The 72089-nt window shown below is 48.1% G+C and overlaps 2 protein-coding genes across 5 annotated transcripts in view; one reads left to right on the forward strand and one right to left on the reverse strand.

Moving 5' to 3' along the window:
- Nucleotides 1-16005, forward strand: part of LOC144683768 (calmegin) — a 98884-nt gene extending 82879 nt beyond the window's left edge. For all 3 annotated transcript variants that reach the window (XM_078547143.1, XM_078547141.1, XM_078547144.1), the window contains 9 exons: nt 949-1141; nt 1681-1870; nt 8206-8319; nt 8883-9036; nt 10163-10378; nt 11452-11571; nt 11860-11959; nt 13568-13665; nt 15656-16005. In XM_078547143.1, the coding sequence (XP_078403269.1) occupies nt 949-1141; nt 1681-1870; nt 8206-8319; nt 8883-9036; nt 10163-10378; nt 11452-11571; nt 11860-11959; nt 13568-13665; nt 15656-15727 (1257 nt within the window). In that variant the 3' untranslated portion in view covers nt 15728-16005. The remainder of the gene's footprint in view (nt 1-948; nt 1142-1680; nt 1871-8205; nt 8320-8882; nt 9037-10162; nt 10379-11451; nt 11572-11859; nt 11960-13567; nt 13666-15655) is intronic.
- Nucleotides 16006-25995: 9990 nt separating this feature from the next.
- Nucleotides 25996-45425, reverse strand: LOC144683772 (short coiled-coil protein B-like). Of its 2 annotated transcripts, none has more exons than XM_078547152.1 (5): nt 45149-45425; nt 44509-44595; nt 28575-28658; nt 27518-27656; nt 25996-26189 (listed from the first exon to the last, which is right to left on the reverse strand). In XM_078547152.1, the coding sequence occupies exons 2-5, from the start codon at nt 44555-44557 to the stop codon at nt 26156-26158; spliced, it is 306 nt and encodes a 101-aa protein (XP_078403278.1). In that variant the 5' UTR covers nt 44558-44595; nt 45149-45425; the 3' UTR covers nt 25996-26155. The 2 variants fall into 2 exon arrangements, with proteins under 2 accessions (XP_078403278.1, XP_078403277.1); XM_078547151.1 differs by having other exon boundaries at nt 27471-27656; nt 45149-45214.
- Between the last annotated feature and the right edge of the window lie 26664 nt (nt 45426-72089).

Here is a 72089-nt window from a genome sequence, read left to right on the forward strand (position 1 = left end):
ATGAAAGAATCTATCCATCTTCCTCGACATTCAATGGCGTTATCATTGCTGATACCCCTGACAGTGAACATCCTGGAGTAACCATTGTCCAGAAGCTTAACTGGACTAGCCACATAAATACTATAACTATAAATGCATGTCAGAGGTTGGATATTCTACAGTGAGTAACTCAGCTTCTGACTCTCACTTGCCTGAAAGAGTGCAGCTTCAATAATAGTGAAGAAGCTCAACACCATCCAGGGCAAAGATTGTTTGGCACCCCTCCACCTTAAACATTCACTCCCTCCGCAGCCAGGATGCAGTGGTTGCATTTTGTACCACCTACAAGATGCACTGTGGAAACTCAACAAGGTTTCTTGCACCTGTTGTAGATGCATGGGAACACCATCATCTGAAAGTTCTCCTCCAAGTCACACACATTCCTAACTTAAGTAATATGTCACCATTCCTTCATTGTCACTGAGTCAAAATCATGGAACTCTACCTAACAGCACAATGAGTGTACCTACACCACAGGCAGCAGCAGTTCAAGAAGGCATCACTTTCTCAAAGGCAATTAGGGATGGATAATAAAAGCAAGCTTTACTTTAGTGATGCCCAGAACCAATGAACAAATGGAAAAAAGGTGATTATGATCAATCCCACATTATGTCAATAGAAGATTACCATTGATCCCAGACTATATCAATGGATGATTATGAATATTGACCTCTGACTATGTTCAGTGGTTACTATTATCCTACACTGTGTCGATCATTGATTACCATTGATATCATTCTGTCAATGTTTTCATGGCGCAGATGGGTACCAGCTTGATACTGAGACACAAACACAGTTAAAATAGTTTTGAGTGGATTTTGGACATGTGGAAAATCTGGATGATTTGAATTACCCTTTCTCATGAATGGTTTCTTGTGTTCTTTATAAGTTCTAACATTGTTTTTACAGAGAAAATTCTTTGACAAAACCCCCTACACTATCATGTTTGGACCAGACAAGTGCGGGCAGGACTATAAATTGCACTTCATCTTCAGACATAGGGATCCAGTGACGGGTGCATACAAGGAGAAGCACGCCAGGAAACCAGACATAGATCTCCAGAGTTACTTCATCGACAAAATACCTCACCTGTATACACTGAGTAACATGATTCTCTTAATTATTCTAATGCATTCAGAAACAGGTCCAAGAGAGGGATAGCAATCATTAAGGAAGTACCCTCAATGGATTAGGATGAGTGAATCTTGCAGGCTTCCTATGTGAGATAGCAATCATTCAGAATCCTTATTAATATGAAATAGTTCATTATCAAACAACACAGAACAGGCAAATCTACTAATCTGAACACATTTGAACATAGTAACTAAACAATCTAGCATATCTCCGTTAGATAACTATAAGTGAAAATAATAATTAACCTGTAGAGCAATATATAAAGTGTGTTCAAGGCAATTTGCAGAGCCAACCTTCCTGTAGCAAATTCAGATTATAGTACAGGTACCACTGATTTCTGAGGGGGGGTTCATTATTGCACCTTAGTATATTGTAATATATTGACATATCATAATATTAGCATACTGTAACGTATAATTGTTATACTTAAAATTACTTCTCACTTTGACTTATTTTCTTTTATCTCTCTCCCTACATCCAATAACAATTCAAAAATGACTGGCTTAGTTGTGAGACCTGATAACAGTTTTGAGTTGCTAATAGATGACAACTCTGTGAGCAGAGGAAGTCTCCTACAAGACATGACTCCTCCTGTCAATCCTCCCAAAGAGATCGATGATCCTAACCATCAAAAACCTGAAGACTGGGATGACAGACGTCAAATACCTGATCCAGAGTCAGTAAAGCCCCATGACTGGTGAGGATTAAGCAAACTCAGGTTCAGTGAAAATGTTTGTACGTATATATATATATATATATATATATATATAGTCTCTGTGTACACCAAAATTAGAAATGACCATGAATCCAAAGTCAGTAAACCACCCCCAATACTAGAGACCACAAATGAATATCTATCCCCCAAAAATGTGAAGATCACATGAATCGAGACATACCTTTCAGGGACAATTGAGATCATCAGGAAATAGGGCACCCTTACATCAATAGTAGAAAACACTACTGAATTGATACCACTCTCCCTTACTCTTGAAACCACTGTGAATGGAGAAAAAAATCCCGCAGACCACCAAGAAATTCGGACTTAACCCCTCCACTCTAAATACAGGGACACCCTTCTCCCAACACTAGAGACTAATATGGAATATAGAAACAATAGAGGGCATCAACTGAATACAGCAACATCCTCTCCCTGACAATAGAGTCCAGCTGCAAACTCAGACACTCCGCTCCATCAACATTAGAGGTTGCAAGTGAATAGACATAAGACCACCAGTGAAATACAGAAACATCCTCCTGCCAACACCAGAAATAACTCGTGAAATATAGAAACATCCTACACTAACACCAGTGAATACAGAAACACTAACATGAGCGATCACCAGTGAATACAGCAACATCAGAACAACACTGGACCACCTGTGAATAAGGAAACATCCTCCACCAACACTAGAGGCCATTAGTGAATACAGAAACATCCCTCCATTGAAACAATTTTCAATCAATAACTGTTGGTCGTTTCTGCTGGAATTAGTACAGTCTTGCAGTCTAATCTCAGCCATAATGATGGTGGAGGCACTGTAATTGGTCTTGGTAGTCTTAACTGGAATGTGGTAAGTTCAGACAGCCTCCTGATAAGAATCCAGAAGCTCTCGCTTCTTGGGTCCAGACAGAATGAGGGCCAGCTGTGATCCTCCTCCAGTTACGTACCTTGCAAATATCGAAGGTGGGTATCAACTGTGGAAAGAGAGCTGGATGGAGAGGAAAAAATGCACAGCTAGCGGCTGTTTATAGACACTGGGTGGAATTTTCCATGCCCGCTGGCATTGGGTGTCATAGGTGGTGTGTGCAGACAATATGGCGCGATCAGTTTTACGATGGCGGGAAACCAGTTCACAACTGTCCCTTCAGCCCGCCAGTGGCGGGCCGCGTTTCCCGCCATCGGACGTTGGGAACCTCATTGTAATACATCAGCATATCATTATCAGGCCAGCCTGCCAGAATCGTTCCCCCTCCCCCCGCCTTTGGATCATCCGTCCACGTCAGCGGGAAAGCATGCCAACCTGTTTCACACCGGCACATAAAAGGCGTGCACTTTGAGGGGAGCTCGGAAATAAGTACAGAGTAACTTTGAGCAGCGCTTGCCAGGGTCGACTGTTGGACTTCAAGCTTCAGGGACGTCAGGGGTTGGAGTTAAGGGCAGTCCTGCCATTGAGGAGACTTATGGCAGGGGGATAAGGGCAGTCCTGCTGTTGAATGTAGCACACAAGCATTCGGGGTGGGGGGTAAGGTGGGCGAGGGAAGTGGCCACGCATTAGGGAAAGTTGTATAAAGTGACCATTTCTCTGCAACTGAGACAGTTCAGGCACAGCCACATTGATATGTTTGGGGTCAGGCTCCTAGCTTATCTGCCCACTCAAGCAATGCAGAGCCATCAAAGTGCCACCAAGTTCTCCAGAGCTTCGCCCACCCTGCACCCCCAGCACAGGCTGCAAATTCATGAGCATTTTAATGGACTGCAGAACAGTTGGACGACTGCAAAGGATGTACAGTCTCCTCATTAAAGCTGGCCATGGAGCAGTCACTGCTGGAGACGCTCACAGCCCCATGCAATGTCAGCATCCCAGTTTGGACCAGTCTCCCCGATGGTTCAAGCTAACACGGCAGCCACGCAGCTCACTAATCTCTGGCCATCCAAGTGGTAGCCAGTACTCTCCGGAAAGCATTAAGGGGCCGTCACATTTTCACCAGGACAGGTTCTTAGTACAGCCGTGCTAACCACGTGTCTCTCTCTTTCAACCTGCAGGAGGAGTACATCACAGTACATGGAGCCTGGTGAACTAGCTGTATGCCTGATGGCCTACAGAGCGTGAAGATAACAGAGGAGAGGGCAACTGAGGCTCCTGGCTGTGCAGAGGCAGGAGCAATAACCTCAGGAAGAAGGGGAGTCTTGGGCTCCCGCACTCGCTGCCCAAGAGCCACAGGGAGCCATTGCAGGCCGGTGCCTAGCAACGCCCAGGGTCTATAGATGCCGCCGTTCATTCCTGCAGATGACCAAAAACCAGTGTCGCTGAAGACTGCACATGTCTAGGGAACTGGTCAGTCACATCTGCCACCTGCTGGAGGATTTGGTGCGACGGGGACATGGAGGGCATCCACTGCCAATGGCTGTGAAAGTGACCACGATGCTCCATTTCTATGCCAGTCGCTCCTTTCAAGGCTCCACAGGTGACCTCTGTGGGATTTCACAATCCGCCACCCACAAATGCATCCATGAGGTCACAGATGCCATCTTTACGAGGGCACAAAACTTTGTGCATTTCACCCAGGACCAGGACAGCCAGGATGCAAGAGCGATTGGATTCGTCCTGATCTTGGGTTTCCCACAGGTGCAGGGTGCGATTGACTGCACTCATGTGGCGCTCAGATCTTCATCGCAACAAAGGGTGAACTACATCAACCGCAAGAGGTTCCATTCGCTGAATGTGTGACCGCCAGAAACGCATCCTGTAGGCATGCGCACGGTTTCCAGGGAGTGTGCATGATGCCTACATCCTCAGTTGGTCACAGATCCCTGCAGTCTTCCAAGGTCTACAGAAGCTGCAGGGATGGCTCCTCGGGGACAAGGGCTACCTGCAGAGGACATGGCTGATGACACCCATGCAGAGGTCTCAGACTGCAGCAGAGCGACAGTATAATGAAGCTCATGCTGCAACTCACAACTAGGTAGAGCAGACCATTGGGATGCTGAAGATCAGGTTCCGGTGCCTGGACCGGTCTGGTGGAGCCATGCCATATAGTCCACAGAGGGTGTCATGCATCGTCGTCATCTGCTGCACCCATTACAACCTGGCGCTGCAACGGGGAGATGAGCTGGCTGAGGAGGAGATGGAGATGCTGGCGGTCTCCTCTGATGAGGAGGATGGCAACAGGGATGAGGGTGAGGAGGCCCTTGGAGGTGACGATGACGGGTACGAGGCCCTTGCACTGGCTATCTGAGGCAGCCACGCTTGGGAGGCCCTCATAGCTGCTAGATTTGTGGAGGATGATGATGACATGCAGTGAGGTGACCCCATAGTTCCTCACATCGCATTTGTGAACGTGTGACTCCAGTCTGGCTTATGGCAGCATGAATACCCTCTGTGAGAATGCTCCTATCATGGAGATTCAGTGGAGGCACTAATAGTCACTCGATTGCAGGAGGATTATGACGACATGCAGTGAGGACACTCCATAAATCTTCAGATAGCCCTCGGCCAGACAGGAGTCAGACATTGCACTCAGGGTCAGATGCTGGTCAGGTTCTGAGAGCACAGAGAGAGAATGAGAGAACTCTGTGGCGTCTGTCCGCTACATTCTGGCAGCAATCGCTCATGGGATGTGAGTGTTACTGGCCATGTTCAGAGGGCATTTAAGAGTCAACCACATTGCTGTGGGTCTGGAGTCACAGGTGGCCAAACCAGGTAAAGACGGCAGATTTCCTTCCCTAAAGGAGATTAGTGAAGCGGATGGGTTTTAACTACAATCATTTCATGGTCATCTTCAGATTTTTAAGATTTTTTATTGAATCCAAATTCCACCATCTGCCATGGTGGGATTCAAACCCAGATTCCCTGACCATTACTATGGGTCTCTGGATTATCAGTCCAGTGACAATACCACTATGCCACCACCTGGTGCAGGCATCAGTGATGTTTCCAGGGAGTGTGAGGCCAGACCATCACTTTGGTCTGAAGGCTGCACAAAGCACAGGGAAGAGGCCCTGGACTGAAACACCTGCCTTTATCTTGTGCAGAAAGGTTTCACATCTGAGTCTCACGAACACTGCTCATCAGAACAAGGAGCCATAGACAGGGAGACATTCTTGGGAGTTTATTGACAGTAGTGAACAGTATGTACTAGTGATCAACACCCATGCCCAGGCTGTGAAACTAATTCTCCTTAACTTTCTTAACCCTGCGGTTACATCTTGGTGCTCCTCAGACATCCACAGCAGAGGTGGAGGCAGCCTGCTGACTGCGACGCCCTGTCTGTGATGACTTTGGTGGGTGTCCTCTGGAGGGCCGAGACTTGGAGGGCCCGGCCTGCTTTCGGAGTCCTGCTGTGTGGCAGTGGCACCCTCCTCGGCCTGTGAAGCTGGAGATGCTGAGGTCACAGGAAGACAAGAGTCGGATGGGCCGGACACTCTCGGAATCACCTGGATGGATAGGCCCGGAGTGTGCACCTGCTGACCCTCCTCCTTCTGGTTGCCCGAGGGCCCCAGGCTGACTCCTGAAGTAGCAGGAGTAGCTGGAGTGAGATCGAGCTGCCCGGCACCCCTCTCATGTACACCCTGTTGGAGACCAACTATAGAATCAGCGATGGAGAGTTGAGCCCGCGCAGCAGTGCAGGAGCAAAGTCCTGGACCAAGGTCTCCATGGCAGCCGCCATCCTTCCAGTGCTGACCTCGGTGTGTTGCCATGCCGACGCTGTCACCTCAGACTGAAGCTGGATGGATTCCTCTATCGTGCCTTGCAATCTGAGGAGTGCAGCAGACATCCCTTCCTAATGTTCTCGAGCTTGCCTTTGCAGCTCCAGCAACTGTGACATGACCGGGTCCAGAGGCTCGTCATCTGACTCAGACTCAGCAAAGCTCTAGCTTCCAGCAGAGCTCTAGCCTCCAGCAGTCCTCCGAGTGCCGGGGACCTGGGAAGTCCCTGCCTCCGCCTGCTGTGGATCAGAAAGTGCAATGTGCTCACCAGATTGTGATCCCGGGGTTATTCTAAAGCTAGGTCCCACCAAGGTGTGTGTCTCTGAGCTGATGGAGGGTGTGGGTGAGCGCTGTGACGGGACTTCAAAGGAGGGTGCCTCCAGATTCCTCTTCAGAGGTTTCTTTGGGGTTTGATTGGAGGCCCTGGGTCGTAGATTCCATCGGCTGTTTGGCAGATGTGCCTGTGAAAGCAAGGAGAGATAATTAGTGTATGGCAGTGGCCTGTGAAACAAGACACATCATTCACAGCATGGTTGCCTGATGGATGTTGCACTGCTGGACCCTCACTCGGTAGAGCACTCTGACCTCACCTCAGCACAGGATTGATCCAGATCCTCGTCGGTCAGCTGGATGGTTCTGTTTTCAAAGTCCATGAGGACCTTGATTTCGGGTATTCCGCCACCAGTCTGCGACCCCTCCCTCTTGTTGTGCCAGCTTGTCCTGCATGAATAGAGATGGAGAAAGTGTAAGCAGGACGCCTGCCAGGCCAGATGATAAGTATGCCTGGCCTGTGTGGGTGGTGAGTGGTCCCATGGACGGGATGAGGACAATGACGGTGAGTGTGAGAGAGTGAATGGTGATGTTCCTTGAACCAGCAGTGAGTGAGGGCCCTGTGGATGTGTGATGGGTTTGTGAGTGTGAGAGTTAATAGTGACTTACCCTGGCAGAATGGACAAGATCACTCATCCTGTTTCAGCACTGAGTGCCTGTTCTCTTTTGAAGGGCATTGGCGCTGACCACCGCTGCCACCACCTCCCAAGCTGGGTTAGTGCTGTTGCTGCCCATCCTGCGGCCAGAGCGGAGGTCTGGGACATCCTGGCAGGCCTCCACGGCATCCAAAAGGCACTCAAGAGATATGTTGCTGAACCTGGAGGCTGCAATTTTCTTCAGTTTCAGGGCCATGTCTTCCGTGCAGCAGTGGTGGCCTGGAAGCACTGAGAGGTGTGCTTGCGGATAGACATTAAATATGGTGCGTGGCATGATGCAGCGTGTTTCCCGGGAGTGCATAAATAACGTGGCGGGTTTGGGACGATAAGTGTGAAAACTCATCATTGCAGCTGGTGGGTAAAACATCATTTTACTCACCTACTACTGCACTTAGTGCAAATCTGGGACGATTCCGCCTACTTATTTCAGGACATGCCACTCCAACTAATTCCAAATCCCTCACCTAGGTCCTTGGGTACGTGTAAAGTCTAGAGTACATACTATCTGTTGTATTTTATTTACAAGCCTCCATGCTTATTGAATAGCTTATGAATTGAAGATATGACAGATATTCAATTTGCAGCTGCTAAGGGATGTCACCATGTTCTGTATGACAGGGATGAGGATGCTCCTCGCTATATCCCAGATTCCACAGTTATGAAACCGGATAACTGGCTGGATGAGGAGCCAGAGTATATTCCAGATCCTGAATCAACAAAGCCTCCAGACTGGTGAGTACTGAATGATTTCCGACTGACTCTAGATTCCAGACAGCTTCACAAGCTAGTTACAATTTTAACTGCACCCCAGGCAGACCATCTCTGGTCTGTACATCTCTGCCCTTCATCACATGCCTGATGGTCGGCACAACCTCACTGATATTCTTTCATGTACCCCACCCTTCACTGTAACATTCTCTAATATGCCCCACTACTCACAGTAAAATTCTTTCATATATTCCACACCTCTCACTATAATACTCTTTTATCTACTGCTCAAAACTTATTGTAGCATTCTCTGATATTGCCTCCATCTCTCACCATAAGAGAGAGAGCTTTACTCTACAGCTAATCCATGCGCACCTGATCTGGCAGTCCTTAATGTAAAACAATCCCAGCAAAGACTTTGCTCATTTTGATGAACAGGAAACATTTGCCAGAGATATGAGTTTAAAATTAGAATTGATTCAAATAAACAAGATGTACATAAAGTTCATGAATACAGCAATTCCCTTATTTTTCTTTAACGTTCTGGAATTGTTTCAATATCAATATGATGTTATTGTCTTTTTCAGGGATATTGATATGGATGGTGAATGGGAAAAACCAAAAATCCCAAACCCTCTGTGTATGACTGCAGGCTGTGGAACCTGGAAACCTCCCATGATACCTAACCCTGCCTACAAGGGCAAATGGAAAGCGCCAATGATTGACAATCCCAAATACAAGGTAAATTAATTGATGTTGCACTGCAGGTTTTTGTGTGAACCAAATCTTTCAAATGTTGCAGTTTTTCTTACATTACTGACCATAGCTAAAAGATTTGGACACTCTTTGGAATTCTTGTTATAGATTCCTGGTAAATGCATCACATGATTGTGCTACTGTGTCAAGCAGACCAGAAAGATTTGAAGTTAGCTTCTCAGTGCCTGCTGAGTTAGCTGGTCTCCGCTGGGAGTGGCTGTTGGGTGTTACATATAGTCTCGATGCCCCTAGTCTCAGGAAGTTAAAAACCCATCATGATTGTTACCCAGATCCCACTGAGAAGTACATGCGTGGGCATCAGGTTCAACCAGGTTTACACAGTCAAGTAGCCGGGGGGCATTCACTGGGGCACATACACAAGGAGTGGCCTTTTGAGTAAGATACTGAAGAGCATCCAGTTCCTCAGAAACAAACAATAGTAACTATCAGGCATGTTTTCACATGAGGAGGTGAAAATTCGAAAGACAGAAATACATTATTTTTGTTTACAGGGAGATGAATTCAGTTAAGGGAACAAATTAGGGCTGCAGTTTTTAAACATAAAGAATCTTGAGTGCAGTTGGACCTAAAATGGTGTAAAATAGCAGACGCCAGCCTTGTTAAACCTTAAATAATGCTCAGTTAAAGATGGGCTGTAATAAGCAGGTTATTTATATTAACTCCATTACCAGACCATCCTATGTCTAAATTATCTGATTGACTTATGACAAGCAAGGAAAGTGATTGCCTGGTTACTGCATGCCTGTAACTTGGTGATTGTGATTACATGTGATAGAAAAGCTTACCATCTCTGTAAAAATGCCATTTGTAACAAATTCCTCTGTGTGCTTTTCTTTGCAACATACTTCTTTCTACAACAGCCCATCTCATTCTGCTCCTCACACACTCCATTCTGAAACTCATCTCTTCATAACATAGATCCCTGGAAGTAAATTTTCTTTTAGCATAATCCTCTAAAACATTCTATTTACTCATTGTAGCTCACTCACTCTCTATATAGCATGTGCTTCTCTCTCTGTGCAGAACATAATCCAGAAATCTAAGTTATCAAAATTGATTAACATTTTTTCCCCCAATTTTGTTCCAAAAGGGAGTTTGGAAACCTCGAAAGATTCCGAACCCAGACTATTTTGAGGATACAAAGCCATTCCTCATGACTCCGATCGCTGCAGTCGGGCTTGAGCTGTGGTCACTGACACCTGACATAATGTTTGACAATTTTATCATATCTTCTGATGAGAGAGTTGTCAAGCAGTGGGTAAAAGACACATGGGCACGAACAAAGGCAATTTATGATGCAGATGGAGTAAGTACATTTGATGGCTTGTGTTTCATTGTGTCTGTGTCCAAGTGGGAGCAATCTTTCTCCATACTCTTGCCGGATTGCTGCAGAGAATGACAGACCGTCCGGATACATGGTGAAGCCTATCATTGTCGAAATGCCCTTGGTCCCGTGTCTCCTCCCCTGGGTGTCTCTTGTAACAGTAGGGGCCACCTCTTGGCTCCCTCTCTCCCCGCTGCTTTACCGGGGCTGCCACATGGAAGGTGACGATAGGTTTCAGGAAGCAGAGGTAAAGGCTTTGAATACTTCAAAAGGAACAGGGTTTGGGAGCGGCCACCCTCCCCCGGCAGAGCCGGAGTTTACCTCTTGTCTTTCTGACCCAGTGAGGGTCTTCCATGCCTCGGCTTTCCACAGTGGCATGGGAAGGAATCCCACTCGCTCTCCACCTGGGATGCTCCCAGACCCCAGGGAAACGTGTTGAGATAAATTCAGCGGGCTGGTTGGCAGTCCTTCCCATCAAAATCCTGTAAGAGGAGAATCTCTCCCAATATCTGCAACTGACTTGGAGTAGACGCGAGAGTTGTCAGCCCTCAGGATTGGCTTAGAGTCTCCAGGAATTGAAGATCAATCTCCAGGACATTGCTGTGTGCAATCCTGGAGAATAATTGCAGGGATATTTAAAAAGATAGTTTTTTAAGAAAAAATGCTTTGAACAGTTCTCTTTACCAGATATAAAAATATTGAAAATTGGGGGGAGGGTGGGAGGGCTGTTTGGCTTAAAGTCGAGCATTAACCAATTGGGTAATTAGTGTTTTTTTTTGCTTTCCAATTAGCATAAGGCAGTGGCGTTTCACAGGGAGGGATGTATTGGCCAACTAATGGCTGAAGCAGGGGGGAAAGTCACATGATGAAATCTCCAGGAATGCATTTAATCACAGTTGGCAACCTGAGGTGTAGGCGGTGTGACTATGGCAGTCTGAGTGTGCATTGGTATGCCCAGTGTGATTTTGGCAGCCTGAGTGTGTGTGCGCCTGAGATGGTGAGTGTTTCTTTTATCAGTAACTGAGGTAATTGCTGTTGTTCCCTCTTGTCCACAGCCTGGTTTGATCCTGCAGCTGTTTTTGGCAGCGGACAAGCGCCCATGGCTCTGGGGAGTCTACGTAGTCACTGTTGCTTTGCCAGTTATCTTATTCATTAGCTTCTATTGGCCAGACAAGGTATGTCTAACAATTCTGTTTAGTCCTTAGTAAAGGATTGGCACAAAAGTGAAATGCCTAGACTAAAAATCACCCCACTGTCTAAATTGCACTGTTCTGTTTCTGTTCTGTGTGACATTGTTCTGTAACTCTCCTGTATGCTCTTGTATTGTGATGTTTACTCTGTCTCATACTTTCCTGTACTGTACTTCTCCTGCTCTGTGTTGAGATGTATCTCCTGCTCCATGCTATACTATACTCTGCTGTGCTGCATTTTATTCTGCCTTGTATTGTGATTTGTTTTCCCAGCGATTTGGGCCCCCAGATGATTATTATTACAAGAAGACAGATGATGTGCAGATCAATGATGAAGAAAAACTAATAACAGAAGCAGAGCCTCAGGAGTCAGGTAACCTAGAGATAAAAACAAAAAACTGCAGATGCTGGAAATCCAAAACAAAAACAGAAATACCTGGAAAAACTCAGCAGGTCTGGCAGCATCGGCGGAGAAGAGCAAAGTTGACGTTTCGAGTCCTCATGACCCTTCAACAGAACTAAGCACTGCTTGCTTGTCCCAACAACCCCCCGCCCCCCCACCCCCCCTCTTAAACCAGCTTATATTTCACCCCTTTCCTATTTTTACTTAGTTCTGTTGAAGGGTCATGAGGACTCGAAACGTCAACTTTACTCTTCTCCGCCGATGCTGCCAGACCTGCTGAGTTTTTCCAGGTATTTCTGTTTTTGTTAGGTAACCTAAGTAGCAATAATAAGTGATGTAATGCTGTTCACCTTGCTCAACTTTCAAGAGTTTCCCTGTGTCACAAGTCAATTTTGGCTATCTTTGCCTGGTGTTAACAGGGAATGGGGGTAATAGCCTCATCGCCACTTTAAAACTGGTGAAGCAATGGTTCCATTTCAAAAGGGGCCCGCTGCTGGGTTTCCAAAGCATCAGCTTGATTCAGGCAATGGGGCTCTTTTAATATGGCGATTTGAGGCCTAAGATGTAAGTTGGAACCTGATTGCCAGGTTTCAGGGGTGATGGCAAGCCTTTTAGGTCCCAAAGGTAAATGTTGAATAATTTCTGTGTCTCTCGAAGGGCAGGAGTGCTCTTCTGGGCCTCACAAAAACACTCTGAGCCGCTACTGACTCTCACCTTCCGCGATCACACCCTTAGGTTCAGGAGGGAAAAATGAGTCAGGTTTTATCATCTAGCCACCAGGCTGCCAACACACAGTGCAGCGGTTGCTTAGGCAAAGTATCAGAGTGCTCCCAGGACCTTTGGAACCATGTGATTGCCGTGTCCAGAACAGAGGAGGAAAATTGGGAGACAACATATAAAAAATTGACAAAATTATAAATTATTGTAGATTCCATCGGAACAATTTGATAGGGATTGTACTAAAGAGATTATCCAGTCAGGGACTGCAGATGTCAAGGAATGGCTTGCTTTTAAAAAAAGATGCTGACTGAGAGTCTGTTCTAAGAATCATGCTGCCCCAAATACCACCCTTGGGCAGTGCCCAAAAGAAGAACATTGACAATGATTCCCTTCCACTGTCAGGAAGAACCTGATCTCTGCTTGGACTGTCCACCAGCCAATGCAGTTGATATTAGAACACATTGTCGTGGAATCTGACCAAAACAAATTATTTTGTTTGAAAACAAACTGTTCAGTGTACATTCTATATGCAACTGTCAGCAATGTGTTTGAGGAAGCGATTCAGACTGAGGATTTTCTGATTCATGGTCTTGCTCGGGTATAGGCGACATATCTGACAATAAAGCTCAGTAAAAATGACCCTTATCCTTATTGTTGATAATGAATATTAATTGAAAACATTTGTAATTAATGTCTCCATATGAAAAAGATCACAAGTTGACTGAAGAAATGGATTGCTATTTTTAAAAGAAATTACAGATGTCCAGTTTACAGACAGTCCATTCAATAAAACTGAATAGGTGACAACTCTAGTTTGGATTGTTTTTGCTATTTAATAATTATGATGCATACTTTCAGATCAACACGATCAACAAGATAATGAAGATAAAAGCAAAGAGATGACAGCAGGAGGTGCACCGGGAAAAGTGAAAGCAGATTTGGAGACCTCTTCACAGGTTGGGAAGTTTCTGGTATTTAAGATTGTTAGTCCGGCTCGCAGTGTGGTGCATTTGTGTGTACTGGAAGCCACATATATTAAACACAGGGCCCTGTTCTTTGCAGACAGAAAGAACATTATACACATTGTGCCTGTTTCAGCTAAACAAAATAAGTAATAGCCATTCACTGGTTCATGCCTCAGGGCAATGCCTTGACCAATCAGAGTCAAGCTGCCTGGTTTAAAGTTTCAAACAATGCTTGGCAGTTAATTGTCAGTAACCATTATCTGGTGCATTCTCCATGGCAATGCCTCTATCAATCAGAGTCCACTTGCCAACCAAACAACAATCTCTTCTCATACAATATAAAGTTGTTGCTTCCCCTGACATTGGTATTCTTGCGATTGTCCTAATGAGTGCAAGACGAAAAGCTTCGATAAAATGTCTTTTTCAGCAATACTCAGGTTCTGTACTACCAAACAACTATTTAAAATATTGGTTAGAGGGAGAGTAATCAATTAATTGCACTCCTTTTAGGGAATGTAACGTTAATCTACAACCTCCACAAGCCGTAGCAATGCTAGGCACATAGCATCCAATATTGCAATAGTGCAAGTGATAGGAATTTTTGCCACGTAACTCACTTGTACAGCATTACTATCTGCCTGCATATATTTCTGCAGGTATATTGAACCCCCAACATTAGGTCCACAGCTCCTTGCCAGATTTTCTCCTCCTGCATATCATGGTAATGCCAGGAAATTGGTATAATTCCAGAGGACAGCTGGCCTTCTAGATTCTTACACTACTGGGGTCTAGATTCTAGCAATTGAAAGAAACCACTTGCATTTATATAGCATTTACATCCCCAGAACACTACAAACCTCTTGAAGTTACTTACCATCCCTACTTGGAAATTTATCACCCTCCTTTCATGGTCACTAGTTCAAAATCTTGGAACTCCCTCCCTAACAACACTGTGCGTGTACCTAGACAACATCACACAGACTTCAGCGGTTCAAGAAGGTGGCTCATCACCACCTTCTCAAGGACAAATGGGTATGGGCAATAAATGCCAGCGATATCCACATCCCATGAATGAAAAAAAACCAAGTGTAGTCACTAGTATAATGTAGGAAATAATTTACAATCAACTAGTTCCCACAAACAGACATGTGGTAACTACCAGATAATCTGTTCTACTGATATTGACTGAATAAATATTGGCCAGTGCACAAGACAACTTCCTTTTTCCTCTTCGAACAGTGACATGGAATCTTTTACTCTTATCCAAGAGACGGGCAAGATCTCGGTTTAAACGTCTCATTTGAAATGACACCTCCAACATGCCCTCATTACCAATGTTCCCTCTAAACTGAGCAGCTGTGCAGACGCCCAGAAGTTCCCAAGCAGGCTGAGCACAAATCGGCCCCTTTAATTAACTGCATGTGCGCACAAAAAAATTTAAAAGGCCCACGCATTTAAATGAATAGGGAGGAAAAACTGAGAGAAATGTTGCTCAGTTCTGCACCGGAGTGTCAGCTGAGATTTTATCCTTAAGTCTCTGGAGTGAGGCTTGAACCCACAATCTTTCTAATGCAGACGTGCTACCACTGAGCCACAGTTAATATCTAATTGCCAGGTATTTTTAAAATAAAAAGAATTAGGTGTCATGTTTGACCCAGTTCTAATTAATGTACAGAATCATGAACAAGTAGCAATTATGGTAATTCCAAAAGCATTAAGGCCCAAGTACCGAGGTTGATTGTGGGAACTGGCCACAAATCAGGACAGTACCATCTCATCAATTTCCTAAATATCAGCCTTATGGTTTGTGATTTTCACAATAGCTTCTTACTCCTAGAAGTGAGGAGACAATGCAGTGTTTTCTACATTGAGTAGTATTTCTAATGGGAGGGCTATCCCAATCATTCACAAAAGCGGGTGTGCAATTATGTTTATGTAGGAAATACAGCAAAGATGCTTACTGAATTAATTTTGGTTGCAGGCACAAGGGGGCGGTGATCCAGGGCAGGTTACAGCTGAGGCTCTGCGATATCGCAAGACAATACCAAAGTAATGACCACCAGGATTCATGCTCTTCAAAAAGATGAACTTTTACACAAAGCATTCAATTGTCAGCCTGACCTGACAGAAAATCTTTGGACACATAAATGTTTGCTAGAAACATAAGCCATGCAGCAGATCCTGGAGGAAGATGATCTTTTTTTTTATAGAAATGTGTTTTTTATATTTGTATTTGTAAGTTTTCTATAAATAGTGGACAGAGGCAATCTTTTCTTCCACATTATTATAACTTGTGATTAAATAAGACATTTTTCTTGCCTTCACTGAAAAGAGAGATGTATTTTTTTTTTTAAATTTTGGCTCATAAGAATCAGTAACAGCTATTCTCAGGTCAGGTTATGACACAGGTTACATGCTGCTTCCTCAACATAATATTACTAAATACTCTCAGTCCTTGGCAGTGCAACAACCAAGACTGCATCTGCAAGTGGATCCATCTGCATTAAATTGACAAAGCTCCTTGTGGTAAAATGTTGTCTTGTTTATTTTCATTTCCAAAAGTTTTCTTTGTTCTTGTACCCTTGTCTTTTATTATCTGTTATCAGGATGTGGGCAAAGCAGCATTTTATTGCCCATTTTTAGCTGCCCTGATGGCACTAATGGTCAACCACCATAGTATGGAACTGGAGTTAAATGCAGGAAAGCAGGTTCCCTTCCTCGAAGGGCATTTGTAAGTCATTTGATTTTCCAGTTTTCATAGTCATCCTTTCTGGTGCTAACCTTTAAATTTGTAAATTTATGGAGTTCACTGATGGAATTCTAACTTATAGTACTAGTTCAGTACCATAACCATCTTACATTTGCACTATTCAAATTGCTCCCCCAGCAAATATGCAATCTTCCTTGAAAAGGCAACAATGTTTTATAAAAATCTAATACTTATGGTTGGTATGTTGCTCAAAAGGCAACAAATTTCATAATGGTCTATTACTACTTTACCCCCATGTGCCTGTAACAGTCTGGACTGAGGCACTGAGTATTAAGATTGGAACAAATCATAATCTCTCTTGAAACACAAGGAGGAAGAGGTACAGTATCTGAAACTGCTGGGAATGAATTCTCACCACTGTGATATGGTAACTTCTGAGGAGAAACCTAAGAATTTTGATTTATTAATGAAACCCTCATTACTGTGATCTGCATGTCGCATGCAGCTCAGTTGGCCACCTTCTTATGCCACTCTGCCACAATTATAGAATTACTGCAGGAAAGGAAAGCTCTTGTGTTACACCTAACACATTGCTCAGCATTTCAGAGAAGGAGCTAACTTCACAGTAGGTGTATATTTCTGGCAAAGCACTTTACAAGGACCTGGTTTAAGCAGATGGGGAGGGGTTACGATTAAGCCTAGTATGCAGGATTGGAACTGGAAGGTGAAACATCAAGGTGCTGGCATGCCACAGACAATCTTATGTAGGTTCTTCTCAACAGTGAAAGGTCACAAGGAAATTCAGAGGCTGGGATAGCAGCTTCTGGAAAGCATTGCCTCGAGGCCAGATGCAAGAATATGTGCTCATATTTTCTAGGTTTGCTGCCACTATTGTTGTGCAACATAGGCAAACAACTGTTAATGACACTCCAAACTCCTACTAGTTCAACCATATTCACTGGGATACAGTGTCTATCTGTGGTGTGCTTGGAAAATGGTGGCATCACATTCACATGTTGAATCCTGGTGCTTACCAGGCCTGCTTGTATGGAGGTCCTAACACCTCCAAGCCATCTAGCGAGGGCTCAGACCAGCATTTGTCACATTTGATTACTATCTGATATAAGGGGAACCAAGTAGGCTGTCTTTGGTGTTGAGATGGCTTCAAGCTGACAATTCTGATGATGAAAGCTTAGAAATGAGTCAATGAACTGAGGCCAACTCAATAATCCAGTATCTCAGTTAGAGAAAGCACTTTTGATGGTTGACCAGCCTTACGTATTGATAGGGCTGATAGATTTCTAACTGAGCGTTGGGATTCTTTCATCTCAACTATGGGGGAGAGATGGTTAAGGATGCATTTTCACTCCAGTGACAGCATGCAAGCACGAACCAGGATGACCACTTCTGATTTCAAATGGATAAAGCTTCCTTTGCATTATCAGACAGAGGGATGTCCTACAAATAACCTGTTTGCCACTAGTATCGGCAACAGTATTTTCTAGATTGTAATGTTTTACTGGTTGATTTAAAAAGGAAAATTAAAATACAAGGAGTAGGAAATTGTACTTGAGAAGGAAATCCAGGCAAATTATCACACTTGCTGTTGTCAAGTTTTCTTACATCACAGAAGAAAAGCTGCAGTGCAACTAGCAATGAAGGTGTCAATGCCTTTGTAAAAAAACTGCTTTAAACAGGTCCTGGACAAACAGTCATTTGGTAGTTATTTTTCACCCATTTATACTTTCCAAAAATATACCTACTCCAGATTTTGCAAATTTAACAAACGGTTGACATAATTTATCAAATAGACAACTTTTTAAAACTCATTGATCTTGCATGTTCTTGAATGGTTGATAATTTTGATGAAATTGTGTTAATTTTTCACAAATTTTCATTTTCTAATCCTACACATAAGTAAATGCAAAGATGACTAAATACACTATAGAACATTCCAGATATGTTGGGGCTATCATATATGGAACTGCTCAGAGATGTCAAAGTTTTCGTAGACAGGGAAAAGCAGCAATCAACGATGAAATCTGTACAGTATAAGTTACAGAATGCCAAGCTTATACTGTATAGTACTCTATAAGCAGACTGCACACCTTGGACTGACTTATACGCTCCAAAAACAGGACTGTTTTAGTCCCTTGGAAGCATAATATCCGGCATGATGAGGAGGGGTTGCAATCCCGGCAATAAAACAGTAGGTGGCCGTGCTCTGAAATCTGGTGTTCACACACCATTCTGAAATGAGAAATTAATGATCGTTTAATCCTATTAGCAGTCCAATCGACCGCAATAATACATCCCAATGCTGTAATACATTGCCTGCATGTGAAACACTCCAGGTGGGAATCTTGTTTTTTTTTCACTGATTGTGGAAAGGGCGGACGTAACAACTGGAGATGGGTCTATGTCTGACTTTAGCAGGTGAGGCCACTGACAGGCTTTTCACTCACTAATCTTTTAAGTGCATGAATCCCTAGACAGTACCAGGAGTACTGATCATATAGTGTTTTCAAAGTTTTAGACACAGTACTCTACCATCACTGCAGCATTGTTACTGAGTCCCAATATGGGCATACTTTATTCTCATGGAGTATCCCCTCCAGTGAGGAGGCGGAGAGGGAGGAGGCCAGCTGAACAGGGGCAGGAGCCACAGGAAGTGGATGAAGGAGGCCAACCTGCGGAGGAGCAAGGGGCTGCTGAGGGCAGGATGCAGCAGGCAGAGAGACGCAGGCAGAGGCCATATCTGCCAATCATGTATACAGGGTTCACACGGCGTACCTGCAAATGACTAAGAGATAGTGCCTGCTGAGACAGCTTTTCATGAGTCACGGTGACATCTCTGTCTGACATGCTGGCTCCAGAGATCGCATCCAACTGAATGGGGGCCATCCAATGCCTGTGGCATTCAAAGTCACAGTGGTGCTAAACTTCTTCGTACCAGGATCATTCCAGGCTACCTGTGGAGGCCTGAGTAGCATAACACAGCCTGCAGCACACCACTGCATGAAGGTCTTTACAGATGCCATGTTTCAACATGCAGAACAATTCATTGCCTTCACCACTGACAACAGTAGTGAGATGAAAAGAGCCAGAGGCTTTGTGGCCATGGCAGGTTTTCCAAGGGTGCAAGGTGTAATTGACTGCACCCATGTCACCATCAAGGCACCAGCAAGGCAGCCAGGGATGTTCATTAACAGAAGGGGCTACCACTCAATCAACGTCCAGATAATCTGCAACCACCAGCATATAATGGAGGTATATGCAAGGTATCTGGGGATCCGCAATGATTTGTACATTCTCAGGCACTCCCAGGTGCCAGGCATGTTTTGTGGACCTGATGCATTGGAAGGATGGCTTCTTGCTAACAAAATGAAGAAGCCACTTTGAAGAAGTGGCTCATGAAACCTGTTTGTGGTCACAGGACTGAATCTGAGTGCCGATCCAAAACAGCCACACAATAACAAGGGCCTTCATCAAGTAGACCATTGGTCTGCACAAAATGTGGCTTAGATGCCTTGAACAAAATAGCAGATCTCTGCAGTACGCGCCATCGAGAATGTCCCTCATGGTGGTTGTCTGTTGTGTGCTCCACAACCTGGTGCTGCAAAGAGGGGATCCCCTTTCTGAGGATGAGCCACAGGAGACAATCCATTCCTCTGATGAGGAGATAGAGGAAGAAGAGGGAAAAATGGCATAGCCAAATGTGGAACATCCTTGCCAGGGAGCGTCTGGATGGGTGTGAGACAAGGGAGGCATTGATCCTGCGAAGATTTCAATAGTTCAGTCCATCCAAACATCTCATCAACTTGGCCAGTGTTTCCTTCCTCACCCTCCTTTGTCACAAGAAACCAGTTTGTCCTCTCTGACAATCACAAACATCCGAACCAAATCACTCATTTGAGTGCATGTGGTTACACAAACAGATAACACCATCAAAGGAATCCATCTCAATGCACAGTAAATAAGCCAGTAATCCTTTCAAGGATGTCCAAACAAGATATCATTTATGTACATAGAACTTCAGTAACATTTGCAAATAATGCAAATTATAATGCCACCCATGCGCACCAAAACATGACTACTGTGCAATTTTTTGATTCTTTTCTGGGTGCTGCGGTGTGGTGCTCTCCCCCTGCTCCAGCTGCGGTGGAGACAGGCTGCTGATTGTTATGCCCCTTGCCAGGAGCACTTTTGGCAGCCATCCTCCGGTTACCTGAGGCCATGAGCAGGCCAGCGTGGTGGGTGTCTCCTGCACAGTGGCAGGAGGCCCATCTGACGACACAGCAAGTGAAGGCATCTGTGCCAGTGGCAGAGAGTCTATTCCAATCAGAAGCACCTGAGAGGTGCCCCCAGATGACACCAGCTGCTGCTCATCCTTCACCATGAGGTGCATTTGCCCCTCCCTGCTTTCCTGAAAGGGACCTGGAGTTGGATGTGACTCCAGGCTCCTCATACCCCTCTTGCCCTGGGTCTGAGCCCCTGAGCTCAGAGACAAGACGAAGGAGTGCAGGTTAGAACACACACCCACAATTAATTCAGTAATCAGTAAAAGAGGTTTGGCCCTCCATGCGGTCACTATTCTGTCAATCGAGGAAGCAATGCATTATGTAGACTGGGTCGCATTACTCATGGCCTGAATGGACTCCTCCAGTGTCTGTGCCAGAACTCACAACCCCTCTGGTATCTCCATGCACCTCGCACTGGACATCCAGCATCTGCCTCCTTACAAATGACTCCAGAGGCTCATCATCCAACTGGAACTCAGCATCTGGCTCTCCTCCAGCACCCCTCCAACTGCCAGAGGCCTGCTCCATTTCAGACTCCAACAGCTGCACATGCGACTGTGAGGTGCCCTCACCAGTTTGTGGTTCCCTTAATTCCAAGGCACAATTCCCGATTGAAATGCTAGTGTCTGTGCTGGCGCTGGGTGGAGAGCAAGAATGTGACACTGCACCCACTGAGGCTTCCTCCTCAGAAGTTTATGTGGGACCCTCGGGGCTTGTGGTAGCAGCAGTCGATGGTACACCTGCACATGAAACAAACATAGGGAAGGTTAATGCCATCTTCTACCTTTGAGGTGAGTGGATAGAGACAAACTTCCACAATGCAACATTGAGAGGTTGCATTGCAGAACATCCAAAATACAGTCACTCTTTCATCCCTAATGCAGGAGAGCCTTCAAAATCACAAACTATCAAGGCCTCATTCATAACAGTGTACCAGACATCATGCACCCTCCCCTTCACCCTCTTAACACATCTCTATGTCAATTATAAATAACGCCCCTTGCAATCTCACCCTCCAGGGCCTTCCTCCAATCTCGCTCCTGCCAATGGACTGGCTCCACTCGTTAGCAGCAAGCTCCAGCAACCTCCTCCTCTATTGGTGTGAGGATTGTCAAGTTTGGCACACCGCCTCCTGTCTTGCTTCTGTCCCTGGCATTGTGAGCTCTCTTCTCCTGTAATTAAAATGTGATATTGCAATGATTTTGAATCTCCTTAATATGTATGACCTTTGAGAATTCCACAGGTTGCAAAATCTGCGCAATGAATAGCACCCACTATTACAGCCCCCCAACCTCCGAACACCCGTTCATAGGCCTCAGTGCCTATTTGTGGCACTTGTGCATCATGCTGCCTCACATTTTTGGGCAGCACACAAGACAATACCCTAGTCGAGCCTTCCCAAAACCTTCCATACATCTCCATAATGGAGCCTCACTCACCCTCACAGATCTTAAAAAGTTATTGAGGCATTTTCTGCACTGAATCCGTGTTCTTTGGGACGACCCCAAAACTGCTTACCTCCACTGTGACCTCCGTACAGGCTGCTTTGGTCAGGCTGAGAGGTCTCCCCTTTCCGTCAGCTGGCACAAGGGCCTCCTGTCTGTCACTTACAACCTGGAGGAGGGCTCACAGATAGTCATCATTGAACCATGGGGCCATGCTATGCCTTCTGCCCTCCCATCACCTGGCTCCCTTCCCTTGGCCATCTGTGGAGAGACACAAGGAATTAGCAGTGTGATGCTCCATATCTCCGAAACACATAATTTATCAGGGTGATGATTCAGCTACATTCCAAGGCGTTGTCTTCTCTGCCAAGGATTCTGAAAGTTTCCTTTCAGCAATAACAGTCAAAAATAAATAATAATTTGCAGTCACTTCAGGCAATGTTTCCAAATACTTACATTCAGCAAAAAAATCTTACTCTCTGCCAACAATGATCCCCTAGTGCAGCTGACATAGTCCTGTGCCAGAGGTCCTTTTAAATGAGTGGCTGTGACCTCCTTCCTCGTCATGGCTTGCCACCTCAGTGCCTGGACATCCCGGCCTCAATGGCCCATTAGGCCAGCAGCCCACCTTCCACGAATGCTGTTGGCTGGCAACCCACCCAGAGGCCACTAATTGACTGATTCCTGTATTATCGGAAATCGCTCAAAGGCAGGGGCGAAATCGGCAATCGGCACACTTTCAGGTCGGACACCCACCCACTGCAACGAATATAAAATTCAGCCTCTTGATTACTTCACTCAGTTTTGGTCACTGATAAAAGAGAGTTGTGGAGATGAGCCTGAGACTCATCCTTAGTTTCAGAGGTTTATTGTAAGGAAAATCTGTACAAACTTGGGCTTTAAATTCTTGAAATGAGGAAACCATAAGATGATCTTACATAAGTGTATAAAATACTAAAAGGCATAGAATAGGTAAAATTGGAAGAGTATTTAAAACCAAACCATGCATCCTCAGTGTGAAGACAGGACTTGGTCTCCACAAAGCCTGTGCAATGGTCACTATGCACAGATGCATTTGCGACATTTGGGATTAGTGAAGACGAGGTCAAGTAGGTTTTTCCCTCTTGTAGGTTCTTCACACAGAGAATGCCATACACTGTGCTGTGTGGCACTACCACCATGCTAAATGAGACAGTTTCAAACCAAATTTAGTTGTTCAAAACTGTGCATTCAGGAAACACGGGTCTACGCACAGAATTATATTCAACCACAATCTGTAACATCGCGGCCCCACATATTCCCCACTCTAACATTACCATCAAGCCAGGGGATCAACCATGGTTCAATGAAAATCCAGGAGGGCATGCCATGAGCAGCACCAGACATACCTAAAAATGAAGTGTTCACCTGGTGAAGCTACAACACAAGACTACATGCATGCTAATCAGCAGAAGTAGCATGTGATGGACAGGGCTAAGTGATCCCACAGCCAATGGGTCAGATCTAAACATTGCAATCCTGCCATATCCAGTTGTGAATGGTGGTGAACAATTAAGCAACTAACTGGAGGAGGAGGCTCCATAAATATCCCTTTCCTCAATTATGGGAGAGCCCAGCACATCAGTGCAAAAGACAAGGTTATAGCACTTGCAACCATCTTCAGCCATAATTGCCAAGTGGATAACCCATCCCAGTCTCCTCCTGATGTCCCCAGCATCACAGATGCCAGGCTTCAGCCAATTCAATTCACTCCACATGATATCAAGAAACAGCTGAAGGCACTGGATACAGCAAAGGCTATTGGCCCTAATAATATCCTGGCAGTAGTACTGAACATGTGCTTCAGAAGTAGCCATACCCCTAGCCAATCTGTTCCAGTACAGCTATAACACTGGCATCTATCCAGCAATGTTGAAAAAATTGCCAGGCATGTCCTGTCCACAAAAAGCAGAACAAATCCAGTTACTGCCCAATCAGTCTATTCTCCATCATCAACAACGTGATGAAAGGGGTCATCGACAGTGTTATCAAGCAGGACTTGCACAGCAATAGCCTATTCACTAATGCTCAGTGTGGATTTTGCCAGGGCCACTTGGCTCCTGACCTCATTACAGGCTTGGTCCAAAGATGGACATGAGAGCGGAATTGAAGAGGTGAGTTGAGGTGAGAATGACTGCCCTTAACTTCAAGGCAACTTTTGACAGAGTGTGGCATCAAGGAGCCATAGCAAAGCTGGAGTCAATGGGAATCAGGGGGAAAACTCTCCACTGATTGGAGTCTTACCTAGGACAAAGGAAGATGGTTGCAGTTGTTGGAGGTCAATCATCTCAGCTCCAGGACATCACTGCAGGAGCTCCTCAGGGTAGTGTCCTCAGTCCAACCATCTTTAGCTGCTTCGTCAATGACCTTCCTTCCATCATTAGGTCAGAAGTGGGGATGTTCCCTGATGATTGTACAATGTTCAATACTATTCACAACGCCTCAGATACTGAAGTAGTCCATGTCCAAATGCAGCAAGACCTGGACAACATTCAGGCTTGGGCTGATAAATGGCAAGCAACATTTGCGCTATATAAGCGCCAGGCAATGACCATCTCCAACAAGAGAAAATCTAACCATCTCCTCTTGACATTCAATGGCATTACCATCACTGAATCCCCCACCATCAGCAACCTGAGGGTTACCATTGACTAGAAACTGAACTGGACCAGCCATGTAAATACTATGGCTACTAGATCAGGTCAGAGGCTGGGAATTCTGCTGCAAGTAATTCACCATCTGACCCCCCACCAAAAGCCTGTCCACCATCTACAAGGCACAAGTCAGAAGTGTGATGGAATATGCTCCACTTGTGGCTCTAACTACGCTCAAGAAGGTCAACATGATCCAGGACAAAGCAGCCCACTTTTTTGGCACCTATCCACCACCTTAAACATTCACTCCCTCCATCAATGATGCACAGTGGCAACAGTGTGTACCATCTACAAGATGCACTACAGCAACTTACCAAGGCTCCTTCGACAGTCCCTTCAAAACCCAAAGACCTCTAATACCTAGAAGGACAAGGGCAGCAAATGCATAGGAACACCACCACCTACAAGTTCCCCTCAAGGCCACACACTGTCTTGACTTGGAACTATATCACTATTCCTTCACTGTCGCTGGGTCAAAAACCTAACTCCCTTCCTAACATCATTGTAGGCGCACCTACACCAGATGGACTGCCCCAGTTCAAGAGGCAGCTCACTACCACCTTGTCAGGAGCAAATACGGATGAACAACATATGCCGGCCTTGCCAGCAATGCTCACATCTCATGAAACCATAATTTAAAAAATATAATAGTCAGATAAAGGTACATGAATTTAAAAGGACTAAAGGCATTGGAAAGATCATGTAAAGAGATATCAACACATAGAATGGTCTTCCAGTAGGAAAATGAAGGTAAAAATCCAGGAATCCTTCATAAAAAGTTAGATGCTGTATTGTGGTGCTGGTGGTGTTAGTTGGAGGCAGGGGTGGGGGCAGGTGTGGTGGTGGATACAGGAGCCAATTTTGGTTCTTTCTTTATGAATGAGTTAGGATGAACCAAAGGCCTATCTTATTCACCTATATAGCAATCTTATAATCATGAGATTAAATAAATCAGGGCAAGTCGATGACCATAAATGCTTATTTTGGAACAAGGAGGTGGCTCAATGCCTCTAATGTTATTTAATCTTTCTCAATCGATATGTTTTCTTGTAGTCTACAGCCTGGATATAAAGTACTGCTTCTGTGCAAAATTGGGCTAGTATCTCACAAATTAATCATCCAAACAGAATTCTGTGTGCAAAATGAGAAGGGAACACATAAACATAACAATATCAGCATTAGGGTTTATTATTCCATAATTAAATATAGACTAAATACAAAAAAGGTATGCAAGCTGACTTGAGACAATAAGCTACTGGTTCTAACAGGGTTACACTCTTAATGCTGGACAGTCTCGACTCCCAGTCCCCTTTACCATTATTAATGTTATCATTATTTGTCTGTCTTCTTGGAGCTTTTGGTTGGTCTGGAAAATAAAAAAGGACATATTTTTATTGAAATTTATTTATCATTTGTGGCAAATGAACTTAATTAATGTAATAATCTGACTATTTAACCCTTTCACCTCTTTCCGATACAAAATCAGTAACTGTTCAGGTTGATCACTCAGCACAGCAGGATTGCAGACTGGCATGAGTTGGGGGATGATGGGGATGTTGAAATGGTTTGCTGTGCAGGGTATATCATCTATCTGTCCTCTAACCTAGGGTATGGTCTTTGCTGCAGTTTGAGGTCACCCGCCTTCCCTTTCAGTTTGAGAATGGCGTGTGCTGAAGTGTGTGAATCCCTGTCTGCCGTCTCACCCAGGGAATGGGGTATGCTGTGTTTTGTGCATCCCTTTCTGGTCTCTATAACATTTGTCCTCAGAAATTTCCTCTCATATTCTTCACAGTATCTTGTTCTACACACTCTTCTTCCTCCTTGTATCCTCAATATATTGAAATCAAAACAGGTTATGAAGTCTCCTCCATAACTCTCTCTTTCCCAGGAATGTTTTCTTTCCTCCCCCAACCTACAGCCTTTTAAAACCTAAGGTTGGTGTCACACGTTCATTTATCTCTTTCACTCCTTGAAACTGAAACTTTAGCACTGCTCTGCACAATGGACCTTTGGGTTTTCACCCTTTGTTTTCATTTTGGTTTCCCAAAAATTATAAATAATCAAACATAGGGGTAGGGGGTGTGGCCAAGGGAGTGGGTGACCTGTCTGCTCTTGCACCTGAAGCACAGGCTACTTGTTCACTGGACCCTCTGGAGTAGGTTACTTGCTCACTTTTATGCAAGACATTAGACTGTCTCCTCGCACTCTAACGCCTATTAATTTGCTTCTCTTGTGCTTTGTCCAGGGACTGGTACATGCTACATGTGAGTGATAAAATATACCGTGCTGTAAAGTGGCTGCAGGCTTGCTTAACATAGGTTGTTGACTGTGTAAGTGCTTTTTGTTCAGTACATCAATTGGAAGCAAAGAATTTTCAATTTAGAATAACCTAAAAAATGTTGTGGATTTTGAGGAGTTTATATATTTCACTTCCGATTGCTGACTTTTTGAAATGTTTTCGCAAATATTTCCATCAATTAGCAGTTATTGATCCTTAACCTATTAATCAGATCTCAGATTTTACTTCCCAATCTACAAACAGGATCCGAGAGACTCGAAAATGTCTCATGGCCCTGAGTCTTGAGGTGAAAGGGTCAAACTGAATTTTCACGCAGATGAACACAACATGCAGATTAACCCACTACACCTGTCGAGATATAAAGCTGACTGGTATCAGTGGCATGAGCTCCTTACTTTCTCTTGTTCTTCGAGTCTGTGGTTTGAAAGACGCTGGAGGCTGACATGAGGTTTTCAATGTACTGACCAAGTACTTGGTTCTCAGATTTGAGTTTCAGGTTCTCTTCTTTCACAGCATCAACTCTGGCTGACAAATCTGTAAACCAAATGCAATGATCAGCACAGAGGGGGGACAAGGAAAGCAAAAGAGAAAGAAGATTTTTTTTCAATGAGAGAAAGAAAAGATGATAGTCGTGATATGGGACGTGATATGGTCATGAAGGGTTGGATTTTACCGGGGGCTGGAGGGGGTGGGGAGTGGGGTTGGTGGTAGGGTTCCTGCCCTCAGTATAAAAGTCAGGGCCAAGCCAGCCCCTGCTTCACAAGCTCATCATGCAGCCATCAACTGCATCCAGTGCCCAATAGTGATTGTCAATGGAGCCAGATGCGATGGTAGGTGGGGAGTGGGGGGTATCACCAGAGCTGCAAGGGGGGAGAGCGGGGTGGACAGGGCATGGGGGAAACATGGGGTGGGAAGGCCTTTGGGGAAGCCTCCAATGTGCACAGAGTGCCCATAAAAGAGGTGATCCATCCCCACACCCTTGCCTGACCACCAGGCCAAACAAATAAATAAAAGGAAAGGCTTGGAAAAGTTTGGGGTATGAAACAGGCCAGCACAAATAGAATGGCAGTAAGAGTGAGAGATAAAACTTAGGAGAGAGAAGAGCAAAGAAAGAGGGAGGATTACAGAGCACTGGAAAAAGTAAGAGAGGCAAACATTAAAACAGAGGGAGGAAGGGCACAGTTAGAGAAAACAATGCAAAAAGTAAAAGGGAAATATAGAGTGGTGAGAGAGAGAGAAAGACAGAGCATCATAAAAAGATAAATGAGTATAGAAAAGGGCAGGAGACTGCATAGTGGCAGGAACCATTATAGAAACAAGAGTGATGCCAACATGAAAAAGGAAGAAGCAATGGGAATAAAATGTTAACAGACTGGGAAAGGTCAGTATAGTGAGAGAAAAAGAACAAATTTTGTAGCCAAATTTGCTTCAAGACAACAGCCTAATAGTCACCTTCGAGTGCGTGCTGCAGCTCCAGAACTTGGTTTATTAGCCTTGTCTTCTCCTCCAGCTCCTCTTGATTTTCGTAATCTGTGCCTTTGGGGGAATGAAAACAAATCAGATAAATCTGGCACGAAATAGTGCAAGTGCCCAAAGTCCCTTGCAGGCAAAAATTGTCTTTCAACTATGCTTTCTATACTTCATGGGTTAAGGTCAAAATTCCTCCATGGTAAAGATATTAATAAGGACATAATAAATAGGAGCAGGAGCAGGCCATTTGGTAAGATTATGGCTGATCTGATTGTGACCTCAACTCCACTTTCCTGCCTACCGCCCAAAACCCTTGACTTCCTTGTAGATCAATTTTTTCCTAACAGCCTTGAATATCGACCTAGCATCCACTGCTCTCTGTGGAAGAGAATTCCAAAGAATAACAACCCTCAGAAAGATATTCCTCCTCATCTCATCTTAAATGAGAGACCCCTTCTTTGAAAACTGTGTCCCCTAGTTCTAGATTCCCCAATGAAGAGAATTTTGCTCTCAACATTTACCTTGTCAAGGCTCCCTCAGAATCTTATATGCTTCAATAAGATCACCTCTCATTGTTTGAAAATACAATGAGTAGAGACCCAACCAGCTCAACCTCTCCTCACAAGACAACTCCTTCATCTCTGGTAACAATCTAGTGAGCCTTCTCTGAACTGTCTCCAATGCAAGTATATCCCTCCTTAAATAAGGAGAGCAAAACTGTACATCATACTCTAGGTATTGTTACAAATTTAATTCATTATGTCAGTCAATAGACATTGTAACTTTTAAGGTACAGGATGTTCCAATGCTGTTACAGTGGTTCCTGCCTAGTAACAAAGGTGGGATCCGATGGGAGTATTTGATAGGTTGTCTGGATCAGTTCAAGGGTCAGTGAACAACTCTTCTTCAATCAGTTAGTGGTAGTCTGCCAGCCAAGAAGTGTCACAGACACAGGGGCAGGAATAAGTCCTATTAAGTAAATTAAAAGAAGGGAGCAAAGAAATAGGCTCTGAATTAAAGAAAGAGATGCAGTTAGCAGAATGACTCCATACTGTGGGCCGCTGGAGCAGTGGTGTTCTGCTTGGCATAGCCATAGGCCTGAAAGTGTGCTTGTGAGCTAGTGTTAAGTCTCTTGGGAATCCAGGGAGAAAGAGTCTCAGAAGGCAAGATTGAAACCCTGCAAGGTGAGCCATTGTTAAAGCTGTCCAAGTGGGAGAGACGTTTGGACAGAATTCCAAGACAAGTTCTTCAAAAGTGGAGATTGGAAACGTTCGTGAAAAAGACAACGTTTCAGTGAGATTGATTGATTCACAGTGGGACTAACGTCTGGGTAATTGCTTGAGAGATCTATGGACTCTGTCTTGGTTGCATCTGTCATTTACTCTGTAGTGTGGTGTGTTCGACAACAGCTTGTCCATTAATTCACATGTACCTCATACTTACCCTGAATATTAGAGTATAAGATACATATAATTGTTTTATCTTTCTGAACTTGTATAGTAAATGTTGTTTTTGTTTGGTCAAAACCCGTGGAATCTTGTGGCTTTATTCCAAAAGCAGATGTCTTGAATCTCAACCTTTAACTAATTTAAGCAAAGTATTATTGGTCCCTAACTGGACCTCCTCACAAGTCCCGGGGTGTGGCCAAGGATCGTAACAGTATGCTGTTGTGGCAAGAGTTTTCTACTTTTATACACCAACCCCCTTGTAGTAAGGGCAGACATTCCATTTGCCTTCCTAATTACTTGCTGTACTTGCATGCTAACCTTTTGTGATTCATGTATAGGGACACCCAGATCCCTCTATACCATAACATTATGTAGTCTCTCTCCATTTAAATAATATTCTACTTTTCTATTCTTCCCATCAAAGTGAACCACACATTTTCCCACATTATACTTCATCCGATAGATTTTAACCCACTCACTTAACCTATCTACATCCCTTTGCAGACTCTTTATATCCTCCTCACAACTTGCTTTCCTACCTATCTTTGCATTGACAGCAAATTTGCTACGATACAGCCAGCCCCATCATTTAAGTAACCATTGAAAATAGTTGAGACACCACCACTGATCCCTGTGGCATTCATTAGTTACAGTTTTCCAACCTCAAAAAGGCCCATTTATCCAGACTTTCTGTTTCCTGTTATTTAGCCAATCTTCTATCCATGCTAATATATTACCTCAACACCATGAGCTCTTTATCTTGTGCAGTAACCTTTTATGTGACACCTTATCGAATATCTTTTGGAAATCGAAATACACTAGATCTACTGGTTCCCCTTTATCTAGTCTGCTTGTTACATTATCAAGGAACTCCAATGAAATTTGTCAAACACGATTTTCCATTCATAAAATCATGCTGACTCTGCTTTATTGTATTATGATTTTCTAAATGTTCTGCTACTACTTCTTTAATAATGGATTCCAGCATTTTCCCAATGACAGATGTTAGGATAACTCACCTAAAGTTTCCTGCTTTCTGTCTCCCTCCTATCTTCAACAGGGGTGTTATATTTGTGGTTTTTCTAACCCACTGGGATCTTTCCAGCATCTAGGGAATCTTGGAAGATTACAACCAATACACCCACTATTCCTGCACCATTTCTTTTAAGACTCTAGGATGCAAGTCATCAGGTCCAGGGTACATGTCCCATTAGTTTTCCTAGTGCTTTTTCTTTAGGGGTAGTGATTGTTTTCAGTTCCTCCCTCCTTTTGTCCCCTTTGATTTTTTTTACTATTCTTGGGATGCTTGTTGAGTGTTCTACCATGAAGACAGATACAAAATATTTTTTTACAAAATTTCTACTATTTCCTTCTTTCACACTATTAATTCCCCAGTTCCATCATCTAAGTGACCAACGTTTACTTTAGCTGCTCTCTTCCTTTTCATATGCTTGTAGAAGCTCTTGCTGTCTGTTTTGATATTTCTTCCTAGTTTACTCTTATATTCTAATTTCTCCCTCTTTCTTTTTTTTAAGTCATTTTTTGCTGGTTTCTAGAATTTTCCCAACCTTCTGGCCTACCACTAATCTAAAGTCAATTGGTAGTACAGAACTTGAGTATTGCTGAAAAATGGGACATGTCTAAACTTTATGTCTTGCACTCATCAGGATACTTGCAAGAATACCAATATAAGGGGAAAAGAACAATTTATACTGTATGTGAAGAGAATGCTGATTGGTTGGCAAATAGCGTTGTCATGGAGAATGCACCAGTGACGGTGACTGACAGTTAATTGCCAAGCACTGTTTGAAATTTAAACCAGGCAGCTTGACCCTGATTGGTCAAGGAATTGCCCTGAGAAATGAGCAAAATAAGTGACAGACTGTTTCAGTATCTGAGGAGTCATGAATGGTGCTAAACATTGTGCAACCATCAGCGAACATCCCCACTTCTGACCTTATGATGGAGGGAAGATCATTAAGATGGTTTCATGGTGAATAGAATCATAATAGGTACAATTCTTTTGTTAAGCCATTGGAGACAAGATGGTAAATTGTTTATTATTCTTGATCACTGCAGTTAACAGTAAGGATAGTTGGCTCACTAATACATGAAATGCCTTTTCTATCTCAGTGGCTTTTTGAACATGTGTGAACTCACTTTGTTTAGAACAGAAGAGTCAAATATGTTAATTCCCAATTTATTTTCATGAAACAAACAAAGATGCTAAAATGTGACATCCACCTTACAACAAATGCTTGAGTCACTGGGGTAAAAAGGAACATATATATTAGTGGGAAGCATTGAAATTGCTCCCCATTACAATTGGGAAGTTTGGGTGAATCACAGGTTCATACCTCTGGCGTATGAATGTCCCTGCCTGTTGAGCTCATTTCAAAGCAGTCGGAGTGTAATGACTAGCTTAATATGCAAAGCAACTGACCGACTCCCAGACATGAGCAACGGATCCCCAATCAAACCCCAAATTTTTTTGAAACTGAGCACAAGGAAATAAAGAGCCACATGTTAGAAGTCAATTGGTGATGTCTGCTGAGAAACAGACAAAAAAAAATGCCCAGGCCTGTTACCTTAACAAAGAACAAAGAAAAGTACAGCACAGGAACAGGCCCTTCAGCCCTCCAAGCCTGCGCCGATCATATTGCCCATCAACTAAAACATTTTGCACTTCCGGGGTCCGTCTCCCTCAATACCCATCCTATTCATGTATTTGTCAAGCTGCCTCTTAAACACCGCTATTGTACCTGCTTCCACCACCTCCTCTGGCAGCGAATTCCAGACACTCACTACCCTCTGTGTAAAAAACTTGCCCCGCACATCTCCTCTATAGTTTTCTCCTCTCACCTTAAATCTATGTCCCCTAGTAATTGACTCTTCCACCCTGGAAAAAAGCTTCTGACTATCTACTTTGTCCATGCCACTCATAATTTTGTAAACTTCTATCAAGTCGCCCCTCAATCTCCGTCGCTCTAGTGAGAACAATCCGAGTTTCTCCAACCTCTCCTCATAGCTAATAACCTCCAGACCAGGCAGCATCCTGGTAAACCTCCTCTGCAACCTCTCCAATGCCTCCATATCCTTCTGGTAATGTGGTGACCAGAATTGCACGCAGTAGTCCAAGTGTGGCCTAACCAAGGTTCTATACAGCTGCAGCCTGTTAACTAGGAAAGAGGAACATGGTTTATTATTTCCCTTCCTTCCTGGGAGAGATCAAGATTAAACTGAAGTTTCCTATAACAGTTACTCTATGCATTCACTAACTGTAAAACCAAGCAGATTAATGATTTGCATCTGGTGCTTTGTTACTAAAATGTTAATCAATCTGCTTACCACAAGGTTGAAGAAGTGCAGCAGAGGGCATGCAAGAGCCCTGTTTGAGAAAATCCTGTCAATATTAAGAATCTTGACGTTCTCAAGATTGTTTGAAATCAGGAGGCAGCCATGGCTCCAAGTGTGGGTGACTGAACGGGTACAGAGGATGAGACTGAAAAAAGAAAGCTGGACGTGGAAATCAGTGAAGGGCGGGACAGAGCTCACATGAAAATTAAAGTCACTAAGACTGACTCATGTCTCAATGCAAAGGCTGAGATCAAATAAGGGGGAGTAGAGCACAGTAAGGAAGATGCCTGGGGAATTATGAGTGTAGGACGCAGATGTTAAAGGAGAGCTGGGAGGAATGGAAGACAGTGACATATCTGAATATACCAAAAAGCCAGAGGAATAGGGATCTTCAGGTGAATATAACATGACACACCAAGAGCAGTTTGGACATGGAACATTATAGTGTGCTGCTTACAATATAAACCTACCATGCCGATGCCAGTCTTCTGGTAGAGCTTTCCAGTTAGTCCCAGCCCATCCTCTTTTTCCACAACCCTGTGATATTTTTCGTTTCAAGTATTTATCCTATTTTGTTTTGAATGCTACTATTGAATCTGTTTCCACCATTCACAATTATCAAAACTATTCATGATTTTGAACATCTCTATAAAATCTCCTCTTCATCTTTTCTGTTCTACGTAGAACAACCCCAGCTTCTCCAGTCTCTCTACTAAACTGAAGTCCCTCATCCTTGGTGTCATTCTAGCAAACCTCTTCTGCACCCTGTTTAGACCTTGATATCCTTTCTAAAGTGTGGTGACTAGAATTGGACACATCACTTTACCTGAGCTCTGACCAGTCATTTTTGTGCTTTCTCTACTCTATGGATTTTCCCATTGGAGGAGGGAATCTGGAGTCAGGACCGATTCCACGTCACATTCCTGGCTCCTTTCATGGGGTTGAGGTATTAATGACTTTAGAGACCTGGGTCTCCCACCCAATTAGCAGGCGGGGTGGTGGGAAAAGAGGTGGGAGCCAGGGAAGTGGACCACGTTCTGGCCCAAATCTTGTGCGTGGTCTTAAAAAAAGAGAGGATCTTCATCTTCAAAGAGGTCAGGGCAAGTGGAGAGCTGGGAAAGGTTAGTCATTAAAATTTCATCTTCTTTTATTCGTTCATGGGATGTAGGTGTTGCTGATTGCTCATCCGTAATTGTCCTTGAGAAGGTGGTGGTGAGCATTGGTGGTCATCTTCTGAGATTCCATAGACTCTGGAACAGTTCCTACAGATTGAAGGGTAGCTAATGTAACTCCACTATTTAAAAAGGGAGGTAGAGAGAAAACAGGGAATTGTAGACCAGTCAGCCTGACATCAGTAGTGGGGAAGATTCTAGAATCCATTATAAAAGATTTAATAGCTGAGCACTTGGAAAACAGTGGCAGAATCGGACAGAGTCAGCATGGATTTATGAAAGGGAAATCATGCTCGACAAATCTACTGGAATTTTTCGAGGATCTAACTAGTAGAGTTGATGAGGGGGAGCCAGTGGATGTGGTTTATTTGGACTTTCAGAAGGTTTTTGACAAAGTCCCACATAAGAGATTGGCATGTAAAATTAAAGCGCATGGGTTTAGGGGTAGTGTATTGAGATGGATAGAAAACTGGTTGGCAGACAGGAAACAAAGAGTAGGAATAAATGGGTCTTTTTCCAAATAGCAGGCAGTGACTAGTGGGGTACCGCAGGGATCGGTACTGGGATCCCAGCTATTCACAATATATGTTAATGATTTAGATGAGGGAACTAAATGTAATATCTCCAAATTTGAGGATGACACAAAGCTGGGTTGGAGGGTGAGCTGTGAGGAGGACGCAGAGATGCTTCAGTGTGATTTGGACAAGCTGAGTGAGTGGGCAAATGCATGGCAGATGCAGAATAATGTGGATAAATGTGAGGTTATCCACTTTGGTAGCAAAAACAGGAAAGCAGATTATTATCTGAATAGCTATAAATTGAGAGAGGGTAATGTGCCACAAGACCTGGGTGTCTTCGTACACCAGTCACTGAAGTTAAGCATGGCAGGTGCAGCAGGCGGTAAAGAAGGCAAATGGTATGTTGGCCTTCATAGCGAGAGGATTCGAGTACAGGAACAGGGATGTCTTGCTGCAATTATACAGGGCCTTCGTGAGACCACACCTGGAATATTGTGTGCAGCTTTGGTCTCCTTATCTGAGGAAGGATGTTCTTGCTATAGAGGGAGTGCAGCGAAGGTTTACTAGACTGATTCCTGGGATGGCAGGACTGACATATAAGGCGAGATTGATTCAGTTAGGATTATATTCGCTGGAGTTCAGAAGAATGAGGGGGCATAGAAACCTATAAAATTCTAACAAGACTAGGCAGGGTAGATGCAGGAAGGATGTCCCCGATGGTGGGGGAGTCCAGACCAGGGGTCACAGTCTGAGGAGATGGGGTAGACCATTTGGGACCGAGATGAGGAAAAATGTCTTCACCCAGAGAGTGATGAGCCTGTGGAATTTGCTACCAGAGAAAGTAGTTGTGGCCAAAACATTGTATGTTTTCAAGGAGTTAGATATAGCTCTTGGGGCGAAAGGGATCAAAGGATATGGGGAGAAAGCGGGAGCAGGCTATTGAGTTGGATGATCAGCCATGATCATAATGAATGGCGGAGTAGGCTCGAATGGCCGAATGGCCTTCTCCCGCTCCTATTTTCTATGTATGTTTCTATGTATGTTTCCTCAGCAGCTGCAGTCCAAGTGGTGTAGGAACACCCACAGTGCTGTTAGGGAGTGAGTTCCAGAATTTTGACCAGGCAACAATGAAGGAATGGCGATATACTTACAAGACAGGATTGTGTGAGAGTTGGAGGGAACTTAAAAGGTGGTGGTGTTCCCATGCACCAGCTGCCCTTGTCCTTCTAGGTGGTAGGGGTCACAGGTTTGAAGGGTGCTGTCGAAGGAGCCTTGGTGAGTTGCTGCAGTGCATCTTGTAGTTGGTACACAGTGCTGCTACTGTGCGTCGGTGCTGCATGGAGTGAATGTTTAAGGTGGTGCATGGGGTGCCAATCAAGTGAGCTGCTTTGTCCTGGACGAAGTTGAGCTTCTTGAGTGTTGTTGGAGCTGCACTCATCCAGGCAAGTGGAGAGTATTCCATCACACTCCTGACTTGTGCATTGTAGACAGCGGACAGGCTTTGGGGAGTCAGGATGTGAATTACTATCCACAGAATTCCCAGCCTCTGACCTGCTCTTATAACCACAGTATTTATATGGCTGGTCCAATTCAGATTCTGGTCAATGGTAACACCCAGGACGTTGATGATGAGGGATTCAGCGCTGGTAATGCCTTTGAATGTCAAGGGGAAGTGGTTGGATTTTCTCTTGTTGGAGATGGTCATTGCCTGGCACCTGTGTGGTGCGAATGTTACTTGCCATTCATCAGCCTAAGCCTGAATACTGTCCAGGTCTTGCTGCATATGGACATGGACTGCTTCAGTATCTGAGGAGTCGCGAATGGTGCTGAACATTGTGTAATCATCTGCAAATATTCCCACTTCTGACCATACGATAGAAGGACGGTCATTGATGAAATAGTTGAAGTTGGTTGGGCCTAGGACAATACACTGAGGAACTCCTGCAGCAATGTCCTGGGACTGAGATGATTAACCTCCAACAACCACAACCATCTTCCTTTGTGCTAGGTATGACTCCAACCAGTGGAGAGTTTTCCCCCTGATTCCCATCGAATTCAGTTTTGCTGGGGTTCCCTGATGCCACACTGGTCAAATGCTGCCTTGATGTCAAGAGCAGTCACTCTAACCTTACCTCTTGAGTTCAGCTCTTTTGTCCATGTTTGGACCAAGGCTGTAATGAGCTCAGGAGCTGAGTGACCCTAGCAGAATCCAAACTGAGCGTCAGTGAGCAAGTCATTGCAAAGTAAGCTTGATAGCACTTTCGGCTACACTTTATATCAATTTGCTGATGATGGAGAGTAGACTGATGCGGTAGTAATGGGCGGGTTGGATTTGTCCTGCTTTTTGTGTACAGGACATACCTGGGCAACTTTCTGCACTGCTGGGTAGATGCCAGTGTTTTAGCTGTACTGAAACAGTTTGGCTAGGGGCACAGCTAGTTCTGGAGCACAAGTCCTCAGTGCTTTTGCCAGAATATTGTCAGGGCTCATAGCCTTTGCTAGTGTCTTCAGCCGTTTCTTGATATCATGTGGAATGAACTGAATTGGCTGAAGACTGGTATCTGTGATGCCAGGACCTTAGGAGGAGGCTAAGTTGAATCATCCACTCAGTACTTCAAGCTGAAGATGGCTGCAAATGCTTCAGCCTTGTCTTTTGCACTGATGTACTGGGCTCCCCGACCATTGAGGGTGGGATATTTGTGGAGCCTCCTCCTCCTGTTAGTTGTTTAATAGTCCACCATATTCATGACTGGATGTGGTGGGACAGGACATACCCAGGGATGGTGATGGTGGTGTCTGGGACATGATCTGTAAGGTATGATTCCGTGAGCATGGCTATGCCAGGCTGTTACTGCTCAGTAGGTTTTTTTTTCAAAATTTGCACTTATATTCTTTAAATAAAACTGTTTCAGCACTGCCACCTCTGCTGCCACCAGGTTGGAGATAGTCAGCTTCACAGAGCTCCCAATGGCTGCCACATGAAAATCTTGGGAAGTCAAAAGGCAAGCTCTGAACAAGTTCCCTAATGATTCCAACACACCCAATGAACCAGGCAGTGATTTCAGTTTCCTACTTACCTCCCACCCTCCCTGAAATGTTTGCCCTGCCTTCCCCTTCATGGGAATATACCTTGACTGGGAATATACTTGAACTCTCCCTTCAGTTAGTTTTGCTGACTAATCTTTGACTCCAGTTTATCTGGGCCTGGTCCATTCTCACCCCATCAAAGTTGTCATTCTCCCAGTTACTTATTCTTACTCTGGATTGCTCCTTGTCTGTTTCTATAGCCAACCTAAACCTCATGATACAATGATGATTTTCCCCTAAATGTTCCCTACCACACTTGATCCACTTGGCTCATCTCATGCCCAAGAACCCAGTCTAGCAATGCCTCCTTTCTCATTGGACTGGAAACATACAGCTGTAGAAAATTCTCCTGACCATACTCTAGGAAATCTTCTCCTTCTCAGCCCTTTACAATACTACTATCCCAGTCTATGTTCAGGTAATTAAAGTCTCCCATTATAACTACTCTATAATTCTTGTGCTTCTTTGTAATTTCCTTGCTAATTTGTTCCTCTACATCTTTCCCACCTTGTTGGTGTCCTAGATTACTCTCAGCAATGTTACTGGACCTTTTCTTTTGTTCCTTCGCTCTAACCAATGGATTGTGTCTTTGACCCCTCTGGGACATCCTCTCTCTGCAGCACTGCAGTATCCTCCTATTCAATACTACCACCCCATCCCCTTTCCTATCTTTCCTGAACACCTTGTATCTGGGAATATTTAATAGTCAGTCCTGCTCTTCTTTGGGCCAGGTCTCCATTGTCACCACATCATCACATTTCCATGTAGCTATTTGCGTCTGAAACTCACCAATCTTATTTATCATACTCCACGAATTCCTGTACATGTACTGTAACCCTAATTTAGACTTGGTTACTTTTTCTCTTACATTAAACCCACCTAATTCTTTACTACTTCCTAATCTACTACTATCTGTCTCTCCCAATATTTTTATGCCTTGGTATCTCTCTCTAGCATTACCTCCTGATTCCCACACTCCTGCCAAGTTAGTTTAAACCCTCCCCAATAACATTAGCAAATCGTCTTGCAGGGAAGTTGGTCCCAGCTCTGCAACCCGTCAGGCCTATACAGGTTCCATCTTCCTCAGAGCTTGTCTCAATGTCTGAGGAATGTAAAGCCCTTCCTCCTGCACCATCTGTTCAGCCACAATTCATCTGCCACTATTTCTATACTCACTTGCATGTGGTACCAGGAGTAATCCAGAGATTACTATTTTGTGGTCCTGCTTGCTAATTTCCTACCTAGCTCCCTAAATTCTATCTGCAGGAATAGACCCCTCCTTCTGTCTATGTCGATGTGGACCACGACTGCTGGCTGTTCACCCTCACCCCTCAGGGTGCTCTACAACTGTTCAGTGACCATCCCCAAAAGAGAGAACCTAACCATCACCCCTTGACATTCAAAGGCATTACCATCACTGAATCCCCCACTATCAACATCCTAGGGTTACCATTGATCAGAAACTGAACTGGAATAGCCATATAAATACTGCGGCTACAAGAGCAGGTCAGAGGCTATGACTTCTACAGCGAGTAATTCACCTCCTGATTTCCCAAAGCCTGTCCACCATCTACAAGGCACAAGCCAGGAGGGTGATGGAATATTTTCCGCTTGCCTGGATGAGGGAAACTCCAACAACACTCAAAAAGCTTGAAACAATCCAGAACGAGGCAGCCTGCTTGATTGGCACTCCATCCACCACCTTAAATATTCACTCCCTCCACCACCAACACACAGTGGCAGCAAAGTGTACCATCTCCAAGATGCACAGGAGCAACTCAACAAGGCTCCTTCAACAGCACCATTCAAACCCACGACCTCTACCACCTAAAAGGACAAGGGCAGCAGATGTAAGGATACACTACCACCTGCAAGTTTCTCTCCAAGCCACACACCATTCTGATTTGGAATTATAATCGCTGTTCTTTCACTGTCACTCGGTCAAAATCCCGGAGCTCCCTTCCTAACAGCACTGTGGATGTACCTACACCATTTGGACTGCAGCAGTTCAAGAAGGCAGCTCACCACCACCTTCTCAAAGGCAATTAAGAATGGGCAACAAACGCTGGCCCAGCCAGCAACGCTCACATCCCAAGAAAAATTTTTAAAAACAAACTTAGCCCCCAGTTTCAGTTTTCTTCCCAACCACAATTTACCAGAAAACGCAGTTCTCCATATTACAGCTCCTCACCCATTCTTTTCTTAAGCGTTTAAGAAATCATAAGCTCATTCATAAACTTGATTTCAATACTTTATCCCTCCTTCTGCTAACAACAAAACATTTTGTGCTAGGCTGCTGAACTTCATGGGCTCTGGGTACACTTGCCTCATCACCTGCATATGTACAATTGTGCTCCTGACCACTGACTCCCATGTTCTACATAAATGTAAACAATCATAAACATGGCCCAGCCCTGTTCCTATGTTCCTAAACATGTTGAGGCAAATGACCTCCTATTGTGCTGTATCATTCTATGATTCTAGTTCAGCCTCTCACTACAACTCCTGCCTCAGGCGATTAACATGTCTGAGCAGACACTAAAGGCAACAGGCATCAGTTGTCACAGGAACCATCCTTCAGCTCCGTTTCTTCACAGGGTGAATAAAAAGGGCAAAGACAGAAGAAAACACAGAGAGAGAAAGATATATATATATATATATATATATATAGAGAGAGAGAGAGAGAGGTAGGAAGATAGAGAGGTATACTGATAACGTGAAAAAAATACAAGTGATGTCAACAGATAAATACTGAGGGGAGAAAATGAGAAAAAAAGATAGGTATAAAAGGCATTGAAATTTGAGAGAGACACAAAAAGCTGAGAAAGATAGAAAAAATACTGAGAAACAAAGAAATTACATTTTTACACAGAGAAATATAAAACTATAAGATAGATAAGTGATAGGGAGAGAGAAAAAGAAAGAAAACAGACATTTTTTTTTTTGGTAGAGCCTGGTCTGATAAAGTTTTTAATGGTGTGGTCTAACCTGTAAAATTCTGAATACTACAGAAATGACTAGCAGCAGCCTGACATGCATGTGTGCAGAAGGCTGTCTCCCCAATAAACAAATTCTCAACTTTATCTCAGTAATATTGTGGCTTAAGGATTAGGGAGAAAATGAAAATTAGGCACTGTCAAGAAGGAGGACCTAATAGGAAGGATGGGAGAGAAAACTGGTATGGACTGGAAAGAGTTCAACACCTTGTTGGGAAGACAAGAAGGTACAGACAACCACACTCATCAGCAGAGAGAAAGGGAGTGGGAATCCCTACTGAGGACAAGAAAGAGGACGGATTAAGTACCATATCATGGAAGTGCAGAGAGAAAACCTGTTGGGGATAGGGAAAGGTCCTTTTGAAGAAAGGAAAAAGGAACCTAGCTCAGTGGAGGGAGTTGGGTAGAAGAAAAACTCTGCTGCTGTGGCGAAGGGGTCATCTTTGGCTCGCTAAGAACAGAAAGATCAACAAGCTCACATTTTAAAATAGGGTACTCTAATTTACCAGGAGTAATGTCACAGGGGGTCTACTAGTATCACATAGGGACTAAACAATATCTAGGTAAAATACAGATTACCCCAAACAGTACACTGTCAGCAGCTCCTAAATAAGAATCTCTGCCATAAGCATGAATGATGCATTCTAATAAAACTACAAGAAAAGTTTTAAAATGAATGGTATTGGAGGAATGGGTGGTAATGAGGGGGAAAGAAAGTAATGAGAAAAGGAATGGATGGTATGGAAGGGGAATTGTGGTAATGGTGGAGGAAGAACAATGCCATCTTGAATGGGAGTGAAAGAAGACTACAAACTTGAACTTGTCTGGAGAAGAGTTCCAGATTTAATTGAGGCAGAGTGAGAGAAAGATGTTAATATTATCTGGGAGCGTTGGAGCCGAAGAATGTATTTCTGTCAAAGGCTGGGCAGTTGGATGGGGTGCAATATATCTCTATGAACTTTTGAAGAGTGACTGGTGTAGTAATTCTCAGGGAATTAAAGGCAGATTGGTTTACAGAAAATCTAAATGTCACTTTTTCTTTTCTTAAATATTAAAAATCCACCAATTGTGAAACATAAAAAGGTGCTTAAAGCTAGCTATAATATGTAATCATTACATAACTTAAAATGACAGAGCAGGCAGGAGACTCGTAAAAACATGCATACTGGGGTCAAGCTATGCAATTAAAATCCTGATAACATTTCTGTCTCTGGCTGCCTGAATATTACCAGTTTCTCCTCCTGCTCACCCTGCAGCCATGGTATAGGCCAAGAAGTGACCAATTCCAGCGTTAACTAAAGAAATCCTCAGCTACTGCCAGATAAATTTGGATGGACCTTTTGAGACAGTGTGTTGGCAATCACTTATGGGTTCTGCACCTTAAAAGGATTTGAATTATGCATCATCCACTGTAGGTTCTGCACACTTTGCCTGCTATTTTGTTTGAGTTCCTCACCATAGATATAGCTCTCTTTTAAGCTGCTGCTCCAAGTCCTTCACAAGTGACTGTCTCTCACAATTCATTACCTCCAGGTTGGCAAAGTATTGGAGCACATTTTCACACTGGCTGCTCACCAACAGCATTATTACCAAGTCCTGGGATGAAAATTGATTGGATGTCACACTAAGTCCTCCAGCTACCATGTGCACCACTATCCACCCAATTTACACACAACATGAAAATCACTTCCTGTATTTTCCCCTTCCTTCACTTTTTGTTCTGTTTAATATAAGTGAAGAAATGTTGAAGGAATGTTGGGTATACCTTCAGTTTAATTTCTAAAGCCAATGTCACTTTTCTTCACATCATAGGTTTCTAATTTGAGCTGTTCTTGAGCTGTCAGCTCCTTTAGACTTATGTCCACTAGCAGTTGTAATCAATAATGCACTACCCTTCAAGGTACTTATCCAATGTGACCTTGAATAGATTTACTTACCCTTACAACCTCCCAACATTAACTATTAAAACCAACCACCCTATCAGTGGGGTAATATTTTCTTATATGACACTTTTTTAGTTTATACTCTTGCCCCTGCTCCCTTATTGAGTTATTCAATGCCAAATCAAGTATCCCTGACTGATCCACTGTGTCCATAAGCCTTACCAATTTCAACATCATCATACTCAACCTCAGCCTTTCCCTCTCCAATGAGTTCTATCAGTCTATTTCTATATGTTCTATTCTCTAAACTCCAATCATTCTAATCAAGTTCTAATCAAGCTTCTCTTCACCTTTACCAGCTCAACTGCATCATGCTTGTACTGATGGTTCCAAAATGGATCACAGTGGAAGAGCTGTGGCCTGAGCAATTCTCCTTATAACAGCAAGATAACTTCCTCTGAACTACACCCTATTCCTCTTTTCAAACAACCTCTTTTATTTTTTGACAGTTTCCAGATATTGACTCAATATCTTGAGGGATATATCCATCATGATTTTTGGGTGCCTTTCCTAACTGGTCCTTGACAGAATTGTTCCAATAATCCTATAATCCCCCTGCTTACTTAATATCCCTAAATGCATGACCTTCCACTTACCTGCATTAAACTGCAAGTGTCCAATTCTTAGCCCACAACCCCAAACAAATTAAATGCTGTTTATCCTATCTCCTACAGAATTAACAACCAGTATTATGTTGGTGTCATCTGCAAACTAGATGAAGCTACAACACACTATTCAAGATCATTTATGGGGCCCTATTCATCGTACTCCTCCACCCAGTATGTTTACTATTTATCTGCATTCTCTGTGTCTTATCACCCAATCTACCTCAACATCCTGCCACCAATACCAGGCCTGCTGATTGTTTTTTCAGTTTCCCATGAGATTTCTAGCAAAAAAATGTTACAAAAATTCAAGTAAATCAAATTTACACCGGCACTCAAGGGAATGTCGGAACAGGAATTAGTAAAAAGGCCATCTGGGATGGGCAAATGTCACAGTTGACAATCATTTATTGTTGTTACCCATAACGTTTTGACACTGAGGGTGCCCCACAACCAGCAACATCACCCACTATTCTCTCTCCTTGGATTGTTTGGCGGGGGGGTGAGACATTGCTAAAAAGAAATCATTTATTCTCAAAAGGCTGCTTAGGACTGAAGCTTTAGGTAAATGGAGGATTAGCCACTTTTGTCTCAGAATTTGGATTTTTTACTGGCAATGTCATTCCACACTTACCATAAAGGTAATTCCAATTTCTATTCCCACCCCAATCCCATTCATGCACAAACCACAGTGAGATTTATGCCCGTTATGGTCCAAAACTGGTTTCAGCTGAAAATGACCACAAAATATATGCAGAGCTGCGAAAGGCTGGGGTGGTTAGCTCGCTACCTTCTGCATCCGCATTCATTTTGTCATCAGCCTCTTGTGGAATTTTCATTCGATGGCGTCGCCCAGGAACTCCTTGGAACCGATAATCTGAAATAGACAAAATAAATAAACAAATAGCGGCCCGTTTACAAAGCCGTCTATTGTGCTCAGCATTATCTCACCCCGAGTGACACAGAAACAAATGGTTCAAAGCCCAGCAAATACACCAGCTGATTGCACCTAAAGGGCGGATAATTCCGTTTACACCATGGCTCCAAATGACCAAATATCGATGAAATATTTTCTGACACTGATGCTGATGGAGCGGATGAATCGCTGAGCTCAGTCATGAACAGATTGGGTAATAATGTCAAAATGACCACACCAACCTCCTTCCAACAAATGTAGCATTTTGCTCTCAATCTAAGCACATCTACCGGGAGGGATCCCAATCTAACCCAGTCCACATGAGATCCCTACCCTCCTTCCCCAGTCTCAGCTGGACACACCGGGAGCATTTCTCCTGCCCCGATGCACAAACTGGTTGTGAACCTTTGCCGCTATAAATGCCCCACGCTCCTTGCCACTCTCTCGCCCGGGGAACTGATGGAAATTGTTGGGCTCTGCCCATAAGAAGCCGGAAACGAGCGGCATTACTTACCTTCGCTAAAAGCAGCTACTGCTCGCTGTCTGCTCCGAACAGCACTGAGGAGGTGCGTCAGCCCGCACTGCGCAGAGTCGGTGCTGGGGAGAGAGCCGCCTCACTGCACCCCCACACTGTCACTGCACCCCTCACACTGTCACTGCACCCCCCACACTGTCACTGCACCCCTCACACTGTCACTGCACCCCTCACACTGTCACTGCACCCCTCACAATGTCACTGCACCCCCACATTGTCACTGCACCCTCACACTGTCACTGCAACCCCTCACACTGTCACTGCACCCTCACACTGTCACTGCACCCTCACACTGTCACTGCACCCCCACACTGTCACTGCACCCCCTCACACTGTCACTGCACCCTCACACTGTCACTGCAACCCCTCACACTGTCACTGCACCCTCACACTGTCACTGCACCCCCCACATTGTCACTGCACCCTCACACTGTCACTGCACCCCCCACATTGTCACTGCACCCTCACACTGTCACTGCACCCCCACACTGTCACTGCACCCCCACACTGTCACTGCACACCCACACTGTCACTGCACACCCACACTGTCACTGCACCCCTCACACTGTCACTGCACCCTCACACGGTCACTGCACCCCCCACACTGTCACTGCACCCCCCACACTGTCACTGCACCCCTCACACTGTCACTGCACCCCCCACACTGTCACTGCACCCCTCACACTGTCACTGCACCCCTCACACTGTCACTGCACCCCTCACACTGTCACTGCACCCCCACATTGTCACTGCACCCCCTCACACTGTCACTGCACCCTCACACTGTCACTGCAACCCCTCACACTGTCACTGCACCCTCACACTGTCACTGCACCCCCCACATTGTCACTGCACCCCCTCACACTGTCACTGCACCCTCACACTGTCACTGCACCCCCACACTGTCACTGCACCCCCACACTGTCACTGCACACCCACACTGTCACTGCACACCCACACTGTCACTGCACCCCTCACACTGTCACTGCACCCTCACACTGTCACTGCACCCCCCACACTGTCACTGCGCCCCCACACTGTCACTGCACACCCACACTGTCACTGTACCCCTCACACTGTCACTGCACCCTCACACTGTCACTGCACCCCCCACACTGTCACTGCACCCGCCATACTGTCACTGCATCCCCAACACTGTCACTGCACCCCTCACACTGTCACTGCACCCCCCACACAGTCACTGCACCCCTCACACTGTCACTGCACACCCACACTGTCACTGCACCCCCCACACTGTCACTGCACCCCCCACACTGTCACTGCACCCCCCACACTGTCACTGCACACCCCACAATGTCACTGCACTCCCCACACTGTCACTGCACCCCCACACTGTCACTGCACCCCCACACACTGTCACTGCACCCGCCACACTGTCACTGCATCCCCCACACTGTCACTGCACCCCTCATACTGTCACTGCACCCCCACACTGTCACTACACCCCCCACACTGTCACTGCACCCCCACATTGTCACTGCACACCCCCACACTGTCACTGCACCCCCCACACTGTCACTGCACACCCCACCATGTCACTGCACCCCCCACACTGTCACTGCACCCCCACACTGTCACTGCACCCCCACACACTGTCACTGCACCCGCCACACTGTCACTGCATCCCACACACTGTCACTGCACCCCTCACACTGTCACTGCACCCCCCACACTGTCACTGCACCCCTCACACTGTCACTGCACCCCCACACTGTCACTGCACCCCCACACTGTCACTGCATCCCCCACATTGTCACTGCACCCCCCACACTGTCACTGCAACCCCTCACACTGTCACTGCACCCCACCCCCCACACTGTCACTGCACAGCTCACACTGTCAGTGCACCCCCCCACACTGTCACTGCACCCCCCACACTGTCGGTGCACCCCTCACACTGTCACTGCACCCCCCCCCCAACACTGTCACTGCACCCCCCACACTGACACTGCACCCCCCACAATGTCACAGCACCCTCACACTGTCACTGCACCCCCACACTGTCACTGCACGCCCACACTGTCACAGCGCCCCTCAGACTGTCACTGCACCCGTCACACTGTCACTGCACCCCCACACTGTCACTGCACTCCAGAACTGTCACTGCATCCCCCCCACACTGTCACTGCACCCCCACACTGTCACTGCACCCTCACACTGTCACTGCAACACCCCTCACACTGTCACTGCCCCCCCACACTGTCACTGCACCCCCACGCTGTCACTGCACCCCCTACACTGTCACTGCACCCCAACACTGTCACTGCACCCCCACGCTGTCACTGCACCCCCCACACTGTCACTGCACCCCCACACTGTCACTGCACCCCCACAATGTCACTGCAGCCCCCACACTGTCACTGCACCCCCACACTGTCACTGCACCCCCACACTGTCACTGCACCCCCACACTGTCACTGCACCCCCACACTGTCACTGCACCCCCACACAGTCACTGCACCCCCCATACTGTCACAGCACCCCCCACACTGTCACTGCACCCCCACACTGTCACTGCACCCCTCACACTGTCACTGCACCCCCACACTGTCACTGCACCACCCACACTGTCACTGTACCCCCACACTGTCACTGCACCCCTCACACTGTCACTGCACCCCCACACTGTCACTGCACCACCCACACTGTCACTGCATCCCCACAGTGTCACTGCACACCCACCCACACTGTCACTGAACCCCCACACTGTCACTGCGCCCCCACACTGTCACTGCACCCCCACTGTCACTGCATCCCCACACTGTCACTGCACCCCCGCTGTCACTGCACCCCCACACTGTCACTGCACCCCCACTGTAACTGCAACCCCACACTGTCACTGCACCCACACTGTCACTGCACCCCCCACACTGTCACTGCACCCCCACACTGTCACTGCACCACCCACACTGTCACTGCACCCCTCACACTGTCACTGCACCCCCACAGTGTCACTGCACACCCTCCCACACTGTCACTGAACCCCCACACTGTCACTGCGCCCCCACACTGTCACTGCACCCCCACTGTCACTGCATCCCCACACTGTCACTGCAAACCCGCTGTCACTGCACCCCCACACTGTCACTGCACCCCCACTGTCACTGCAACCCCACAATGTCACTGCACCCACACTGTCACTGCACCCCTCACACTGTCACTGCACCCACACACTGTCACTGCACCCCTCAAACTGTCACTGCACCCCCACACTGTCACTGCACCCCCACTGTCACTGCATCCCCACACTGTCACTGCAAACCCGCTGTCACTGCACCCCCACACTGTCACTGCACCCCCACTGTCACTGCAACCCCACAATGTCACTGCACCCACACTGTCACTGCACCCCCACACTGTCACTGCACCCCCACTGTCACTGCACCCCTCAAACTGTCACTGCACCCCCACACTGTCACTGCACCCCTCACACTGTCACGGCACCCCCACACTGTCACTGCACCCCCACACTGTCACTGCATCCCCACTGTCACTGCACCCTACACTGTCACTTCACCCCCACTGTCACTGCACCCCTCACACTGTCCCTGCACCCCCACACTGTCACTGCAACCCTCACACTGTCACTGCACCCCCACACTGTCACTGCACTCCGACACTGTCACTGCACCCCCCACACTGTCACTGCACCCCCACACTGTCACTGCACCACTCACACTGTCACTGCACCTCCCACACTGTCACTGCACCCCCACACTGTCACTGCACCCACACTGTCACTGCACCACCACACGGTCAATGCACGCCCCATACTGTCACTGCACCGCCACACTGTCACAGCAACCCCCTCACACTGTCACTGCACCCCTCACACTGTCACTGCACCCATCACACTGTCACTTCACCCCTCACACTGTCACTGCAGCCCAACATTGACACAGCACCCCCACACTGTCACTGCACCCCCACACTGTCACTGCACCCCCACACAGTCACTGCACCCTCACTGTCACTGCACCCCCACATTGTCACTGCACCCACACTGTCACTGCACCCCTCACACTGTCACTGCACCCCCACACTGTCACTGCACCCCTCACACTGTCACGGAACCCCACACTGTCACTGCACACCTCACACTGTCACTGAACCCCCCTCACACTGTCACAGCACACCTCATACTGTCACTGCACCCCCACGCTGTCCCTGCACCCCCTCACACTGTCACTGCACACCCACAACCGAACTGCACCCCTCACACTGTCCCTGCACCCCCCTCACACTGTTACTTCACCCCCACACTGTCACTGCACCCACACACTGTCACAGCACCCCTCACACTGTCATTGCACCCCTCACACTGTCATTGCACCCCTCACACTGTCACTGCACCCCCACACTGTCACTGCACCCCTACACTGTCACTGCACCCCTCACGCTGTCACTGCACCCCACACTGTCACTGAAACCCCACACTGTCACTGCACCCCCACACTGTTACTGCACCCCCACACTGTCACTGCACCCCTCACACTGTCACTGCACCCCCACACTGTCACTGCACACCCCATACTGTCACTGCACCCCCCACACTGTCACTGCACGCCCACACTGTCACTGCAACCCTCACACTGTCACTGCACCCCCACACTGTCACTGCACACCCCACACTGTCACTGCACCCCCACACTGTCACTGCACCACCCACACTGTCACTGCACGCCTCACACTGTCACTGCACCCCCACACTGTCACTGCACACCCTCCCACATTGTCACTGCACCCCCACACTGTCACTGCACCCATCACACTGTCACTGCACCCCTCACACTGTCACTGCACCCCTCACACTGTCACTGCACCCCCACACTGTCACTGCACCCCCACACTGTCACTGCGCCCCCACACTGTCACAGCACCCCCACACTGTCACAGCACCCCCACACTGTCACTGCACCCCCACTGTCACTGCATCCCCACACTGTCACTGCACCCCCGCTGTCACTGCACCCCCACACTGTCACTGCACCCCCACTGCCAATGCACCCCCACACTGTCACTGCACCCACACTGTCACTGCACCCCTCACACTGTCACTGCACCCCCACACCGTCACTGCACCCCCACTGTCACTGCACCCCCACACTGTCACTGCACCCCCACTGTCACTGCACCCCTCAAACTGTCACTGCACCCCCACACTGTCACTGCACCCCTCACACTGTCACGGCACCCCCACACTGTCACTGCACCCCCACACTGTCACTGCACCCCCACTGTCACTGCACCCCACACTGTTACTTCACCCCCACTGTCACTGCACCCCTCACACTTTCACTGCAACCCCAAACTGTCACTGCACACCTCACACTGTCACTGAACCCCCCTCACACTGTCACAGCACACCTCATACTGTCACTGCACCCCCACACTGTCCCTGCACCCCCTCACACTGTCACTGCACACCCACACCCGAACTGCACCCCTCACACTGTCCCTGAACCCCCCTCACACTGTTACTTCACCCCCACACTGTCACTGCACCCACACACTGTCACAGCACTCCTCACACTGTCATTGCACCCCTCACACTGTCATTGCACCCCTCACACTGTCACTGCACCCCCACACTGTCACTGCACCCCTACACTGTCACTGCATCCCTCCGCTGACACTGCAGCCCCACACTGTCACTGCACCCCTCACACTGTCACTGCACCCCCACACTGACACTGCACCCCTCACACTGTCACTGCACCCCTCACAATGTCACTGGACCCCTCACACTGTCACTGCTACCCCCTCAGACTTTTACAGCACCCCCACACTCTCACTGCACCCTCACACTGTCACTGCTCCCCTCACACTGTCACTGCACCCCCACACTGTCACTGCACCCCTCACGCTGTCACTGCACCCCCCCCCACACTGTCACTGCGCCCCTCACACTGTCACTGCACCCCCACACTGTCACTGCGCCCCTCACGCTGTCACTGCACCTCCACACACTGTCACTGCACCACCCTCACACTGTCACTGCGCCCCACACTGTCACTGAGCCCCCACACTGTCACAACACCCCCACACTGTAACTGCACCCTCACACTGTCACTGCACCCCTCACACTGTCACTGCAGCCCTCACACTGTCTCTCTGCACCCCCACACTGTCGCTGCATCTCCACACTGTCACTGCACCCTCCACACTGTCACTGCACCCCCACACTGACACTGCTCCACTCACACTGTCACAGCACCCTCACACTGTCACTGCACCCCTCAAATGTCACAGCAACCCCCCCTCACACTGTCACTGCACACCCACACTATCACTGCACCCGTCACACTCTCACTGCAACCCCCCTCACACTGTCACTGCACCCCTCAAACTGTCACTGCACCCCCACACTGTCACTGCAAGCCCACACTGTCACTGCACCCCTCACACTGTCACTGTACACCCACACTGTCATGGCACCCCCACACACACACTGTCACGGCACCACCCCCCACCGCCACACACTGTCACTGTACACGCCCCACACTGTCACTGCACCCCTCACACTGTCACTGCGCCCCAACACTGTTAGCACCCCCCACATTCACTGCACACCACCACACTGTCACTGCAACCCTCACACTGTAACTGCATCCCCACACTGTCACTGCACCCCTCACACTGTCACTGCACCCGCACACTGTCACTGCACCCATCACACTGTCACGGCACCCCCACACTGTCAGCGCACCCCTCACACTATCACTGCAGCCCCACACTCTCGCTGCGCCGCTCACACTGTCACTGCACCTCCCCGCTGTCACAGCACCCCCACACTTTCACTGCACCGTCATGCTATTACTGCAGCCCCTCACACTGTCACTGCACCCCCCTCACACTGTCACTGCACCCCACACTGTCACTGCACCCCCCACACTGTCGCGGCACCCCTCACACTGTCACTGCACACCCACACCCGAACTGCACCCCTCACACTGTCCCTGAACCCCCCTCAAACTGTTACTTTCACCCCCACACTGTCACTGCACCCACACACTTTCACAGCACCCCTCACACTGTCATTGCACCCCTCACACTGTCACTGCACCCCCACACTGTCACTGCACCCCTACAATGTCACTGCACCCCTCACGCTGTCAATGCAGCCCCACACTGTCACTGCACCCCTCACACTGTCACTGCACCACTCACACTGTCACTGCACCCCTCACAATGTCACTGGACCCCTCACACTGTCACTGCACCCCCACACACACACAGCACCCCCACACTGTCACTGCACCCCCACACTGTGACTGTACCCCCACACTGTCACTGCAACCCCACACTGTCACTGCACCCCCACTGTCACTGCACCCCCACACTGTCACTGCACCCCCCACTGTCACTGCACCCCACACTGTCACTGCACCCACTGTCACTGCACCCCTCACACTGTCACTGCACCCCCACACTGTCACTGCACCCCCACTGTCACTGCACACCCACTCTGTCACTGCACCCCCACTGTCACTGCACCCCTCAAACTGTCACTGCACCCCCACACTGTCACTGCATCCCTCACATTGTAACGGCACCCCCACACTGTCACTGCACCCCCACATTGTCACGGCACCCCCACTGTCACTGCACCCCCACACTGTCACTGCACCCCCACTGTCACTGCACCCCTCACACTGTCACTGCACACCCACACTGTCACTGCAACCCTCACACTGTCACGGCACCCCCACACTGTCACTGCACCCCTCACACTGTCACTGCACCCCACACTGTCACTGAAACCCCGCACTGTCACTGCACCCCCACACTGTCACTGCACCCCCACACTGTCACTGCACCCCTCACACTGTCACTGCACCCACACACTGTCACTGCACACCCTCCCACACTGTCACTGCACCCCCACACTGTCACTGCGCCCCCACACTGTCACTGCACCCCCACTGTCACTGCATCCCCACACTGTCACTGCACCCCCGGTGTCACTGCACCCCCACACTGTCTCTGCACCCCCACTGTCACTGCAACCCCACACTGTCACTGTCACTGCACCCCTCACACTGTCACTGCACCCACACACTGTCACTGCAACCCCCACTGTCACTGCACCCCCACACTGTCACTGCACCCCCACTGTCACTGCACCCCTCAAACTGTCAGAGCACCCCCACACTGTCTCTGCACCCCCACACTGTCACAGCACCCCCTCACACTGTCACTGCACCCCCCACACTGTCACTGCACCCCTCACACTGTCACTGCACCCCCACACTGTCACTGCACCCCCCCCCCAAAACTGTCACTGCACCCCTCCCGACACTGTCACTGCACCCCTCACACTGTCACTGCATCCCCCCCGCACTGTCACGGCACCCCCACACTGTCACTGCACCCACCCACACTGTCACTGCACCGCTCACACTGTCACTGCACCACTCACACTGTCACTGTGCACCCCACACTGTCGCTGCACCTCTACACTGTCACTGCACCCCCACACTGTCACTGCACCCCTCACACTTTCACTGCACCCCCACACTGTCACTGCACCCCTCAAACTGTCACAGCAAACCCCCCCTCACACTGTCACTGCACACCCACATAATCACTGCACCCCTCAAACTCTCACCGCACCCACACATTGTCACTGCACACCCACACTATCACTGCACCCCTCACACTGTCACTGCAACCACTTCACACTGTCACTGCAGCCCTCAAATATCACTGCAACCCCACACTGTCACAGCACCCCACCTAACACTGTCACAGCACTCCTCACACTGTCACTGCACCCCCCCCCACACTGTCACTGCACCCCTCACACTGTCACTGCGCCCCTCACACTGTCACTGCACCCCCCACATACTGTCGCTGCAACCCTCACACTGTCACTGCAACCCTCACACTGTCACTGCACCCCCCACATACTGTCGCTGCACCCCCACACTGTCACTGCACCCCTCACACTGTCACTGCACCCCCACACTGTCACTGCACCCCCCCCAAAACTGTCACTGCACCCCTCCCGATACTGTCACTGCACCCCTCACACTGTCACTGCATCCGCCCCCCCGCACTGTCACTGCACCCCCACACTGTCACTGCACCCCCACACTATCACTGCATCCCCCACACACACTGTCACTGCACACCCACACTGCCACTGCACCCCCCCCCACACACACACACACACACTGTCACTGCACCCCCCCGCACTGTCACTGAACACACACACTGTCACTGCACCCCCACACTGTCACTGCACCCCCACACTGTCACTGCACGCCTCACACTGTCACTGCACCCCCACACTGTCACTGCGCCACCCCCAAAACTGTCACTGCACCCCCCCACACTGTCACTGCACCCCTCACACTGTCACTGCACCACCCACCCCCCACACTGTCACTGCAGCCCCACACTGTCACTGCACCCCCACACTAGCACTTCAACCCCCCACACACTGTCACTGTACACCCACACTGTCACTGCACCCCCAAACTGTCACTGCACCCCCCAATCTGCCACTGCATCCCCACAAAGTCACTGCACCCCCGCACTGTCACTGCACCCCTCACACTGTCACTGCACCCCACATTGTCACTGCACACCTCACACTGTCACTGCAGCCCCCCGACACTGTCACTGCACCCCCCCACACTGTCACTGCACCCCCTGACACTGTCACTGCACCGCCCGACACTGTCACTGCACCCCTCACACTGTCACTGCACCCCCACACTGTCACTGCACCCCTCACACTGTCACTGCAGCACACACTGTCACTGCACCCCCCCACACTGTCACTGCACACCCACACTGTCACTGCACTCCCACACTGTCACTGCACCCCCCACACTGTCACTGCGCCCCTCACACTGTCACGGCGCCCCAACACTGTCAGAGCAACCCCACACTGTCACTGCGCCCCTCACATTGTCACTGCACCCCCCACACTTTCACTGCACCAGACACTGTCACTGCATCCCACACTGTCACTGCACCCCCACACTGTCACTGTCCCTGCACCCCTTCCCTGCCACTGCACCCCCACTCTGTCACTGCATCCCACACTGTCACTGCACCCCTGCACTGTCACTGCTGCACTGTCCCTGCACTTCCACTGCACCCACACACTGTCGCTATGTCACTGCACTCCCACAGTCACTGCCAATGTCACTGCACCCCTCCCACTGCCACTGCACCCTCCACACTGTCACTTTACCCCCACACTGTCACTGCACACTCCACCACTGTCACTGCACACTCCACCACTGTCACTGCACCTGCATACTGCCACTGCACACACACCCCACTGCCACTGTCCTCCACATTGTCACTGCCCACACCGACCCCCGCTGTCACTGCACCTCCCCACAATGTCATTGCATCCCTCTCTGTCACTGCACTCCCTCCCCACTGTAACTGCACCCCCACACTGTTACCGCAACCCTTCACTGTCTCTGCACCCCCACACTGTTACTGTACCCGTACACTGGCATTGCACCCCCACTGTCATTACACACCCTCTACTCTCACTGCACCCCTTCATTGTCTGCACTACACACGGTCACTGTACCCCACCACACCCCCATTGTCACTGCACCCCACAGTGTCACTGCATCCCAGGCTGTCACTGCACCCCCCAACTGTCATTTCGCCCCCCAACTGTCATTGCACCTCCACACTGCCACTTCAACCCTCCCCCACTGTCACTGCACCCCCGCACTGTCACTACAACCACCCTGTCACTGCACACACCCTAAATGTCACTGCACCCATTCACTGTCACTTTACCACACAGTGTCACTGCACCACATCCCACACTGTCACTGCACCCCCCCACAGCACTTTCACTGTGCCCCCACAGTGTCACTGTATTCCACAATGTTGCTGCACCCCACACGGTCACTGCAACCCCCCCCCCCCCCCCCCCACTGTCATTGCACCACTCCCACTGTCACTGCACACATCCCCACTGTCACTGCACCCCACACTGTCATTGAACACCCCCCCCAATGACACTGCACCCCCACTGTCACCGCACCTCCAATGTCACTGCAACCCCCCAGTGTCACTGCACCCCTTCACTGTCACTGCGCCCCCACACTGTCACTGTGTCACTGAACTCCCACAGTCACTGCCACTGCACCCCCACAACGTCACTGTACCCCCACACTGCCACTTCAGCACCCCCCCCCCCCACCACTGTCACTGCACCCCCAACTGTCACTGCACCCCCATACTGTCACTGCAGTCCCCACTGTCACTGCACCACACTGTCACTACAACCGCCCTGTCACTGCACACACCCCAATGTCACTGCACCCATTCACTGTCACTTTACCACACACTGTATTGCACCCCCAACCCCAACTTTCACCGTACCACACACTGTCTCTGCATCCCACACTGCCACTGCACCTCCACACTGTCACTGCACACATACCCCACTGTCACTGCACCCCTTCACTGCCAATGCACCCCTTAATTGGCACTGCACCACCACACTGTCACTGCACCCCTACACTGTCACTGCTGCACTGTCACAGTCACATTGTCACAGTCACTGCACTCACACCCAGTCACTGCCACACTGTCACTGCACCCACACAGAGTCACTGCCACATTGTCCCTGCACTTTCACTGCACCCACACACTGTCACTATGTCACTGCACCCCCACATTGTCACTGCAGCACCCCAACGACTGTCACTGCAGCACCACCCGCATGACTGTCACTGCACACCCTTTATTGTCACTGCACCCCCACACTGTCACCACAGACCCACCCTGTCACTGCAACCCCACACCAGGGTCACTGCACACCCACAGTGTAACTGCACACCCCCCACTGTCACTGCACCCCCACATTGTCACTGCAGTGCCCCAAATCATTGTCAATGTACTCCCACAGTTTCACTGTCCCTGCCCCCCACACTGCCACTGCAGCACCTCACCACTGTCACTGCACCCCCACACTGTCACTGTGCAAACACTGTTACGAAGCCCTACACTGTCACTGACCCCACAATGTCACTGCATACCCACACTGTCACTGCACACCTCCCCAACTGTCACTGAACCCCCCCACTGTCATTGCACACACCCCTGTCACTGCACCCCTTCATTGTCTGCACTACACACAGTCACTGTACCCCACCCCCACCATCACTGTACCCCACACTGTCACTGCACCGCCCCCAACAGTCACTTCAGACCCCCACTGTCACTGCAGCCCCCATCTGTTACTGCACCCCCACATTGTCACTGCAGCACCCCAACGACTGTCACTGCACACCCTTTATTGTCACTGCACCCCCACACTGTCACCACAGACCCACATTGTCACTGCAACCCCACACTGTCACTGCAACCCCACACCACGGTCACTGCACACCCACAGTGTAACTGCAGTGCCCCCAATCACTGTCACTGTACTCCCACAGTTTCACTGTCCCCCCACACTGCCACTGCAGCACCTCACCACTGTCACTGCACCCCCCCACACTGTCACTGTGCAAAGACTGTTACGAAGCCCTACACTGTCACTGACCCCACAGTGTCACTGCATCCCCACACTGTCACTGCACCCCTACACTGTCACTGCATCCCCACACTGTCACTGCACACCTCCCCAACTGTCACTGCACCCCCAAACTGTCACTGCACCCCCACACTGTCACTGCATCCCCACACTGTCACTGCGGCCCCCCCACTGTCACTACACCACACACTGTCACTACAATCCCCCTGTCACTGCACACACCCCCAATATCACTGCACTCAATCACTGTCACTGCACCCCCACATTGTCACTGCAGCCCCCCACCACCACTGTCACTGCACCCCCACAATGTCACTGTATCCCCACATTGTCACTGCACCCCGCTCCACTGTCACTGCACCCCCCACTGTCATTGCACACACCCCTGTCACTGCACCCCTTCATTGTCTGCACTACACACAGTCACTGTACCCCACCCCCACCATCACTGTACCCCACATTGTCACTGCACCCCCACACTGTCACTGCACCGCCCCCAACTGTCACTTCAGACCCCCACTGTCGCAGCAGCCCCCATCTGTCACTGCACCCACATACTGTCACTGTGTCACTGAACTCCCACAGTCATTGCCACTGCACCCCCACAACGCCACTGTACCCCCACACTGCCACTTCAGCAGCCCCCCCATTGTCACTGCACCCCCAACTGTCACTGCACCCCCCCAGCTGTCACTGCAGCCTCCCACTGTCACTACACCACATACTGTCACTACAACCCCCCTGTCACTGCACCCCCCCAATGTCACCGCACCCATTCACTGTCACTTTACCACACACTGTATTGCACCCACACCCCCCACTTTCACTGCAACACCACACTGTCACCGCAAACCCTACACCACTGTCACTGCACACCCACAGTGTCACTGCACACCCCCCAATTACTGTCACTGTGCTCCCACTGTTTTACTGTCCCCCCACACTGTCACTGCAGCTCCTCACCACTGTCACTGCACCCCCATACTGTCACTGTGCACACATTGTTACGCAGCCCTACACTGTCACTGACCCCACAATGTCACTGCATCCCTACACTGTCACTGCATCACCACACTGTCATTGCACCCACCCAACTGTCACTGCGCCCCCCACAACTGTCACTGTGCCCCCACACTATCACTGCAGCCCCGCGCTGTCACTACACCACACACTGTCACACAACCCCCCTGTCACTGCACACACCCCTAATGTCACTGCACCCATTCACTGTCACTGCACCCCCACACTGTCACTGTGCACACACTGTTACACAGCCCTACACAATCACTGACTCCACAGTGTCACTGCATCCTCACACTGTCACTGCATCCCCACACTGTCACTGCACCTCCCAACTGTCACTGCACCCCCCAACTGTCAATGCACACCCAACTGTCAATGCACCCCCAACTGTCAATGCATCCCCAACTGTCACTACACCACACACTGTCCCTACAACCCCCTGTCACTGCATACACCCCCAATATCATTGCGCCCATTCATTGTCACTGCAGCCCCCCACCACCACTGTCACTGCACCCCCACAATGTCACTATATCCCCACATTGTCACTGCACCCCGCCCCACTGTCACTGAACCCCTCACTGTCATTGCACACACCCCTGTCACTGCACCCCTTCATTGTCTGAACTACACACACTCACTGTACCCCACCCCCCACCATCACTGTACCCCACATTGTCACTGCACCCCCACACTGTCACTGCACCACCCCCAACTGTCACTTCAGCCCCCCACTGTCTCTGCAGCCCCCACACTGTCACTGCATCACCCCCAACTGTCACTTCACTGCACCCACACACCGGCACTGCAGACAAAAACAAAAATAGCTGGAAAAATTCAGCAGCTCTGACAGCACCTGCGGAGAGGAACACAGTTAACGTTTCGAGTCTGTATGACTCTTCATCAGAACTAAGGAAATATAAAAATGAGCTGAAATATAAGCTGGTTGAAGCGGGGTGGGACAGGTAGAGCTGGATAGAGGGCCAGTGATAGGTGGAGGCAAAGGAGAGATTGCCAAAGATGTCATAGACAAAAGGACAAAGGGGTGTTGACGGTGGTGATATTAGCTAAGGAATGTGCTAATGGGGACATTAAGAATAGAAAGCAGGACGAGCAAGTGACAGATAGCCCTCGTGGGGGTGGGGAGAAGGGATCAAAATGGGCTAAAAGGTGGAGATAAAACAATGGATGGAAATAAATTTAAAAATAATGGAAATAGGTGGGAAAAGAAAAATATATTTTAAAAATTATAAATTATTGGACAAAGTGGGGTTGGAAAGGGGGTGGGGATGGAGGAGAGAGTTCATGATCTGAAATTGTTGAACTCAATGTTAAGTCCGGAAGGCTGTAAAGTGGGAAGATGAGGTGCTGTTCCTCCAGTTTGCTTTGTGCTTCACTGGAACATTGCAGCAGGCCAAGGACAGACATGTGGGCATGAGAGCAGGGTGGAGTGTTGAAATGGCAAGCGACAGGGAGGTCTGGGTCATGCTTGCGGACAGACCGAAGGTGTTCTGCAAAGCGGTCACCCAGTCGGCATTTGCTCTCTCCAATGTAGAGGAAACCGCATTGGGAGCAGCGAATGCAGTAGACTAAATTGAGGGAAGTGCAAGTGAAATGCTGCTTCACTCGAAAGGAATGTTTTGGCCCTTGGACGGTGAGGAAGGGGGAAGTAAAGGGGCAGGTGTTGCCTCTTCGGCGGTTGCATGGGAAGGTGCCGTGGGAGGGGGTTGAGGTGTAAGGGGTGATGGAGGAGTGGACCAGGGTGTCCCAGAGGGAACGATCCCTGTGGAATGCCGCCGGGGGGGTGAAGGGAAGATGTGTTTGGTGGTGGCATCATGCTGGAGTTGGCAGAAATGGCGGAGGATGATCCTTTGAATACGAAGGCTGGTGGGGTGATAAGTGAGGCAAAGGGAACCCTATCATTGTTCTGGGAGGGAGAGGAAGGTGTGAGGGCGGATGCGCAGGAGATGGGCCAGACACGGTTGAGGGCCCTGTCAACCACCGTGGGTGGAAAACCTCAGTTAAGGAAGACATGTCAGAGGAACTGTTTTGGAAAGTGGCATCATCAGAACAGATGCGACGGAGGCGAAGGAACTGAGAGAATGGGATGGAGTCCTTACAGGAAGCGGGGTGTGAGGAACTGTAGTCGAGGTAGCTGTGGGGGTCGGAAGGGTTGTAATGAATGTTGGTGGACAGTCTATCACCAGAAATTGAGACAGAGAGGTCAAGGAAGGGAAGGGAAGTGTCAGAGATGGACCATGTGAAAATGATGGAGGGGTGGAAATTGGAAGCAAAATTAATAAATTTTTCCAGGTCCAGACGAGAGCATGAAGCAGCACCGAAGTAATCGTCGACGTACTGGAGAAAGAGTTGTGGGAGGGGGCCGGAGTAGGACTGGAACAAGGAACGTTCCACATACCCCATAAAGAGACAGGCATAACTGGGGCCCATGCGGGTACCCATAGCCACACCTTTTATTTGGAGGAAGTGAGAGGATTTTAAGGAGAAATTGTTCAGTGAGAGAACAAGTTCAGCCAGACGGAGGAGAGTAGTGGGGGATGGGGATTGTTCGGGCCTCTGTTCAAGGAAGAAGCGGAGAGCCCTCAGACCATCCCGGTGGGGGATGGAGGTGTAGAGGGATTGGACGTCCATGGTGAAGAGGAGGTGGCTGGGGCCAGGGAACTGGAAATTGTTGATATGATGTAAGGCGTCAGACGAATCGCGGTTGTAGGTGGGAAGGGACTGGACAAGGGGAGAGAGAATGGAGTCAAGATAGCAAGAAATGAGTTCCTTGGGGCAGTAACAGGCTGACACGATCAGTCTGCCGGGACAGTCCTGTTTGTGGATTTTGGGTAGGAGGTAGAAGCGGGCCGTCCGAGGTTGGGTGACTATCAGGTTGGAAGCTGTGGGAGGAAGATCTCCAGAGGAGATGAGGTCAGTGACAGTCCTGGAAACAATGGCTTGATGTTTGGCGGTGGGGTCATGGTCCAGGGGGAGGTAGGAGGAAGTGTCTGCGAGTTGACGCTCAGCCTCTGCGAGGTAGAGGTCAGTGCGCCAGACAACAACAGCACCACTCTTGTCAGCAGGTTTTATGACAACGTCAGGGTTGGACCTGAGAGAACGGAGGGCAGCAAGTTCAGAAGGAGACAGGTTAGAGTGGGTGAGAGGAGCAGAGAAATTGAGACGACTGATGTCACACCGACAATTCTCAATGAAAAGATCAAGAGAAGGCAAGAATCCAGAGGGAGTGGTCCAGGTGGAGGGAGAATATTGGAGGCAGGTAAAAGGATCCGTTGAACGGGGAGAGGACTCCTGCCCAAAGAAGTGAGCACGGAGACGAAGGCGGCGGAAGAAGTGTTCAGCGTCGTGCCGAGCCCAAAATTCATTAAGGTGAGGGCGTTAGGGTATGAAACTGAGTCCTTTGCTGAGCACTGAACATTCAGCATCAGAGAGGAGAAGGTCAAGGGGTATAGTGAATACACGGCCAGGGCTGGGATTGGAAGACAGGATGGGGACAGAGGGACAGGCAGGGTTGGAGGGTCCTGCATGGGTGTTGGTGTCGATGAGTTGTTGGAACTTGCGTTCCTTTGCACCTGAAAGAAAGAGACAAAGTTTCTTGTTGAGGCGTCAGATGAGACGAAGAATAAAATGAAACTGGAGGGCAAGGACAGTTTAGAGATAGGGTGCGTTGGTGCTGCTGGAGGGAGAGGTCGAGTGTGTTCATGTGGTGGCGCATGGCACTGAGTGCGGATCTCAGGATGTGGCGAGAACAGCAGTCTGAGGAGCATTGTATGTCCTGGAGATACCTGTAATCCTGGGTGGGTTCGAAATATGATGGATGGAACTTCAGTTGGAATCCATGTGGGGTCACTGCACCCCCACACTGTCACTGCACCCATACACTGTCACTGCACCCATACAATGTCACGGTCACAGCACCCCCATAATCTGTCATTGCACCACTACACTGTCACTGCTAAACAGTCACTGTCTCTGCACCGTCACACTGTAACTGCCACACTGTAGCTGCATCCCCACACTGTCATCACCATATTGTTGTTGCCACACTGTCACTGTAACCCCACACTATCATTCCACCGTATCCCCACACTGTCACTGCTGCACTGTCGTAGTCAGACTGTCACCGTCACTGTACCCACCACCCCCCACCGTACTGTCACATCTCCCACACACAGTCACTGGCACTCTGTCACTGCACACACATAGTCACTGCCACACTGTCCCTGAACTGCCACACTGTCACTGCACCCACACACTGGCACTGTGCCACTGCACTCCCACAGTCGCTGCCACTGTCACTGCATCCCCACAATGATACTGCCACACTGTTACTGTGTCACTACACCACCCACACTGCTGCTGTCACTGCACCCCCACACTGTCACTGTGTAACTGCACTCCCCTATCATTGCCACTGTAACTGCACCCCCATACTGCCACTGCATTCCAAACTGTAACAGTCACTGCAACCACACACTGTCACTGCACTGCCAGTCGCTGCCACTGTCACTGCACCCCCACATTGCCACTACCACACTGTCACTACATCCCCACACTGTCACTGTTCTACTGTCACCGCACCCTCACCCTGTCACTGCCGCACTATCACTGCGACACACACAGGGGCTGCAACTTTGTCACTGTACCTGCACCCCCAAAATGTCACTGCCACACTGCAACTGCCACTGTTCTCACACACTGTCACCGTGCCCCTATATTACCACTGCCACATTGTCACAGTCACTCTGTCACTGTCACTGCACCCACAGTCACTGTCAGTGCACGCACATACTGTCACTGTGTCATTGCTCTCCCACAGCCACTGCCACTGTCACTGCAACCCCACACTACCACTGTACTCCACAATGTCACAGCCACACTGTCACTAGACACCCAAACTGTCACTGTGTTACTGCACCCCCACGCTGTCACTGCCACTATCACTGCATCCCCACACTGTCACAGCCACAATGTCACTGTCAATGCACCCCTACACTGTCCCTGCACCTCCAAACTGTCACTGCCACACTGTCACTGCACTCCACATTGTCACTGTCACTGCAACCCCACACTCACTGCACCCACACTGTCACTGTCACTGCACTCCCACAGTCGCTGCCACTGTCACTGCACCCCCACACTACCACTGCACTCCACAATGTCACTGACACTAGACACCCACACTGTCAATGTGTCACTGTAACCCCATACTGTCACTGCTGCTATCACTGCATCCCCACATTGTCACAGCCACAATGTCACTGTCAATGTACCCCCACACTGTCCCTGCACCTCCAAACTATCACTGCACCCCCCCACACTGCCAATGCACCCCACACTGTCACTGTCATTGAACCCCCTCACTGTCATTACACCCACACTGTCACTGCCACACCGTCATTGTCGCTACACCCACTGCTGTCACTGCACCCCCACACACAGTCACTGCCACATGGTCACTGTCACTGCACCCCCACACTGTCGCTGCCACTGCACCTCTAAACTGTCCTGGTCATTGAAACCACCCCCCCCCACCCCCCCCCCCCACCCCCTTCACTGTGTCACTGCACCCACACAGTCGCTGTACTTCCATATTGTCATTACACCCCCACACTGTCACTGCCACACAGTCACTGTCATTGTGCCCCTACACAGTCACTTCCATGTCGTCACTGCATCCCCACGCTGTCACTGGGTCATTGCACACCCACACTGTCACTGCATCCTCACACTGTCACCACAATGCTGTCACTGCCACACTGTCATTGCCACAGTGTCACAGCAGCCTCACACTGTGATTGCCACACTATCACAGTCACACTGTCATATTCACTCTGTCACTGCGCCCCACATTGCCACTGTGTCACTGCACCCCTAGACTGCCACTGCCACAATGTCAATGCACCCCCACACTGTCACCACAATGCTGTCACTGCCACACTGTCAATGCCACAATGTCCCTTACACAATAAGGGTGCAATGACAGTGCAAGAATGCATTGACAGAGTGAGGGTGCCGTGACAGTGTGGGCTGCAGCAACAGAGTGGCAGTGACAGTTTGGGGTGCAGTGACAGCTTGTCAGTGGCAGCGTAGGTGTGTAGTGAGAGTCTGGGGTGCAGTGACAGTGGCAGTGACACTGTGAGGGTGCAGTGACAGTGTGGGGATGCAGTGACACAGCGACAGTGTGGGGGTGCAGTGACACAGTTACAGTGTGTGTGTGTGTGTGTGTGTGTGGGAGGGGGGGTGGGGAATGCCGTAGCAGTGCGGCAGTAACAGTGTGGGAATGCAGTGACACAGTGACAGTGCCCAGTGCCCCCCCCCCCCCCCCCCCCCCCCCGGGTGCAGTGACAGCGTGGATGTGCCATGACACAGTGACACTGTGAGGGTGCAGTGACAGGGACAGTTTTGGGGTGCAGTGACATAATTGGGGTGCAGTAAAAGTGTTGTGTGCAGTGACATTGTGGGTGTGCCATGACACAGTGACACTGTGTGGGTGCAGTGACAGTGCGGCAGTAACAGTGTAGGATGCAGGGACAGTGTGGTTGTGCAATGACAGCTTGGGTGTGCAGTGGCAGTGTGGGAGTGACAGTGGAGGTGTGCAGTGAAAGTCTGGGGTGCAGTGACAGTGGCAGTGACACTGTGGGGGTGCAGTGACACAGTGACAGTGTAGGGGGTGCCGTAGCAGTGACAGTGTGGCTGACTCTCACTACACACCTACACTGCCACTGCCACACTGTTGCTGCAGCCACACACTGTCGCGGCACCCTTGCTCTGTCAATGCATTCTTGCACTGTCATTGCACCCTTAGTGTGTAAGGGACATTGTGGCAGTGACAGTGTGGTTGTGCAGTGACACAGTGATAGTGTTGGGGTGCAGTGACAATGCAGCAGTAATACTGTAGGGCTGCATTGACAGTGTGACGGTGACAGTTTGGAGGGTGCAGTGATAGTGGCAGTGACAATGTGGGGGGGCAGTGACACAGGGACAGTATGGGGGGCAGTGACACAGGGACAGTATGGGGATGCAGTAACAGTGAGGGTACAATGACGGTGTGTAGGTGCAGTGATAGTGGGAGCTGCACTGAAACTGTGTGGTGCAGTGACATTGAGGGTGCCGTGAGTGTTTGGTTGCAATGGCAGTGTGGGGGTCCCTGTGTCACTGACCCCTACACTATCACCGTGTCCCTGCACTCCACAATGTCTCTGCATGTCACTCTGTCCCTGCATCCCACACTGTTACTGCCTCACTGCCACTGCATCCTCAAACTGTCTCTGTCACTGCACCCCCATGCTGTCACTGTGTCACTGCACTCTCACACTGTCATTGCACACTCACACCAACACTGCATCTGCACACTGTCACTGCACCCCCACACTGTTACTGCCACACAGTCACTGTCAATGCACCCCAGAAGGTCACTGTCACTGCACCCCCCCCCACACTGTCACTGCCACACTGTCACTGTGTCACAGCACCCCCACACTGTCACCACCACATTGTCACTGTAACCCCACATTATCATGCTACTGCACCCGACACTGTCACGGCACCCCCACACATGGACTGCCACTTTATCACTGTATCTGCACCCCCAAATTGTTACTGTACCCGCACACTGTCATTGAACCCCCACACTGTCACTGCATCCCCACACTGTCACTGCATCCCCACACTGTCACGGCAGCCCCACACTGTCACGGCAGCCCCACACTGTCATTGAACCCCCACACTGTCACTGCATCCCCACACTGTCACTGCATCCCCACACTGTCACGGCAGCCCCACACTATCACAGTCACAATGTCACGGTCACACTGTCACCGCACCCCTAGACTGCCACTGCCACAATGTCACTGTCAATGCACCCCCACACTGACACTGTGTCATTGTACTCCCACTGTCGCTTCCACTGCCACTGCACGCCCACATTGTCACTGCCACATTATCAATGCCAATGCACCCTGACATCTTCACTGTCACTACACCCCAACATTGTCACTGCACCCCGACACTGTCATTACACAATGTCCCTTACACACTAAGGGTGCAATGACAGTGCAAGAATGCATTGACAGAGCGAGTGTGCCGTGACAGTGTGGCAGTTACAGTGTGGGGTGCAGTGACAGTTTGTCAGTGGCAGTGTAGGTGTGTAGTGAGAGTCTGGGGTGCAGTGATAGTGGCAGTGACACTGTGGTTGTGCAGTGACAGAGTGACAGCATGGTTGTGCAGTTACAGAGTGGGTGTGCAGTGACACAGTGACAGTGTTGGGGTGCAGTAACAGTGAGGGTTCAATGACAGTGTGTGGGTACAGTGATAGTGGGGGCTGCACTGAAACTGTGTGGGTGCAGTGACATTGAGGGTGTAGTGACAATGTTTGTTTGCAAATACAGTGTGTGGGTCCCTCTGTCACTGCTCCCCACCCACACTCTCACTGCCACGCTGACTGCACACCCACACTGTCACTGCATCCCACACTGTTACTGCCACACTGTCACTATCAATACACACCCACACTCTTATTGTGTCACTACACCCGCACAGTGTCACAGCACCCCCACACTGTCACCCCCACACTGTCATTGCCACATTGTCACTGTAACCCCACATTATCATGCCACTGCATCCCCATACTTTCACTGCCAGTCACTGCCACATTGTCCCTGCACCAATACACTGTCATTGACTCACTGACACTGTGTGTACCCCCACGCTATCACTACAACACTGCATTCCCACACCGTCACTGCTCTAATGTCATTGTACCCCCACACTGTCACTGACACGCTATCACTGTCAGTGCACCCACACACACTGTCATTGCACCCTCACCTGGTCACTGCTGCACTATCACTGCACCCGACACTGTCACGGCACCTCCACACATGGACTGCCACTTTGTCACTGTATCTGCACCCCCAAATTGTTGCTGTACCCGCACACTGTATTGAACCCCCACACTATCACTGCCGCACAGTCACTGTCACTGCTCCCCCTCACTGCCACAGCAGCCCCACACTGTCACTGCCCCACTGTCACTGCACCCCCACACTGTATTCGCACAATGTCACTGCCACACTGTCATTGCACCCCCGCACTGCCACTGCCAAGCTGTCACTGCACCCCCACACCGTCACTGCTCTGCTGTTACTGTACCCCCACACTGTCACTGACACACTGTCGCTGTACCCCCACGCTGTCACTGACACACTGTCACTGCCATGCTGTCAATGCATTCCCACACTGTCGCTGCCACACTGTCACTGCACCCCACACCATCACTGCCACTGTACCCCTACACTATCACTACAACACTGTCACTGAACCCCCACACTGTCACTGCTCTGTCACTGCAGCCCCACACTATTACTGCACCCCCATCCAGTCACTGCCGCACTATCACTGCACCCGACACTGTCACGGCCCCCAACACATGGACTGCCACATTGTCACTGTACCTGCACCCCAAATTGTTACTGCACCCACACACTGCCATTGAATCCTCACACTGTCACTGTCACACTGCAACTGCTCCCCCACACTGTCACTGCCACTGAACTCCCACACTGCCAATGCCACACTGTAACTGCACCTGCACACTGTCACTGCATCACTACACTGTCTATGCACCCCACACTCTCACTGCCACACTGTCGCTGCCACATTGTCACTGCACCCCCACGCTCTCACTGCTACACTGTCACTTCACCCCCACACTCTCACTGCCAAACTGTCACTGGAGCCCCACACTGTCACTGCTCCCTTGCTCTGTCAATGCATTCTTGCACTGTCATTGCACGCTCAGTGTCACTGCAACCACTGTCAGTGCACCCTCACATTTTCAATACTCTCTTACACTTTTACTCTAATTAGTTACATTCACATTGCATCCTATAACTATCACTTTGTCCTTGTACTACTGCTGCGTCCTTTCTCATTGCACCCTTACACTATCACTGCTCCAACTGTTAACATGCGCTCACACTACCTAAGCACCCTCTGCTAGTGTCATTGCACCGAGACACGATCAGTACACCCTTACATATAGTCATTATATTACTACAGCCTCATAGGCATTCATACAATTGCAGCCTGAAACACAAACCTTTTTGCTATACCCGCATCATTTTTTCTTCACTACTACAAATGTGTGCTATGTCACTGGACTATTACATTATTGCACTCTTTTACATTGTTGCTATATTATTGCATCATTATATACGCCTACATCGCATGACTGCACTATTAGATTAGTATTGCGATATTATAGCCTATTACATTATCATACCATAATTGTACTGTGCTACTATTACAATGGACACACCAGTACTGCATTATGGAACAGTCCCTGCTACAGCTTATTCTCATTTTATTCTGTCCAGCTAGGAAAGGGTTAAAGCTAATAAGCTCTAAATATTCCCTTGAGTTTTTATTACATCAATGTGGAAGTCAGTAATAATGCACCAAGGGTTTAATAATCTGTAGCAATAGCTGTAGTACTGTGCAATGAGAAAGGGTTAATTAATGATGTTTTGATAAAGAAGTCCCGAGGGAAGAGTGATTACATGATAGAATTTTACACTGAGTTTGAGAGTGATTTAGTTATGTTTGAAACTAGAGTCTTAAATCTGAATAAGGCAAGCTACATAGTTATGATGGATGAGTTGGCTAAGGTAAGCTGAAAAACTAGGTTAAAAGCTATGAGAATAGGTAAGCAACAGCAAACATTTAAAGAATTTATTCATAATTTGTTACAAATATATGTTCCATTGGGGAATAAATATCCCAACATGAAAAGCAGTCCAATTGTGGCTAATAAGCAGTTAAGTGTAGTATTAGATTAAAGGGAAAGGCTTATAATGTTGCCAACAAAAGCAGGAAGCCTGAGGATTGGGAGGATTTCAGAATTCAGCAAAAGATGTCCAAGAAATTGATAAAGAATGAGAAAAGAGAATATGAGAGTAAACTAGCTTCTCCAAAACCCATGTTGGGATATGTTCAATTCAATGTTCTAGATTTCCATAGGGCTTTCAGTCCTCTATTAGGGACTTCCAGTGAAAGTAGAGTTTTGACCTCCAGCAAAAAGGGAAAATAATTAAGAAATAATTGAAGATTGAAGCTGTCACTTATTAATGAACTGCAAAGACATTTGTCTGCAAGATGCATGCAGGTTTTATGATCTATAGCAGAATTGGCTTGTCACAACTGTACAGGGTGTTGGTGAGACTACACCTGGAATATTGCTTACAGTTTTGGTCTCCCTATTTAAGGAAGGATATACTTGCATTAGAGGCAATTCAGGGAAGGCTCACTAGATTGATTCCTGGAATTAAGGGGTTTGTACTGAGGAAAAGTTGAGCAGTTTGGGCCTGTACTCATTGTAGTTTAGAAGAATAGAGGTGATCGTATTGAAACATTTAAGATTATGAGGGGGTTTGACAGGGTAGATGTTGAGAGGATATTGTCCCCTCATTGGGGAATCAAGAGGTAGATGGCACAATTTCAGAATAAGGAGTCTTCCATTTAAGACAGGAATGAGGAGGAATGTCTTTTCTCAGAGAGTTGTTAATCTTTAGTATTCTCTACTCCAGAGAGCAGTGGATACTGGGTCATTGAATATATTCAAGGCGGAGTTAGATAGATTTTTAATAGACAAGGGAGTCAAGGGTTATGGGGGTTGCAGGCAGGCAGGAAAGTGGAGTTGAAGTCACGATCAGATCTTATTGAATGGAAGAGCAGGTTTGAAGGGTTGAATGACCTACTCCTGCTCCTATTTCACATGTTCTTATATTTGTTAGGAGCTAGAGATAGTTTAAGTATGTTGTATATGTATTTGTGTGTTTTTATACCTGTGTTTTTGATAAGTTTTTAGTAAGTTTTATGACCCTCGAAGTGGAGAGCTATGTTACCAAGGTGGGTAGTGATTTAGGGAAATTAAAACAAAGTAAAAAAAAACTGCTGTTGCCTAGCAACAGGGGTCCAGAGAGATAGAGGCCCCACACACACACACAGAGAAACCAAAAGCAGTTTGAGTTCAGTTCAGTTGGTCAGTGTGCTCTAAAGTTGAAAGGAGTTGCCAGCAAAAGCAGCATAGGAGAAGGACAGGTAGCAAGTCCCAAACTAAAGTTGAAGCCAGCTGCCAGGAGAAGCAGGACACAAGACAGGAGGGAACGGCAAGGGAGCACGTTCCAAAAACTAAAGAAGAATGTCCCCAATCCCAGGGGAGTGAAACAAGAAATGGCCCAAGAGGACAGTTAACTAAAAGACAAGGACAGGAACCTGGAAAAGGTCCTGTTAAGTGAAGAATGAGGAGCAGAGAAAGGCTCCAAGCTTAAAGGGAGAAGCTGCGGGATGCAAATTTAAAGCAATATAGGCTTACGAGAAGATCTGTAACTCTTTATTAGGAGCATCTGAAGCATTGATGTTCTGTTGGCAAGGCTGAGCATTTGAGAGACAGTGCATAGAAGGAAGCTTGAATGCACATGACTAGCTAGGGGAGAGAGACATCGGAAGGAGAGTTTGAAATCCTGCAGGTGGACCCTTGTGGAAGGCGTCTGAGAGAGAGCATAATTTGGGAGAAGATTCCAAAGAAGGTTCTTCGAGAATGGAGATTGGAAACCCTCGTGTGAAAGACAGAGTCCAGTGAGACCTGTTGGCTCACGGTGTGACAAGCATCTGGGGGGAGTTTTATTTTATATTCATTGACGGGGCGTGGGCTTCGCTGGCTAGACCAGCATTTATTACCCATCCCTAGTTGCCCTTGAGAAGGTGGTGGTGAGCTGCCTTCTTGAACCGCTGCAGTCCATGTAGTGTAGGTACACCCACAGTGCTGTTAGGGAGTTCCAGGATTTTGACTCAGTGATGAGGGATCCATAGCATCTGATTGGGGTGGCATCTGTCACTTGGTTTCAGAGTGTGGTGTGTCTGACCACAGGTTGCCTATCGGTTTACGTGGGCTGTGTACTTACTGTGAACATGAGAGTATAAGATAGCTTTTGTAACTTGTGTTATCCTTACAAATCTGTATATATCTGTAAAGGTATAGTTGTGGGTGAAGGAATATTGTAATGTACTTCATCTTTTCTTGTTTAATAAATGTTTTATTCTTTTGTTAAAAGTTCATTAGCTGTCTCCTGTGACTCTGTCACTGCCAATCTCCACATTTCTAAACAAAAATAAAAGTTAGGATCTATCAAGCCTAGTTCCACCCTAGGATCTGGCTGGTCCAGTAGTAACGTCAGCTGGGAGGGAACATAGCATATTAGTCAGCTTTATCAAGTAAGCCATGTAGAAGCTTGATTTTAGGGGCTATTCAAGTTACTAATG

This window comes from Cetorhinus maximus, chromosome 8 (genome assembly GCF_964194155.1).
Source record: "Cetorhinus maximus chromosome 8, sCetMax3.hap1.1, whole genome shotgun sequence".
In the NCBI taxonomy this organism is placed as follows: Eukaryota; Metazoa; Chordata; class Chondrichthyes; order Lamniformes; family Cetorhinidae; genus Cetorhinus; species Cetorhinus maximus.

Excerpts from the sequence above, each read along its gene's own strand:
- LOC144683772 (XM_078547152.1), bottom strand. The coding sequence starts at position 44,557 with ATGAAAATTCCACAAGAGGCTGATGACAAAATGAATGCGGATGCAGAA. Across the intron at positions 28,659-44,508 it reads AATGAATGCGGATGCAGAAG|GCACAGATTACGAAAATCAA; the intron begins GTAGCGAGCTAA and ends ATTCCCCCAAAG. Across the intron at positions 26,190-27,517 it reads GACTCGAAGAACAAGAGAAA|ACCAACCAAAAGCTCCAAGA; the intron begins GTAAGGAGCTCA and ends TTTATTTTCCAG.